The sequence below is a fragment of the Sinohyriopsis cumingii genome, chromosome 2 (genome assembly GCF_028554795.1).
Source record: "Sinohyriopsis cumingii isolate HCF-2022 chromosome 2, ASM2855479v2, whole genome shotgun sequence".
Classification (NCBI taxonomy): Eukaryota; Metazoa; Mollusca; class Bivalvia; order Unionida; family Unionidae; genus Sinohyriopsis; species Sinohyriopsis cumingii.
The window spans coordinates 82,705,898-82,774,549 of record NC_142962.1 but is presented as its reverse complement, the minus strand read 5'-3'; the positions used below and the strand labels follow the sequence as shown (position 1 = coordinate 82,774,549).

Below are 68,652 nucleotides of genomic sequence, written 5' to 3'. Positions count from 1 at the left end.
AAAGAATGCTACGTCACTCTGACTCTTCATGGTACTGATGTCAAATTTAAACTTGATACTGGCTCTCAAGTAGACATCATTCCAAATCATGTGTTTGAAACAATGAACATTGACAACATTGGAGTAAAACCAAACAAGACCTGTCTCACAAGTTACTTGGGTGACAAACTAATTGTCATAGGCAAATGCAAATTAAACTGCATGAATCAAGAACTTGATTTTTATATCACAAAAACCAACCAACCGCCTATTCTTGGGTTCAAAGCATCTCAGGATTTGCACTTAATACAAGTAGTTTGCAATGTTCATAGGAATAAGGACAATCATATCATGAAAGAATTTCCCAGTGTCTTCGAAGGTCTAGGATGCCTGAAACAGAAATATCATATCTCAGTTGACAAAAGTGTGAAACCTGTCATCAGTCCACCAAGGAAGGTTCCTACAGCTTTAAAAGAACCACTTAAATCAACTTTGGAAGAGATGGAACAGAAAAATGCAATACATAAAGTAGATGAACTAACAGAATGGGTCAGTTCATTAGTAGTTGTTGAAAAACCCAAGATGGGAAAACTTTGAATTTGTCTAGATCCGAAAAACTTGAATCAAGCTTATCAGACAAGAGCATTATCAACTTCCTACAATTGAAGATATAACCACAAGGATGGCTGGAGCTAAGGTTTTCTCCAAACTAGATGTCAATCATGGTTACTGGCAAATACACTGAATGAGGAAAGCCAGTTACTGACAACATTTAACACCCCATTTGGTAGATATTGCTACCTGAGAATGCCTTTTGATATTAAATCTATTCAAGAAGTGTTCCAGAACTGTATGGCACAGTATTTTGAGGACCTGCCTGGGGTGGAAACTGAAATAGATGACATAATTATTTGGGGAACTTCAAAGGAAGATCATGATGGAAAACTGAAAAATGTTTTAAAGAGATGCCAGGAAATAAATCTGGCACTGAATTTGGAAAAATGCCTATTTGGACTTAGAGAAGTGTGCTATGTGGGACACATGTTGACATGATCAGGTATTAAACCTGACCCAGAAAAAGTAATAGCAATCGCAGAAATGCCCACTCCAATGGACAAGAAAGGAATTGAAAGATTACTGGGTACAGTCAGCTACCTAGCAAAATTTTTCCCAAATATGTTCACAGTGGCAGAGCCAATCAGAGCACTTTTGAAAAGTGAAACTGAGCTTGTTTGGGAAACTGCACAGAAACATGCATTTGAAGAGATCAAACAGTTTCTAAGGAAAGAACCTGTGTTGAAATACTTCGATGTTAAGAAGCCTGTCATTGTTAGTGGTGATGCTTCAAAATCAGGACTTGGAGCAATGTTAATGCAGTCAGGCAAACCCATAGCATTTGCATCAAGGTCTTTGACAGATGCAGAAACAAGGTATGCACAGATAGAGAAAGAACTGCTTGCTGTGTTATTTGGTCTCGAAAGATTTAATCAGTATACTTATGGTTGTCAAGTACAAGTTGAATCAGATCATAAACCTCTGGAATCAATCCTCAAGAAACCTCTGTCTGCCGCACCACCTAGACTTCAGAGAATGCTTTTAAGACTGCAGAAATACGGTTTTGACTTAACGTATTGTCCAGGAAAAGAGTTAACTGCAACAGATACATTGTCAAGAGCATACAGACAGATGAACACATCTGATATGAACATGGATAGTGAAATTGAGTGTTAAATGCACATGATCATGTCAAATGTACAGATTGCAGATATACAGTTAGAAGTAATAAAGAATGGAACTAAACGTGATAATATGATTAATGATTCAGAAGGGATGGCCAAATGATAAACATCTCATACCTTTTGAAATCAGAAATTTCTGGAACTGCAGAGATGAATTTTCAGAAATGGACAGATTAATTCTAAAAGGAGAGAAGCTTGTAATACCAGATGCTCTTCAGAAAGAAATGCTAAAAGAGTTGCACAAAAGTCATATGGGCATTGAGAAGACAAAGCAAAGAGCAAGAGACATTATGTATTGGCCTGGCATGAATGTACTAATAGCAGACATGGTATCAAATTGTTCTACTTGCCAGGAATACAGAAAGTCCAATAAAAAAGAACCATTGTTGTCTACACAACCTACTGCATCATACAAAATGGTTGGAACAGATTTACTTACGTGGAATAATTACAACTATGTCTTGATAGTAGACTATTGCTCCAGATATTTTGAAGTTGCCAAGTTAGGAAATACACAAGCAAGCACAGTAATCACACACACAAAGTCAGTTTTTGCAAGACATGGAATACCATAAGTAAGGAGTGATAATGGACCACACTTCTCCTCAAAAGAATATAGTCAGTTTGCAAAAACCTGGGGATTCAAACACACTATGTCAGGTCCAAAGTATCCACAATCTAATGGTTTAGCGGAAAGAACTATTCAAACTATCAAAGGAATTCTCAGTAAGACAAAGAGAGATGGAAAAGATCCATATTTATTGATATTGGAGTATCGAAATACACCAGTTGATGATATAGGATCTCCGGCACAAATAATGATGAGTTGAAGACTTTGATCGACTTTGCCTACTACAGTACCAACATACAGCTACATCTGCAAGTTATAAAAGAGAGCAACGTAAAGTGGAAACTGGGTGAAAAGAAAAGTTTGCAAAAGAAACAGTATGATAGAACAGATAAAGAGCTTCCAAATCTGACTTCTGGAGACAAAGCAAGAATCAGAAGACAAGATCTTGGGGAACAAGCTGTCAGAAAAAAGAGCACTCCAAGGTCATATGATGTGAAAACCAAGGATGGTGCTATATACAGGAGAAACCCAAGATATCTCTTGCAAACAAAAGAGACATTACCAGAGATGTATGATACATACGAAGATACTAACAAGGAGGTCACTGAACTGAATGACAAGATACCATTAGTCATCAATGAGCCAAACCAGACAGGAGAGATTCAAACAACGACTGGACATCTAATAAAAGAGCCTGCAAGATACAGAGATTTTGTATTGGACTCAATAATTTTTGTCAATTACAAAAATTGTGTCTTATGAATATTAGAAACTGGAAGTTTTTAAGAACATAATAATACATCTGTTATATCACATTAGTTTATATGCAGTGATAACAGCTGGATTGAAGAACAAACTATTAGGACTATAGATCTAAGTGACTGCCAATATATCACCATGTATTTGTTTTCATGAGTGTAAGAAAGATTGTGAGTGTTATTGGGCTAGAACTTAATTTTAACTACAATTAGTAGAACTTTTACAACCTACCAGAAACTCTTGAAATATATATATATATATATTTGTGTGCAAAATAGAACTTTGTCCAGTAATATGTTTACAAATTTATTAAAAAGAAAAGGAGAAATGAATATGTGAATTTAAACGAAAAGCACAAAACTCGTTTGTAGGGGAAGTTGTGGTAATATATGGTATTGACAGATTAATCTCCAGCACATAAAAAATGGCTGTAGATCTGTATTGTATATAGATTTATAAAGCAGTTGTCTTATGTTCATTGTTTTGAGGGCTATTATTATAGATGTCATGAAAGCAGATTGCTTTTTGGGCAAAATGGTTAATGATACAGGGTATTGTCATCAGTTGGATTTTGATCCACAGGCAGTTGTTTAATACAGGAAACATTTTGTTAATTGTTTCCTTACCAGAGAAATTTCATCTGTCACACTTGTCATGTCAGAAAGCAAATTAGCACATATGGTACAATTTCTCCTGTCTGCAGTGTTATAAGACCATAGCAGACTATCTTTCAAACATTTCCTGAAATAAGTTCTTGAGGAAACTGGTTTGAATTTCTGAATGCAGATCACTGTAATTAGACCATTCAGCTGTAAGTAATGATGCTTAGAATGGGACCCAATCTTGAGGTAATTTGAACAGGAAAGAAAGGATAATAGGCAAAGTAAATGACTCATTCCCAGGAAAAGTCAGTTGCTTACTGATTTATTCTAAGATCAGTAAATAGCCAGATTTAGTGGTAGACTTAGAAACCAAAGAAGGAAGGTCATAGAGAGGGCAAATTTAGCTGGCAAGACACACTATCGTGACACATGTAAAAATAATTTATATACACTATACTGTGTGAGCTAGCTCTAGTAAAGACTATTTCTTTAAATGTTCCTGGAAGTTTTCTCAGGAGCCTTTGAGCTTCCATCACACTACCTCATCTAAGTCTGTAGATCTTGCCTTAGTTTTTTTAATATATTCCTGCCATATGAAAGGGTGGGGATGTGGCAGAAGGTGTTATAGTGTTGGTCATGTCTATCCCATAGATTCCTTCCTGGGTTATCCTGCCCATCAGATTTTCTGTTCAGCTCGTTTTGAAACACTTCATGGATTGAATATCTAGTCTTAGTGGGTAACAAATTATATTCAGTAATATACATTATATTATTCTATTTTGTGTATTTTCAAGGGTCCTTTTATGTGTATTTTTAACTCTACTGGTCTCAGACAGGAAAAGCTTATGGAATGGTCTGTTGTCAGTTGTCCATCTGTCCATTAGCAATTGTTATTGCTACTCCACCTAACTACATAGAGGAATGTTTTGAAAACACACACACACACACACACACACACTTATCTCATTGTTTAGTTGGTCCTAAATAAAAATATTTCTGATTGGACATCCAATATGGTCACCACAGCAGCTACCTTGAAAATATTTGTATCACTCCTCCTCCTGCATGGATGGTCATATCAGTATAGAGTTTTCACTTCAGGTCTTTTATGATATCTAGTTGGTGCTAAACAAAAAGTGTGCCAGTCTGACTTTGTTGGGAAACATAAAAAAGGAATTACCCTCTTAGCTCAGTACATTCCTGGCATGTAGAATATGCGGACAGTTCATCCAGGAAAGAGAAGATAGCCTCACAGAAAGGTTGCTCCAACAATCTAGCAGCAGATTCCCAGTTCCAAATTTGGGGGGTCCCTGTCAATTGGGATCTAAACATTTAAATCCAGTTTTAAAAGTTAACTATTATGTATCAATTGAATGAATGTAAAAATATTTTAAAAAAACATAAAAAACAAACCCTGCTGTTTTCATTTCTTTCTGAGTGTATACATGTCAGCCTCCTGGAGGAGAGGTTTTTCCACCAGAGATAAGGGGTATCTTCTGTCCCTCCTGTCAATCAATGAAATCTCCTGTCTTTCCAAAATAATTATGGGGAAAAAAAATTTCACACATTACTTCTGGTGTAGTATGTTGATGGTAATAATGTTTGTGATCACATGACTGCGAATTGGCTTAAGCAATGCAAGACAGTTTAGTTGCTAATTTCAAACAGCATAAAATAACATATCTTTGATTCTGATGGCAGGGTCAGCTGGTTTTAGTGTTTGAAATTGTCAACATGGATATTGCTATGTATGATCAGCAGTAAACCTAACAGGATTTAAGAGATTAATTGATTATGGTTAAATTATTAAAGAGCTCATTCAGCATATAACATGTTCAGTTTGGCAACACTGTTTAAATTTTGTTAAGATGTCTAAATCTCCCAGTGATATAATGCCTCTTCCTGTAAAGCTGATTTCAAAGTCACTTAGAGTGGCAATAATTACCTTATATGTCATGCTGCATATTAAAGCATACTCAATGTGACAACAAATGCATCATCACTCAAATCCATTGTCAAGGAATGTGTATCCAATATGACTAAAGACATACATGCTGAGACACTATCTGCCATTCTCATAGTCAAACATAATCTCCTATTTACAGCAGCAGATCATTTTTCAGATCTAATCAGAATAATCTGTGACCCAGAAATTACCCACATGTTCTCATACAAACAGATGGAAATGGACAAAAACTACTTCCATAATGACTCAAGTTTTAGGTCCTCATTTGGCCACAGTGAAAAACTTGCCATTGTCATTGAAAATCCTCCCTTTTTTTAAGTCAGAACTATGGACCAAATTTTGCAGATCTCCTGATTTGTCCTAAGCTGACTTCTCTCATGTGTGACATGTATGGTATCATGAAGATTGTAATTCCAAAAAAGGAACTCCAGAAAGCCAAACACTAGTAAAAATAGCTCATAATTTGGCCAGGGTATTTTGAAATTGTCACCATTTAATGCTCCTAGTTTTGGGATACCAGCAGATTTTCTTTGCTGGAAAATGGTGTTCAGGTAAATGGGGACAGATTTTGTGGAGACCTTATACAGCATTAGACCTTTCTCAAGAATATTCTTTCATTCATTGGTTACACTTTGATTGTAAGCATTGCTTTTTGTAACATTATCAATATGCTGGTCAAGACTTATTTTTATGCACTTTCCTGGAGTCTGGAACTTTGTCTCATATTTGTAGCTGATGTATTCCTCCAAATTATATTACAGTAGACAAGATGCCATTGAATGTGAAATTTGTAAAAATTAAATATGTGCTATCATGGAATGAAGGCATTCATTTTCTTTAGGATCCAGAAATAAGAGTTTATTTTTTTTGAAATATAAATTGTATGATGAGGCCATTGCAAGTTACTTCCAATAAATATTCCAAGAAATGTATTATTTTCAGATCAGTTATGTCAGTGAGAACATGCAACATATCAGTTTGCAATCTTTTTCTTATCTGCTGCTTTATAGTTATCTGCAGGACTTTTGGTTTGTTTGTAATAAGGATCATACAGTTTTCCTTGCACTATATTTGAAGCCTGTTGAGAACAGTTTGAAGGTTTTTCTCAGCGTAAGCTTCATTGCTTTAATTGTCAGACAAGGTAGCATCATCAGCATACATGTCAGCTCATGAAACTGCATCTCCTCTTTTCAAGGGTATGCTATTTATGAATAAAAGAAATAATTCAGACCCTATCATAGAACCTTGTGGTACTCCACAACTTATCATTTGATTTTCTGATTGATTTCCATTAATATTCTCTGTTGAGACATATTGCTCAAGTAGGATGCAAACCAATTAAGAGTATCTTCACTGCATTGATATATTTTTAACTTTTCAAGAATAATTTCTTGATCTTCTAGGTTGAAAGCCTTTTGAAAATCAATCATTACTGTCCCAGATAACTTTCCTTTATGTAAAGCTTTCAGACACTTGTCAGGCTTTGAGATATGTAATTTCACAAGAGTGCTCTCTCAGAAAGTCAGATTGATTTTTGTGAAGTAGATTGTGATTGTTGAGAATGTTTATAAAAGACTCATGTACATGCCTGTTTCTAGTAATTTGAAAAGGGATGGTATAATTGATATTGGTCTGTATTTTGATCCAGCTTTATGTAGTGGTGTTTCATTCATGTTCCAAGATTGGGGAAACTGACTTGTTGTCAGACTGTGAATACATGGAAAGGTAATAGCAGTTGCAGCTGTCTTTAGAAGTCTTGGACCTATCATCCAAAACAAACTAGGTACTCATGTCTGAAATTTCAGATTTGTTATAATTTGGAAGTTTTATTATACAAAAACATTTCAGTTCTGAATGATCCAAATTCAACTTCTGTAATTTTAGAGGCATTGTTTGCAAAGAATATATTTAAAATATTTGCACTGTCATCTGGATCATAAACATGGCTGCCATCCTTAATTACCTATGATATATACTGTTTGTCATATTTTTCTGTGAAACTTTTCCACATAGTTTTGGGTATTGCTTTTCTTATCATTAGGTGGTTTCTCTTTGTTTCATTAATCAATTCACTTTATTTCTAAAAAAATTTTAAAAATCACCATAATATGTTGACCATTGGGTTGGCAAACACCAAACCAAGGTCACCTTACAATCAAAAATAATCTAGGAAGAATAAATGTAGTGTCAGAAAGAGAGAGAGAGAGAAAAAAAAACAAACATACACATGCAAGCACACATACATATAGGACCCAGTCTCTTTTTGATGCACAATTTAAATAGACAAAATCAAATATACAGCATCTAGGTGACACAGGCTTTGTGATATTAGTCCTTGATCTTGTTTACCCACAATTCAGGCCTAAATGAATATTAATTTTTTTAAAGTTTTTGCTTACATTACAAACATGCGATATACTGTGACATATTTAAACATGCATTTGAATTATAATACATCTTTCTTTGTTACTGGTGGAATAATGGGTCCCACTATTCCCAAATCAACATCAATGCTTTTTTCTTTTCAGATTCAATTGCAATATATTTTTTCAAATTATAGTGGACTTTAAGGAAATATTTCAACCAATCTAATATAGGCATACTTTTTTAATATTACATGATATAGATTTCATATTTAGTTTGAAGAAAAAAAAAATACAATGGTAGTACTTATATTCCATCTTTACTCTCCAAATATAACAGTTTTGGCACTGTTGCTGTATTCACTTTATTCTGAATCCAATGGGTCGTATCACTACATGTGTCTGAAAACATACCATGTCTGAAAAAAATACGGTTACATTGTACATTACATTACCATTATAAAAGTATGGATGCAGACAAGTCTGGTCTGTAATGGGCTTGTTATAGAATTTCCAGAAAGTATAGGCGCTAGCCCTGAACCAGTTGCCTTCAAGATTGCACCCAGTTGTACCCCTTTAGCACAGGCTGCAGAAACAAATGCAGCCCTTGTGCTATGAGCCTGGAAGACTGAGGTATTAATACCAGACTTTCTTATAACAGTCTTTATCCAGTTTGATACTGTGCTTTTAGCAACTTGTTTATGTGGAGATTGTGTGCCGAAAATAACTGTTTCAGAATTTCTCTAAAGTTTGGTCCATTGCAAATAGCACTGTAAACAAGACACAATTTTTTGTCATAAGGATAAGATTGAAAAACAAAGGGCTTCATGTGTTCACCAGGTTTTAGATTGTTTCAGCAATGAAGGAATGTGTATTTGTACACTGTTAACACCAAATTTAATGCTATTTGTCTGCATAAGGTGAAGTGTCTGACACCTCTGTCCTGTTAACAAAGCAAGTAGTAAGATTAACTTCATAGTAAGTTCCTGCAGTGACAATTGGTTATTGCCTTGTAAAGAAAGAAAATAGTTAAACACAAGCCGCACATCCCACACAAATGAGTACTTTTGAAATGAAGGCTTTGCAATGAACGCCCCTCTCATAAATCTCTTAAGTAAAACATTCTTGCTTAGATCAGATTTAGAAGTAAGACTAACTAATGATGAAATTGCAGATCTAGCTGTATTTACAGTATTATAACCTAAACCTCTATCTACTAATTCAGTTAAAAACTCTATAACAATAGTCACAGGTGGGTCAAGTGGATTAATCTGTCTTTGATTTGAAAATAACATCCACTTTTGGAGATGACCTCAATACTGTTTTTTAGTTGATGTTCTCGATGAATTGATGATAAGGCATGCAGCCCTTTCTGATAATCCTTGATTTTTTATTGCTGTCCAGATAAATGACAAACACCCATCTTCAATTTGTGGAGGGGGTGTCAGCATTGTGGATTGTGTGTAGAATGTCTTGTGGACATGGCAGAGCAAAACAAGGACCATCTATAGCATGCAGGAGGCTTGGAAACCAGGGTTGTGTTGTCCATAGTGGTGGCACCAAAATAACATCTGCTTTGTCTTGGGCCATTTTTTGCAGCACCACTCCCAACAGACTGAAAGGTAGAAAGCAATAATGATGACTGTAATTCCATTTTAAAGAAAACGCATCAACTGCTATAGCTTTTGGGTCAGGTCTCTGTGAAACATAATGCGGAATTTGGTGATTTAGCCTGGAAGCAAATAAATCCACATCTATGTGCCCATACTCTTTAATGATGGCATTAAATACTGTAGCACTTAACTTCCATTCAGAATCCTCATTTATATTTCTAGACAATCTGTTTGCATCACAATTTAGTGTTCCCAGCAAATGAGAAGTACTTAATCATATACTCCTAACAGCACACCACAGCCAGATATCACATGATAATTTATGCAATTTAGAAATGCAGCCCTCCCCCATTTTGTTCACATATGAAACTGCTACAGAGTTATCCATGTAGATGCACACATGCATGTTCTTCACTTCGGAACAAACAGATTGTAATGTCAAAAAACATGCTTTCAGTTCCAAGAAGTTAATATGAAACAGTTTTTTCTCTAGGATCGCGAGGCACTTATGGGGGAAGTGAAATCCTATTTTGGAATAGATGTATCTAAAATATAATATCTTTGAGCTCTGGAAAATTGTACATGATAGCCATAAAGATCAGTTTCCCATCATATTCAAGCTGGTAGTGCTACTATATATATGCCCCTTCAGAAGGAAGCACAGAACAATATTTGTTCACATATAAGGAATTCAATATGCTCAGAAATAATTAATAGATTAATGCTTATACAACTAAAGGTGTCATCTTGTAAAGATCTTGATTTCATTAGAACTCTAAGAAAGTGGAGCAGAAAGAATGAGAGACAGATATAATCAAATATTAGGTAAATATTGAACTATGTCTTCCCCTTCTTTTTTCTACTCCCCACTTATTTCAGTGATGAAATGTGAGGTCCCTGTTAAGACAAAATCCTGGCAGTATCTTTCCCTATATTGTACAGGGTGAACAAAAATGGAATTTCTCTTTTTATGCAGAGATATTTAACCAGTGAATGAAGGTGCTGATGGAATTCGCTAACAGATAGAAGTACCAGTGGCCACAGCTTTCTTTTGCATCTACAGGAAGTACAATGTGATAGATTTTGTTGGTATTCATCCTCAATCCCATACATGGATTTGTTCTAGATGAGAATTTCTTGCATGAGGAAATTTCATTATGTCTTGTTTTGAAGATAACATTGTAATGTCTTCAAGTTTAAGTGAGACATGAAATTGGTAATAAGATGTTTTCAAAGCATTCATGAAGTGCAAAACAAAGAGCCTGGTGGCTAAAGTACTTGAGTTAAATGGAGCCACCATTAAATGGCCAAAAATGTTGAATAAAACTGACAACCAACAGGTAGTCTGTTGGAAAGTATATTAAATTTGTTATCTTGTCTATATGTCTATCTGTAATGTGCATACTGGAAATACAACCAGTATGTCAACATACATAAAGGGCACCACCTACCTTCCAAAAATGGAAAGACCATTAAGTTCATATGTATATTGATATGTATTATATCTAAGACTGTGTATCATGAATTATATCAATATGTGGCTGAGGTGTATCATTTCACCCCTATTCATTTGGAACACCACTGGAATTCATTTGGAATATTCTGTATTTTTGGACTTGTGATAGAACTTTTAGGACTGTTTGGGATTTAATTAACAATACTGTAAGTTTGTTTAATTTTGTACTTTTCATTCAATGGAAAAAAATTATTTTTATAATTTTACTAAACTTGCTGGTTTTTGCTCTTCTCTGCTACTTAGTTTAAGACCATAGAGTTGTTCTAGTATATTTGTAAACACTGCAGCCTTAGTGTCATTTTAAGTCATCACAATTTTTAGAAAAAGGGGGGAGAGATTGATTTGTACATGGATCAACATATGTGATTCTATATAGTATCTTTGTTTACATAACAGTCATAGTATCATAGAAACGTCACCACTGCTGCATAATTTTAAGAAAAAATGGATGAAGAGGTTCATTCATGCATAGATCAACTTTTATGCAATTATTCATGGTAAGTAGAAACTTGTAAGAAATTGAATGGTCCATAAAAATTGTATATTACTTTCATTTTATGCTTCAAAAGTCTTTCAGATGGTAGATTCATTTGTAAACTTTGTACCATCTTATCTGGCAGGCATTGTAGCTTTTCATAATTGAAAGATGACGAAAGTAGACAAACAGTATTTTCCTTCAAAACCTAATTTTCTGCTGATTTTTCTGAATAGTGTCTTCAGTGCAAATCACTGCATTTAAATCTATGTCTGTCATTATTTTTGATGTTATTAAATTGCAAATCTGATTGCATTCAAGGATGCTTTTTGGTGTAGGTCAAATAATGTGTTTTTATTAGGTTTGTTCAGCAATTGATTTGGAAAGAATCTTTTTTTGTGAAAGTGAAATCCTGGATCTCCATGACCCTAATTGTTTACACTTGATTGCTTCAAGTAATGAGTCCGATTTTGTTTCTCCAGGGAGAGAACTTGACTCGAGGTAAATTATAAGAGTGTTCTGAATTTATTATACTGTTGATAAAGCCATAAACTTAGCAACCTACATTTAGGAAGCCTAATCTGAGGGATATTCCAAAATGGCTGACTATAATGTGTGAGAACACAACAGTAGGTTACCATATAGCTGATATTTTTTATTCCTGTTTACCATCCAATCTGACCAAAATAAATATGAAATGTGTGTGTGTATGTGTCAGTGTGTGTGTGTGTGTGTGTGTGTGTGTGTGTGAGTCATATTGCTAGTATGTTTACAGTGTGGTAGTTTATACCAATGTCTAGCTATGGAGCATCATACCACAGACATGTAGCATCTTGTCCCACCCAGTCACATTATTCTGATGCCAGATTGCATATTTCTAACACCGAACTTCTTAATGGTGAGCACCAAGTGCAGCAGCTGCAGGACCATTTTCATAAGTCTTTGGTATGACTCAGCCGGGGTTGGTTTGGTTCCAAACTTGTGATCTCCAGCACCTGAAGCATGCACTCAAACCATTTATGCCACCAGAGCAGTTTTAATGTTTTAAAATTTGTTTTAGATTTTATTACAAACACATAATGTGTTTAACATGATGCTGTTAAACATGCATTTGAATTTTAAAACATCATTCTTAGTTACTGATGGAATAATAGTTCCCATTGTTCCCAAATTAAAATAAACTCTTCTCTATTTTCAGATTTGATTGCAATATATTTTTTCTAAATTATAGATGTCTTCAAGAAAATCAATGAACCAATATCCCCTTTCATTTTACAAATATAGTTTTTGTTTTTGGCTAGAACAAAAAAATAAAATAAAGGTAGTTCTTATATTCCATATCTGCTTGTATCTCCAAATATAACAGTTTTGGCACTGTTTCTGTATTCACTTTATTCTGAATCCAGTGGGACATATCACTCCATAGCTTGATTATCACATTACATTCCCACAACAAATGCAATATTATATCTAGGACATTTTTACAAATTTTATCAGCCTCAGAAAATTTTATATAGAAATGAATTCTTTGTTAAATTCTATGAGTAACACAAAATTGAAACCATTGTAATTTGAGTTTCTTGTTATTCTAAAAACTTTAGTATATATGTTAGGCCATATATCCAAATTCAAATTAAAAATTTAATTTCATTTATTGTCACTAGTTGGTTTAACATTCTTTTTCAGAAGTGATTTATAATAGTCTTTATATAGTTATAGTATACAATTTTGAATGGAAATGGTCTGACTGATGTCATTATCTCTGACTCTAACTTTTTACATAAGAAAGTTACACAAGGGGAAGGGAATTCATCTTGAGACCATATTTAGCTTTACAACTTTCAAAATCAAAAATAGCTCCCTGATCTGTAAGCATGTCACCAATATAAATTACAGTACATTATGTTCAAACCATTTCCTATAGAAAATTGGTACCTTGTTCACTTTTATAACTTTGGAGTTCATCCATAAACTTGTTTTCATAAGATCTTCACCTGTCCAGGATATAATTTTCTCAATTAACAGTTTCCTTGCCAATAAAACATCATGCCCAAAAGCATCTTTTGTCTGTTTTGGATAATGACACCACATTTTCATCTCCTTTAAGGAACATGTAGATAATCTTGTATATTTCATATTCAAACAACTTTACTAATTTTTCTGTTCGGTTGAAACACTTTTCAAATCCATGCTATTTTCAAAGCTAATATAAATTAATTAATATCTATCATCATCAAGCTACCTTTTGTTTGAATCATAACCTCTCTTTTAATTTTGTCCGCTTTGGACAACCATATAAAGGTGAAAAATAATTTAGTTCTCTGAGAAAATGTTTGGAGGATTTGGTAATGAGATAACAAATGATTAAGCTTTGGAATAATTAAGGTTTTCAGAACTGTTACTTTAACAATTGGTGCTTAGGATTACTTTTCCCAATTGTTTAAACAGGTTTAATAATTTCAGTTTTATTTTCCACCACTGAATCCACTGAAATGTTTATGCCCAAATGATGTAATTTCACCCACTGTAACTTTAGCCTGTGATGCACTGTACTTCTTGCTTCCTGTCCAACTACTCTTGTTTTGGCAATTTTGGTTTCAGTATTGAAATCCTTGGAAAGCTTTATTTTAATATATTATCTATACTAATCATTATAACATTTATATATGTATACTGTTTTAAAAAAACTACTCTAATTTTAAAAACAGTGCAATAGGAAACACATTTTTGGCCTTATGGCAATAGAAACTTAGCAATGCTACTCATATTACTTAACCACAGGTGAACTACTAATCATATTTTTCAGTTACGGGTTAAATCACAAAGACTAGCTAAAATTGAATAGGCTAATGAGACCTTTGCTTGAACAAAGAGTACTGTATTTACCATATATCCTGGGATATGATAAAATAAATGATTTTGTTTTTCCTGTCCCAAAATGTATGGTGAAAACTTTTTTCACATAGATCATATGTCCCAAGACTTAAGAAATAAATTTGCATTGAATTTGTGCCCCCACTGACACACACATTGCATGTTACAATAAAAGAGATAAATAAATGAACAAAAGGCTTATTTGATAATAAAATGAAAGAATATAACTTTGTAATGTTATTATTTATTCCTCTTTTTTAATGATGAAAAGTTTATTAAAGAAATAAAATATGTCATCATTGATGGTCTGTATTGGTTATGATTTCTAATGACAGACAAATAGAAGCACAGGTGGAAAATAAACACAGCTGGTAGTTATCAATAAACTCACTGTCTGAAGTTACTGGCAAGATATCAAATACAAAGGTTATTTTATTACAAAGCAAGCCGATTTTGTATTCTTTTAAGTGTGCCAATTTTAGATATATACATATACACAAAGTTGGCTGATGTAGGGAAGCCATCTTGTTCCTTTTCACAGATATTCACAGGAATTTTTAAATTAAATTGAAACAGTGGAATAGTTTTAAAGCGACACAATCTACAGCTTTGTGCTTGAACATTGATGACCCTACATCTCCCAGAAGATTTGAAGGAGAAAATAAAATCATTAAATGAATTTGTGAAGGCCAGAAGAGATGATTTCACCAGCAATATGATCATTAACATGGATAGCACTCCAGTGTATTTGATCTCATTCCTGGACAGACTGTTGATAAGGAAGGAAATAAAAAGTGAGAATTGGCATGACTGGTGCAGCTAAAACATTTCTAACTTTGGTCCATGCAGTTTCCTCTGTATATGTGTTGCTTCCAATGGTAATGGGCTGTATGTGCAGAAGGGTTGGGTTGATGACGTGATACTGCAAGGGATTAACAAATTTTTTCTTGAGTTTACAGTTTAATACTTTTTTATTTTTTTTTTAATTTTAAGTTTGAGTGCTATTTCTAACATGTAATTTTTGAATGGTTTAAAAATTGTCCCACAACTTACAACTTGGAAATAATGATGTGTCCCAGAACATATGGTGCACAAAAAAAGTGCTGTAAAAATTAATTTATGGTGTTCCAAGAAATATACTGTCCCAAAATATACAGTAAATACTGTACCTGTTAATGCAATCATCTGCATAATAAAATGATCTTTTCCCCCATAAATATGAAGGTGCAGGATGAATAAGGATTTGGAATAAACACACAAGCAAGCATTATGATTAGCTGAATGAATCAGACAATGAGGTAAAGAAATATTTAAAAAATACAACTGAAAACATGAATGCTGGTTGATGCATGCATAATAATGTGTATCTTGTTTGACTATGTGGTTTGTACATATGTGATAAGGGGTTGGAGCATCTGCCTTTGATATGGGAGGTCACAGGTTTGAAACTCTGCCGAGTCATACCAAAGACATATAAAAATGTCACTAACATCTGCCTCACTAGGCACTCAGCATTAAGAGGTTAGTGTTAATGTTGGTCTGGTGTCAGGATAATGTGACTGGGTGGGACAAGATGCTACATGTCTGCTGCATGATGCTCCAGTGGTAGAGATCACTATAAACTGTCACACTGCAGGCACCATAACGATATGACTAAAGTTGTTAAAGCTACATCAAAAAATATAAATCACACAGATTGGCTATAATACTTTTTCATTTCTTTACATTTTACTTGCAATTTTGAAGTATTTTTCCCCCATTAGGTCAATGAACTTGTCATATTGTTAGGTCTGGAAATCTTTATTGTTTGGGGGGGGTATGGAAAAGCTCTGGAATCTTTTTTTAATTTGTGGCAGGAACCCTGTATTTATTTTGATAATTTAAGATATATCATGATATTTATATTATGAAAAGTTATTTGTACAAACTATAAAAATATATGCACAAACCTCAGCACAATGATCACAAGATGTTGAATAATTTACACAGATCACACAATTGAAGAGGAAGAAAATGTCCAATGATACCAAAAAAATGTCCTGTGATACATTTTAATCATTCATATGCAATCTATAATTTAGAATTATCACTGCGTCATTGTCATTAAAAGGTAAAATCTAGGTCTTCTCCCTGCTTTTGTCTTAACATAGACTGGCAATTAAAGTACCAGCAGTTTATATCTTCATGTGCTTAGAGAGCCTGCTAATGACATCCATGTTTTTCTGGTTACATTTCAGTCATTATTATTTAATGCTTTTTTTGCAGTTTCCTTTTGTCTTTAGGGTTGTTTTGACTTCAGAATTCATAAGTTTCATTATTGCTGGCTTTGGTACTCCTATGAGTTGCACTTGTCTATTGGTAGATAACCTTGTTAATTTTTTTTTACATACTTTGAATAGTTTGTTTTTTTAATTTCTGACTTGTGTATGGCAGTATGATCTTGGCTATACAAGTCAAGTTCTAAATATATAAAATTTAAATTTTTAAAAACACCTCAGGAAATCAAACCTCTCTGAAAATAGAGTTCTTGAAAACCAAAAACAAAATGAAGATTTTTCTGTGATTTTTGTACCATTTAAAACATTCTGAGAATTTCATATAAAATATTCAGACTTTTTTAATGTGTGATTTGGGAGTGAAGACATACCTATGTTATAATACAGATCTAGTTTGTTAAGACACTTTAGCTATAAAATGCCAAATAAAGGTTTTTACAAATTGGCACTGTATTCAGGAGAAAAGAACACAACACAAGGATCTTCCTGTATATTGTTGACATGACAAGCTTGAACATGTCATGTCACTCCAGAAAAATTTCCAAGAGTCAGAGTTGATGACTTTCTATCCTAGATTTAACAAATCAGTTCAGAAGCAAAATTTCTTTCAACTTATTTCAGTTGAAAGAATATTGGTTTATGGTGACAATTTAGCTGGATTTTAGTCTAAATATCAAAAATACTATTGTAAATTCATGTATTTAAGGCTAAATCAGCTAATGACATCACAATGCTATAGTAAAGACATGTGCCTACTTAAGACTATGTTGTGGAGTTCAAGGTTTTGAGTTGGTCAAAAACTTAAGTCAGAAAGATCATTTTACGACTGCTCCTGTATCCTAAGTGGTTAGAGTGTCTGCTTCATCTACAAGAGGTTGCAGATTCAAATCCCAGCCGAGTCATACCAAAGGCTTATAAATTATGGAACTAGCAGCTACCTCACTTGGCACTCAGCATTAAAGAGGTTAGAACTGATTGGCCTGTGGTCAAGATAATATGACTGGGTGGGGCATGATGCCTGAACACTATAAACTGCCACACTGCAGACTGAAACATTTTTAAAGCTATGTTAAAAATCCAAATCACACACCCCCCCACACCCACACACCCACACACACATTAAATCCTTTTAGCAACATTGTAAAATTATTTATGTTAACAGCTCACATGGCTCTTATCTATTATTTTTTCTATGATTAACCTGTATGTTTTTTGTGTGTAAATATTTGAAAAAGACAAGAGGAGATTGGCCTGATCATACGAAGTTACTTTCTTTGGTATAAATTTGGCCAATTCATGTAACATCCTTCACAGAGATTTCTTTCAATGCATAGACAATATATAATTAAATATTTGTTTAACAGTAAATGGCCCATCACTATTGCACAGCTTTTACTTTTTCGTGTCAAGAAACCTCATCCATTTGATGCAAATGAATCCTCACACAGAGTAGAGAATCATCAATAAGACATGGTCCACACATGTACCTCACATGACCATGCAAAGAACAGTCATATTTTACGAGGACAATTTCAAAGATTCCATGTTAATTGTGGTGTAGTTCTTAACATGTCCAGAGAAACAATGCTTGTTGTGAGTTAAAATCATATGCAGTTCTCCCTTAAACAATATTTCATCTAGTGTTAGATTCATCCATTTTGTCTTCCGTTTTTATGCCAGTAACCCCTGCCCTTTTACAGTAATTATTCTGGAAAGGTCCTCATTTGTTACCACATTGTATCTCACCCTTTAGGGCTTAGGGTACACCCTTCTTATTGGTTCACAGGTAAGTCTTGTGTATTAAGATATACACATAGAAACTAATGCAGTTTATTGGAATTCATAATTCTTTTAATTAAATAATTGATAAAACATCAATTTGGCATTTTATCTATATTATCATTTTTTTTAATACACTGCATGTGTTTCTTTGTTATTGTGTATGTCTGCCTAGCTCCTTGAGAACAATAAAGGTCATCCTTATTAAAAAAGAGTAGGAGAGTGAGAAGACAGAAATTCCTTATGAGTGGGTAATTGTTTACCCTGCACAAATACAAATATAGCTTACAGTGTTTACAAATGGTGTGTTACATGTGAAAATATTTCAATATGTTATTATTACCATTCTCTTTTAGATAACTCTTGTTTGAGACAACAGTGTCAGGACAGTGTGTTGGAAAGTGTAACCATAAGAAGGACCCATTGGACACTCACCTCTTTTTTCAAGGTGCACATGTAAGAATTGTTATACTTTTTTAACACTATGGACTAATGAAGTTGGAATAAAAATCATTCCAGATTTATGGGTAGAGATGACAGAGGAAACATTAATTCCCCTCATTGTCTGACTTTTCATTTTTTTTCTTGCAGAGCCCCAAGAAATCACACTGTGAGAAGACTACATGTAGTTTTAGAACTTGGAAGAACACTTCCAGGTCCCAGGAGTCTATGAGACCAGTCTCTTTGGAGACAGGTAATACCCCACCCTCTGTAAGAGGGAATGAATGTTCAAAGAGTAGATTGCCTCCCCCTCCCCAAAAGGGGGAATTTGAACACCCCTCACATTAACAGTTGCATGATACTGCCTTGCATGAGGAAGGAAGTGCACCACTGAACTCAAGGGTACTACATCACATCCACCCAAGAGAACAGTGTTTCTTGCCCTTCCAAGGACATGAGCAGCACAACACTTTCATGAGGGATGAAGGCAATCTACCAGTCGGCTCTGACATATCTATTTTGCCTGACTGGTCAATAACCGGTGACTGGATCAATGTCTGGTGACCTTTTGCCAGTCACTTGTCACCTTGATTACACTGGTCATCACACAGAGGCTTTATGGTACAGGAATAGAGATCAGAACAAGATCCCGCTTGTTCCCACTCTGCCATCATACCCTGTACAGGATAGGGAGTCTCCCCCATGATCCAGCCTTGGGAAGGGGTTCGGAACAGATCCCCACTTTCCTATTATGTCAATGAATCCATACAAGATATGTGGCCCTTCACCTCATGGAGAGTGATGCTCCTTTAGGCTTCTGGACCCTGAACCCAAAGGAGAGATGTCATCCACCAGGAAGGCTGGAGGCATAGCATCAACCAGGAAAGACAAACAGTCTCATCTTCATCCTGGAACTTGTAGAACACACAGAACCCCATCTCACAATGATGAACAATTGAAATGACTAAAAATGCCATGGGATACCTGCTGAAAGCGACCCAAGGTCCACTTTGTAGAAACCTTACCCAAGTCCCCTCTTCTTGCAAGTGGACTGTGGGTTGGCAGATTGTACCTTCTTTCAAGGTGTCTGCATAATTTGGTTCTCGTTATCTAGAGGTTGACCACCCTCAATGTTATTGCCCAGTTCAAGTAAATATAAATATAAGTGGTGAAACTTATAGGTGGAATAGATAGAGATCTGAGCAGGTGGAATAGATAGAGATCTGAGCAGATATATAGAACAGACCAACATGAACCCCCCTTACATGTAAACAACAATTTAATCAAGCAAGCAAGATACTTACGCTCCTCTTCTGACAATCGTATACTCATTATTCCCGCTATGAAAACAAAGTCATATGGACAGCGTTCTTTTGCATACCAGGGCCCAGCAACATGGAATGAATTGCCCACTGAACTTAGACACAGAGACACAGTGATCACATTCAAGAGTGCTCTCAAAACTCACTTATTTTGACTGCAAGAACAAATTTAAAGACCTAATAATGTTTCTTACCTTAAATATTCTCAGCATGTTTTATTATGTTTTCTAATTTCATGGTGTTTGTGTTTATAATCATATCATTATATATGTTTTTTATCTTATAGGTGTTGTCTAATGTTGTAAAGTGCTTAGAGCTTCTAAAGATTAGGCGCTATACAAAGTCCTCATTATCATTATTATTATTAATTAAAAATAAAATTCTCCCCTCAAAAAGACATTATCAATCATGGCAGTATGGCGATTTGATATGCGCCTGTCCCCATAAATCTAATTAATTTTTCTCTGGCCCAAGTTAATGTGTACTTCATAGATCACCAGAAATTTGCCCCTTCACACCTGCCCATTCATAATTACCTGGGTAATAAAAATGAGCCATAGAGTGCCTGTGTAGTTCATGTAAAAAAAGGCCCCCAAAAAACATGTTTTTAACTTCAGATCAAAGATTATATCTGCCAATGTCAGGAGTAAGTGAGACACAGAATAATGAATACAGTTTGAGGCTCATGTCATACGACTATTGGCTGCTGCCCAATTGTCCATCATAGACCTGCATCTGCTGATTTTATGTTTTTGATGTGTGCGATCATTTGACTATAAACATTGAATAGTTTCCTCATTTTCTATTTATAGTAACTGTACATGACACATTTCCAAGAAAACAGACAAGTTTCTTGAAATTTAAACCATGTCACAGATTCATTATATTCTGAAACATACTTAGGTAGTGCACCAGTCTATATTGAAAAAAGGTGCCAAATATAGAGTGAAACAGGCTTTATCGATGTGACTCATAGATGTTGTATGACTGAAAATGTTAGAGGAGAGAGATTTTGTTAAACTGAAGTACATATTACATCAGTGAAAGAACAAATCAATAGTGCTTCACATGCTTTACAAATTTTGAAAGAGGAATTCAACAGTGATGTAATACAGCATTCAAAATTTGTGGACGTGACTTTATGATCATTCAGTGAAAGTTAGACATGTAGACTAATTAAAGCGAGTGTTGTGTATAAGTAATTTATCATTTTGCATTGTGTCTGTATTCTCATTCTGATCCATATGGATTTAGCTGATTTGTGACAAGATTTTAAACAAACTGCGGATCAAGGTAAGTAGCAGAAATAAATGTATGTTTTTCATACAGTTTTCTGTAATTATGGCATGTAGTGTATGTCACTTTCTTTAAAGAACATTGTTATGTATATTTGATTTAGTTTATATTTGATTTAATTTAATTGTTTGCTAGTTTTATTTTAAAAAATGTTTTATTCCATTACATGCTATTGTAGTGTAACTTTATTTACTGGATTTGATACTGTCCAGAATAGAGTTCAGTTCTAACTGATTTTTAAAAATATTTTTGATGTACACAACTTTTTAGAGACATTACATCTAATGCTGACCTAGTTCCTGACTTTGATTCATAAACAGTGGCAGTTCTGGTAAACAATCTTTTTTCTTTGCTTTTTAATTCTTTCCCAGAGTAGAACAATTGATTTCAGTTAAGGCCATACTGGGAGTACATGATGTTAGGCATGTTAAATGCTTCTATTTTGTTCCAGAAAGATGACCATGTGACCCTCATCTGGACATCTGTTTTGTATTGTAGTTAGACTTATTACTAATGTTTTGAGAAAGAATTGTCATCATGCCTTAACACTTGAGACATCCAGGTTTTTTTTAGGTTGTGTCCATTTTGGGCTATTTATTTTATTTTCTTCAAATTATTCGGATTTCAAGTAATTGTTTTCCCTGGAAATACTAGTGCTCTAAATTAATTCTTGGACAAGGACATTTATCAAAATTTATACAGAATTCAAAAACTGGAATAATATGTAGGAACCTAGACACATAACAACATAGTGATGCTTACTCTCCTGCTTTGAGTGTTATAGATGATAATCTGTTGTCTATCCTCATTTATTCATGCCTGCCATGAGGCCCACTAGCTCCCCTCAGTTTGATGAAGAGGAGGAGATCATATCTTTTGTTCAGGTGGGGAAATGTAATGCATTCTGCCCATGGACTTGTGCCCAAAACCATATGGTGCAAAGACCAAGAAGATCCTTTCCATTTTGGAAAAGCTCTCCAGTCTCAAGCACAGCCACTTCTGCTTCTTCCTCATTCCTCTACAATTGAGGGATATCACAAATGTTCTCCCCAAGGTAAGACATCATTCAACACTATATAGGGTGATCTGTTCCTCCCTTTTCCTTGAGACATATGATTTCTACCTCTAGCTATAGGGTACATTCCCCAAGTGGGTATTACAACTGGAGTCATGGCACACCTTTCAATTAAAACAGTTGAAGCCATTTAACAGGAAGACTAGCTTCTGGTCACCATAGCTGATATCTTCCCAGATACTTTGTTTAATATACTGAAGGAGGCCACTCTCCAACCACATAACATGGAAGCTGTGGCCAAGACATCATGGCATTCTTGTTCTGTTACAATGGCTTTGTCAGTACAACTTCTATACATTTACCATGATGTTGTGCTGGACTCCTCAAAGGTCTTATTTGACCAGTTAGTAAAGACCATCATATGGTTGCTCCATTAGAAGCTGAGACCCTCATAGAAGGATTTGTGGCTTCACAAAATTTGAAGGATCTTCAGCAAAGATCCTTTGCAACCACTCTTGGACAATTGTAATCAACCAAGAAGCACACTAATGTCAACCATCCCCTGGTGCCTTTGGCTAAATTCTTCACACAGATGCAGCCCCAGGCCAATTTACAACCTCAGATGAGACTCCTTCAACTTGCTTTCTTTCCCAGCTCCTCCTGCCCTGCAGTCCTCCTAGACATCACCATAGTTGCTCATCTAGTCCTCTTTTTTATAGGCTTGGTCAAGCATAATGGACAGTGGATGGGTCCATTCTGTTGTTAGTGATGGTTACTGAATCCAGTTTTGTGAGCAACGCACCTCAAGGACCCCCATGATCCTTCACCAGTCCAGTCATGTGAAATCGAAGGAAGAAATGGATACCAGTGGATACCAATTTGCAGAAAAAAGCATTTAAGAGGGTCCTGAATGATCAGTCTCCTATAGTCTACTCCTGCTTCTTTTGGGTCACCAAGAAAAGCAGGAAATATTTATCATAAACAATCTCTCCTGGTTAAACCAGTTTCATCTGGAGGAACCTTTCAGGATGCAATGCATCCATCAGATTGGTTGGTTTGCACTGACCTTCAGGATGTCTATTTGCTCATCCCATATTTTCCTATGCATAAAAAATGCCTCTGATTTAGCTTGGACCATTAAATTTTTTTTATTCCAGATTCTACCATTCTGTACCCAGAGTCTTGACCCAAGTTTTGGGAGTAGTAGTGTGCTACCTCTGACTGACTGTTGTATTAAGGTTGCATGAGCCTATAAATTATGTGCTACCTCTGACTGACTGTTGTATTAAGGTTGCATGAGCCTATAAGGCATGTGCTTCCTCTGATTAATGGGAACTGATTTTCAAGTATGATGACAGCTGGCTGATCCATAATATTCAGGTTCAGTTCCTTGATCAGGATCTGTTCTTTTGTTGGTCCACAGTAACTTGGTTGAGTCTTGTACCCATCCTCAAGAAGTCTGAACTCGTTTCATCTCTGGACTTGTACTTCTAGAGGTGATATGAGTGAAAACATTGTTGTCTCCTCACATATACCTATGTCTATTGGGAATCTTGGACACCTCTGCAGATCTGGTTGTCTTAACTGGCCACCATATGTGCCCTCTGTGTTTCTCCTTCTTACAAAATGGAAATCACAGAGATTCAATATCAGCTTTGATTCCTCTAGGACCAGACTTTCATTACCATTGCTGGTGGATGAATTGAAACAGATTCCTGAATGGGGTAACCATGCATGCACCCAACCATCACTTCTGTCTGTTTGCCAATGCACCAAAATATGTATGGGGCCCTCATTTAGAGCAGGAGGGAATCATTGGACTTGGGATTAATCATCCCTCCAAATCTACAACTTAAAAATGAAAGCCATATTTGTAGCACTGCAAAGGTGCAACAACAAAATAAATGGTTGATGTGCCTATTCTCCATTGAAAATACATCTGTTACAGCATATCTACAGTGTTAAGGAGGCACACGTGCCCCTTCTCTTTGTGTGGAGTTCTGGAACCTCTTCCTCAGGGCAGAAACTGGGAGCATCATCCATCAAGGTGGCCACATTTCAGGAATGAAGAACATTTTAGCAGACAGCTGTCCAGGTCAGGCAAAACAGTCTGCAAGGAATGGGCTCATCGCCATTACTTAATAGAGTCTTTTTTTCTTATTAATGAGAAAGCCTCTTGTGGGTTTGTCTGCGACCAGGCTCAACAACAGACTTAGCTGTTATGTTTCTCCAGTCTTGGTCAGAGATCATGGGCAGTGGACACATTCAGCTTCCAGGGGGATTGTCTATTTGCATATGCCTTCACTGCTCATATCATTCTCATAGCCTCACTGTGACACAAATGATCATTGGTTCAGTGATGTTCTACACCTCTAGATAGATCAACACAGATCTTTACAGGAGTGGTCTACTGTCACAACACATTAGCTCCCTCTACACAACAACCTACACATTTTCCACCTTCATGCTTGGTTTATCTCATTCAGTCTATCCAACAGAACAGGTTTTCTTGCTGGTTGCCAGGTGTATCATTCAAGCCTGGAGAGCTTCAACACCCAAGGTCTATGATGCCAGGTGGAGATTCTAATGTGATGGGTGCTGTAGGAAACATGTTGATCCTAGCTGTCTCTCTTCAACTTTGTTGCAGATTTCCTTTAGTTCCTTTTGAGAAAAAAAATATTTCAGTATCAACTATTACAGACTTTGGAGCTGCCATTTCCAACACACTTAAATTTGCTCATTTCTCTGGTCAGATTAGCACCTTGTTGATCTTGTTATGGAATCTCTTGTGTGTTTTATGGTTCTTAACCAAAACCCCTTTGAACCCCTAAGTGATGCTTCTTTTCAGGACCTCACACTCAAGACTCTGTTTTTATTCACTTGGCATCTGTGAGAAGATGCAGCAAGAGCCATGTATTGTCTGTTGATACTGACTGTTTTATGGCAATTATAGTTCTGTTTCTCTCCTTTTTAAACTGGGATTTTTAGCCAAATGAATTAACTTTGCAATTATCATCAATCATGCACTATACATGAGAGAATTACTTTAACTAACCTGAAATCATCTCTTTTGTCTTTGGATGCCATTTCTTTGATTGATCCTATTAATGGACTGACAATGTGTTCTCTGAATAAATGTCTGTTTTTCTGCAAATTTATCAGTTCCCAAGATAACCACTTATCCAAACAAAATCTTTTTCAGATATTTTTGGTATAATAAATATTTTATTGTATATTGTTAAATTGACACATGGAACAACTATAAAAAAGAGAAGAATGCTACAGATCTGAAGTCTTGCTGTGTGATTGATATATTTTGATTAACACTGGACAGTAGCATTAGTGATTATCACCAAATATCAAAGACTATTAATAATCTAACTAATGGATATGAACAATGATTTGTGTGAATGAATCATCTAGTTATTGATTGCAGAAGCCAATGAATCAGTAGTGGTCAGTAACTTTGTAAAAGTCTCTGCTATGATGTTGTGTTAAATAACTTTTGGTCATTATTTACAACTGTTCCTCAATTATTTCAGCATCTGTTGTAAAAATGAATAAAAATGTTTACCAATCCATTGTAACAAGGATTTAGACTGGTTGAAATTGCATCATGTAACACTCATTTAGATTGGTTAAAATTGCATCATTTAACAAGAGTTTAGATTAGTTGAAACTGTATCATGTGAAGCAGGAAACTAGAAGTTATTACACTTAAAGGGAACTACTGTTATATTCATACATTCTTCTTGTTTGTTCAGGTGACATTTGTAAACTGATTAAGTATTTGTGTTTTTTTCTTGAGATTTTTTTTATTATTTTTATAGCTTTGTAACTAAAAGAATTGAAGATCTTGCTGTAGAGGATTCATGAAGCTTGAAAATTGATTGCACACTGCATGAGTTGCCAGCGAAAAGCTTGAAAATTAATTACACACAGCATAAATGGCCATATGAGAAACTTGACAACTGATTACACCCTACATAAGTAGTCATAGAGAAGCTTGAAAATTGATTTCACACTGCATAAATGATCATAGAGAATGATCATAGAGAAGATTGAAAATTGATTGCATGAGTGACCATAACTTCACTATGTAGTTCAAGCTATCAAAATTTTCAAACTTTATACAAGTAATGCAGCAAAGCAAACATTTTTTTACAAGAATAATTAAGTTTCTTTTGTTTTTTAATTCCATAACTTCAGATTCAGTTTGTTTTTCTTCTTCTTGGACACACATACACACACACACACACACACACACACACAATTAGAATCAAAATGCTGTAAATAGACTGGGGTCAGTTTTGAAGTGACATTCTATTTGCCTGCATTGTGCTAATTCAAAATGTCATCTGTACCTACCGAATACATCACTGCTTTAAGAAAAATTAGTCCTTTTAGCAATATGTTAAAATGTTTTATTGTAATAAGTACTTTACTACATGTACTGCTAATATGTTGTTCACTGTAGGTAACTGCCTCATTACTGTGGATCATTTAATTTATTTTTATGCCCACCAAGCCCAGTAGCAGCAACGCAAACTCCAATTCTTAGTCATCTATCCAACTATTTGTCACGCTTTCATCAGGTAAGGATTTGCTTGGGTAAGTTTTTAGGCACAGTTGAGGGGTATCTATGTTCAATTATTCAGGTGCATGGGTGGGGTATCCCTGTTCCAGTATTAAGGCATAGTGGTGGGATATCTGTTTTCCATTATTAAGGCACAGTGGTGAGGTATCTGCGTTCCATTATTCAGCCTCAGTGGTGAGGCATCTGCTCCATTATTCAGGCACATTGGTGGGGTATATGTGTTTGATTATTCAGGCACAGTGGTGGTGTATCTGTGTTGAATCATTATTCATGCAAATTGGCTGAGTATTTGTGTTCCATTATTCAGGCATAGTGGTGGGGTATCTGTGTTCGATTATTCACGTGCATTGGTGGGGTATTTGTGTTCCATTATACAGGTACATTGGTGGGGTGTCTGTGTTCCTTTACTAAGGTACAGTAGTATGATATCTGTGTTCCATTAACAAGCTCATATTTGTCACTGTGTATATTTTTGTGGTTTTGTTAAAAGTAAAAAATTATTGCATCATAATTTAACTACCGGTAACTGAAGTGCCTCTACATCCATTGGTCACCTCTATAATAAGAAAGTAGGTCCTATATTCACTCCATTGCTATTTGTAGGGTCTTTTACTTGGATATGTGTCCTATATTCTTTCCATTACTGTTGGTTGGGTCTTTTATTTGGACTTTGTGTCCTGTAGGTTTTCTTTTGCTCTTTGTTGGGTCTTTTATTTGGAATTTGGGATTAACTGCTATGAAATCCATTAAAATTGATACCCCATCAATAAAAGAAAATTAAATCCAAGGAATAGATTTTATGCTGTTAGTGCACTGAAAATTTCTCTTAGGTATGAGATTTTGGGTTTTTACAAGTCAGTTTGAACAAAATTTAAGCAGTTTGTAGCAGTTAATAACATGTAGTGCAACACTCAATGAAGCCCTGCAGAACAGAATACAAGTTCTTGAAGTGCAGTAATAATGATTTCTTGAGTACTATGAGCCTGTCAAATTACAGTGGTACCAACATGACAGCTCTTTATAATAATGTTAGCTTTTTTTGAGAATTACTTTTTTTTTCTTCAGTTAAAAATGATGTCATCTGTATACAGTGTACATCTCCCTGTTGGTCTTGACAGTGTCAAAAGCTGGGCCAAGATAAAAAGTTGCATGCTTCATTTTGTTAGGTTTTGTGCTGAGGCTATCAGAGTAAACTGTCATGCCCCATTGATACATAATGTTAGCCAGCCTGTGGTGATCCATCGGTTTGAATATGGCTTTTATGCACTATTTTAGTTGTGAATCCAGCTCTCTAACCACCAAGTCACCCCTACCTACATGCAGGACAGTGCATCAGATATATTCTACATTCCCAAGTTGACAGGGAGTAACATGGACTCAGGAAGTGACTATTCAGGGCTTTATTATCAAATATTGACTCAGAGCAGTCTCTTTTTGTTGTATAAATGGAAGCTGATGCTCAGAATAATGTACTAGTTCATAAGACTGTGAGTGACCCTTACGAACTGAGATTGGTTGCAGTCATGATAGAAACTTTTATTGATGAGACTGGAGAGGAAACAGTTATGATTTTTAACAGCATTAGACAGGTACATATATATTGTCTTGAAAATTACAACCCATCTCAGCTTGAAAAGTCTGTTTGTAATGTTTCTAGTCCTCATTAAGAATGGATCCTTTCCAGGATGATGACTTAACTGTGGTCATAGTGGATTACAGCTCATAGATTGTAGTGGCAATAACATAGTATTCATTATAATGGAAGCCATAGAGTGTATTGCCTATTATAATGAATTACATGATACCTATAATCTTACAACCACTTAATGAAATGGAATTCATAATCGTACTTACCTTAAAACAGGGGCTGTGTTATAATGAGGGGCTTTATAATGAAGGAGTGGTTTATGCTCATTCCTTTTCTGAGAAGCAGTCTAGAAGTCCATATTTCATTAAAACCATCTAGTGACAGAGAAGAGTGATGGGTGAGTTCCAATTGGAAGTATAACATAGTAACCATTATGTCGAATCTCTGCTTGAGAAACTAGTACAGTAATCTTTGATTACACTGGACAACAAATTTTTACAAAAGTCATGTTACTGAAATAAAATTAGTCAATTCTTATCAATTTTTATGTGCTGAACACGAATATGACAGTCAATTTGCAAAATTGGCTCTAGTTTTTTTGTAATCTGCAAGAAATTAATGTTTACATAACGAAATGCATTCCAATAGTAAAAGGTCAACTGTAATAGCTTACCTATAAAAAATCAAGTCAATGACTACATCTTAGATTTCTTCGCCTGTCTCTTGTACAGCTGTTCGGGAGCATCTCTGAGGAGTGTCCAGCAGTAGTCAGCCAGCATTGTAGTGGACTATTTTCCCTGGTATCTTTGTTCCATTGTTGCGATATCTTGATGAAAACGTTCGCCGTGTTCATCACTAACAATACCACAGTTGCTAGGAAAGAAATCCAAATGGGAATGAAGGAAGTGAATCTTTAGAGACATATTGCAGCCAAGTTTCTTATACTTCATCAACATGTCTTCTACTAGTTCCTTATAGTTTTCTGCCCTAACATTTCCGAGGAAGTTTGTAGAAACTAGGTGAAAAGCATTCCATGCTTGTTTCGCGTCACCTTCCAGCAAGTTGTTGAACCGGTCATCTTTGAAAAGCTCTCGAATCTGAGGACCCACAAAAACTCCCTCTTTAATCTTTGCTTCGCTGAGTCGAGGGAATTTTTCATGCAGGTATCGGAATGCTGGCAAAGTCCGGTCAATGGCTTTCACGAAGTTCTTCATCAAACCTAGTTTGATGTGAAGGGGTGGTAGCAAGATTTTCTGAGCCTCAACCAGAGCTGGGTGTTGGATATTCTTCTCTCCAATGGCTACATTCTGCCTGTGAGTCCATTCCTTCCTCATGTAGTGCATTTCCCTTGCTCGGCTATCCCACTCGCATAAGAAACACATGTATTTTGTATATCCTTGCTGCAGTCCCATTAAAAGGGCAACTACCTTCAAATCACCACAGAGGTGCCAGCTGTACTTGTTATACTCAATGGAATTCAGTAGCTGCCTTAAGTTATCGTATGTCTCTTTCATGTGGACAGCATACGCTACTGGAATAGATGGAAGAATGTTTCCATTGTGCAAAAGCACAGCCTTGAGACTCAGTTTCGAAGAGTCCACAAATAGTCTCCATTCTTGTGGGTCATGAGTGATTTTTAAAGCATTCATGAGGCCCTCAATATCGGAACAGAATATCAGATTACTTTCCTTTCTGAAGAAAGGCTCCAATTGCTGGTGGCGCTTTCGATATGCAGTAATTGTGACATCTTCTTCTAGAAGATTCCATTGTTGGAGTCTTGATCCTAGCAATTCTGCCTTGTTCTTTGATAAGTCCAAATCACGAATCAGGTCATTTAGTTCTTCCTGTGTTATTCTGTGTGGGGTTGATGATGCACCACAGTGAAAATCTGGATCACTGCATGCTGATGGACCAGGAGAAGAACAGGTCGACTCACCTTTGTCTTCGTCAGATGAATCAAGAGAATATTCTGCTGGAGGTTCTGGAATAGGAAGTCCCTCACCATGTGGAACTGGTCTCAATGCAGACGGAATGTTTGGGTAGACTATTCTCGACTTCTTTCGCTTCGTTATTCCGCCGGAAAGAGGAGGAACCAAGCAGAAGTAACAGTCATTTAGGTGGTTGCTTGGCTCTCTCCACACCATTGGGACTGCAAACGGCATTGATGACCTTTTGCAATTCAACCACTGTGAAAGCTGTGTTGTACATGTAGCACAGCATATATGCGGAGCCCAAGGCTTGTCTTGGTCACCAACCTTGCATCCAAAGTAAAGATGATATGCCTTCTTCACTTGAGAATTGATACTTTTCTTCTGGTTGGCAAATGTCACTTCCCCACAAATATAGCAAAAATTGTCCGCGGTATTAACACACTTTCGAGGCATTACTGTTCTTTATTGTACGTAAATGGATAAAATAATAAGTTTTATGTAACAGTAGCTTGAACTGTCTCGCACAACGTCTAAAATATTTTAAATGCTGAACCTATCTGATTGGGCTTTATATAGTACACTGCTTACGTCAGCTTCAGCAGCCGCCTGGCATTAGTATAATAGGCCTACACATGTATAGTACACTGCTGACGTCAACTTACTTCAGCAGCCGCATGGCATTAGTATTGCATTGCATCAGAAAATGATGCAATCAACTGTGGATGATGTGAGCATGATGGTATTATGCAATGTTACATCATTATTCCGGATGTTGCTGCAGTCCTACTGGAGAAATTTACACAGTGAAACATAGAAAATGAGGTATATGAATATCTTCAAAACGAGAGCCAATACAAATTTTTCATGGTTATATTCGTGTTCGGCACACCAAAATACTACAGATTAGGGCCTTTTCAAGTCAGTAATGATTTCACTGTTGACCAGTGTTATAATGCTGTCCATTGGACCTATGAGTGTATTGCTTTATAATGAAGTACAAATAATTTAACTACCACTTAATGAAATGGGATGCATGACCATGCTTGCTTTATAACAGGGGGTGTTATAATGAGGGGCTTTATAACAAAGGAATGCTGTATATGGAGTGTGACAAGTAAAATAATTGAATTTCAAGAAAATATTATATAACACACATGAATATAAAATGAAAAACAGGCAATCTGGCACTATCTAAACAAGGAATATTATACAAAACACATAAACAGAAAATGAAAAACTGGCTTTTGTGTCACTATCCAAACAAGGTATAAACACAACATGCATAAATAGAGGATGAAAAACTGGCTTTGTGTCACTATCCAAAAAGTGAATATTTTACAACATGCATAAATAGAGAATGAAAAATAGGTTTTGTGTCAGTGTCCAAACAAGGTATATTTTACAACATGCATAAATAGAGAATGAAAAACAGGCTTTGTGTCAATGTCCAAACAAGGTATATTTTACAACATGCATAAATAGAAAATGAAAAATAGGCTTTGTGTCAGTGTCCAAACAAGGTATATTTTACAACATGCATAAACAGAGAATGAAAAACAGGTTTTGTGTCAGTGTCCAAACAAGGTATATTTTACAACATGCATAAATAGAGAATGAAAAACTGGCTTTGTGTCAGTGTCCAAACAAGGTATATTTTACAACATGCATAAATAGAGAATGAAAAACAGGCTTTGTGTCAGTGTCCAAATAAAGGTATATTTTATAACATGCATAAATAGAGAATGAAAAACAGGCTTTGTGTCAGTGTCCAAATAAAGGTATATTTTACAACATGCATAAATAGAGAATGAAAAACAGGCTTTGTGTCAGTGTCCAAACAAGGTATATTTTATAACATGCATAAATAGAGAATGAAAAACAGGCTTTGTGTCAGTATCCAAATAAAGGTATATTTTATAACATCCATAAATAGAGAATGAAAAACAGGCTTTGTGTCAGTATCCAAATAAAGGTATATTTTAAAACATGCATAAATAGAGAATGAAAAACAGGCTTTGTGTCAGTGTCCAAATAAAGGTATATTTTATAACATGCATAAATAGAGAATGAAAAACAGGCTTTGTGTCAGTATCCAAATAAACGTATATTTTATAACATGCATAAATAGAGAATGAAAAACAGGCTTTGTGTCAGTGTCCAAATAAACGTATATTTTACAACATGCATAAATAGAGAATGAAAAATAGGCTTTGTGCCAGTATCCAAATAAACGTATATTTTATAACATGAATAAATAGAGAATGAAAAACAGGCTTTGTGTCAGTGTCCAAACAAGGTATATTTTACAGGCTTTCTGTAAGTATCCAAACAATGAATATTCATTCTGTCTTAAAGTATTCATTGCCTTTATTATTGAAAATTGAGTGTGTTGTGAAGGAATAAGATTAGGAAATACCCCTTGAACTTTTCCATGATTCTTAATATTGATATAACATGTAATGATAATAATAATATAAATAATAATAAAAATAATAATAAGAAGAAGAAGGATAATGTTGTAATATAATAAATGCATAATCAATAGATTTAAAGCAATCCCGTAAATTATTTTGAGCATGAAGCTCTTTCTTGAAGAGAGTATATTAAGTGTTTTAAAAGTATGGCTTTAAGTAACAATTTAGTATGGCATTAGAGGAACTTCATTCATATTCTGTACAAACTTGGATTGATTTGTTTCCCCACCACATCCCAGCCACCAAGTATGGGAGACAATTGTTTTATTTTTACTGTCTGCAGCATTGATTTAGAGCTTTAGTTGCATTATGTGATATACAAAGCAAGGTGTTCATCTACAACTTAAAGTTGCATGTAGAACATTCAGTCAAGTTTGCTGTATCTTCTCATGAGGTCTGTGCCTTACAAAGATCTAATAAAATGCTTAATTGATCACTTTTACTGATTGAATGTGTTTTGGTCAAACTATGTGGAAGTGAAATTTTATCAACAAATCTCATTATTTCTGCAATCATTCAGGTCAAAATCCTGTTATGAACTTAAAAGAATATCATTCAACATTACTTTCTTAGCAGCACCATTGCAGGAGTATTCATATCTCAAGCAGCCAGTGAAAATATCCATGTTCACACAAAATATTGCATATTCTCATCATCAGAATGACATATTACGTTTCTCCATCACTGCAGATTGGCCTGTCACCAGAACAGACAGAACCATGCCCTTTTCATAACTACAGCACATGGTATTTAATGTTGATGCCATAGGTATCAGCCCGTGTTGAGGTTCAAAGTGCAAGGCAGTTTTTATGCACAAATTTGATGTTACATACATCTGGCTAATACATGTATAAAAATTCATAAAAAAATAAAAAATAAGAGAGAGGGCAAAAAGGTCCATATTTTTGGATAGGTGTAATAAAGCAAGACATTAGAATATCATTCACTTGACCCGACAAATCAGTAGAAATTCATAGAATAGAAAGTTGATGTACCCCACCCAAAATTATACAAGCATTTTTCATGTCTGAAGGCCATTTTGAAGAACATGTGATGCTTACAGTGCAAACACAAGCAATTTCCCTAGGTGACAGTTTTGAAAAACATTGTGTACTTAATACATCTAGCTTGATGCAATTCAAAATGGTTTTCATCCAGGCAGTTTTATTAGATATTCTACCTGCCTTTAACCAAGGTGTCTACTGCTATGAGTGGCTAGCTCTGCTTCCTAACTGACTATTGGTATTCATTTTCAAGAACAACACAAGCTGGAAAGACCAAATTCACAAAAATATCCATATCTTTAATTATTACACAATCTTTGCTCAAAAAGTCACACCATAGCCTTAAGTTAAGAAATTTGCCAGAGGCCAATTTACGAAACTGTTCCCTGCCACCTTGAGTCACAAATGGTGGCATGTTATTAAATGATCTTTGCAAACTTGGTTGTATTGAACCCAATACCTCTCACCCACCCCCAGTATGGCAGAGATTTCATGGACATACGAATGGATCAGACTGATGTAATATAGTGTATACCATGATCTGCCAGAATACAGGACTTGAAATTATAAATAAAACAAAAACACTGTTGATGTTGCTTATGCAATGTGTGATGGCCAGTCTGGACTGATGCTTTATGCAGTGAGATAATATGATCAATTTTTCATTCTGTCAGGTAGTATCAGTTCTAGATCAGATTTCACTTCCCAGATAGTGATAATGCCTTTAGTTTACAGAAAATTGCTCCTTAATTCGGTCTCTTTTTAGCAGTCATTGAAAAGATCCATATCCATGTAGCCATTTATCTTTGTCATTGTGTTAGCTTTAAGTAAGAGCTATATGGAGAAACATCATCTTAATGGACCCTTTTTTAGAATGCAATGAAACATGTCTAATTACCAGACACTACAGTGAAGGATGCCTGTCCAATTACCAGACACTATTGTGAAGGACACTTGCCAAAAGATGCCATTTATGGATCCTTTTTTTTTAAATTGAAATTTCAAGCTTATTAAATTTCCATTCAAAGGTCATTCTTTCCACAAATTAAAGAATTTTGGGTTCTTTGAGAATGTGATCCTGTAATTTTTTTTATATATCTTACTGTCATAAATTTTAGGAAGATTTTTAAAATGTAGAATATACATAATTGTATGTCACCTGTCTTTAAATCTTAGTGAGCTAGTATAGCATGGCTTTTGCATTTATACAAATGCTGTTGTTCCACTGTCAAAAATTGTGACCAGTTCTAAAAGGAAAGTTTTTAAAAAATGACTTCTGTACAAAAATCTCTAAACTGAATTTGACCAAATTTGACACAAAACATCATGAAATGAAGGGCTTTTAAGTTTGAATTGTGATTCTTATTTACTCTCAGATATGGTCACCATTATTTGAAATGAACAATTTATTTAAATTACATCTCAGTAACCATTTAACTCATTAACCCCTGGAGGTTTTTGTCATTTTCACCTGATATGTGAGTAGGAAACACATTTTGGGGGCTATTTCTGAATACATCCTAATACATCGACTTCTAAGAGATTTCCCATTAACCTAATTATTAGTTGTGTTAGAAACATCAGTTTTCATTGGTGACTATTTCACTTGCACAGAAGCAGAAGGGTAAAAGTTGGAGTGTTTTTTTGTGTTGTTTTTTTGCTTAACAGACCCATCATTTTCGTATGAAGACCACTCTTTATTCCAAATGCCAATCTGTTGCTGCCATATTAATGCTTAACATTTCCCTCCAATTTATTGTATAAATATTGATTATCATTAAGACAAGAGACATGGTGTATATGGTAGTTTTATTTTATAGGATTTTAAGCGGTCAGATATGGTAATGTGAGAAACAAATTCTACCTAGTTCACATCTGATACTGATAAAGATTCTGACCCATAGGAGTTGGAGTCTTCATTTGTCATCACTGTTGTTTTGATAAACTATTGCCCTGATGTAAAACTACCAAGCTGTTCTCTGTAAAGGGCAGTCGTCTTGAGCCCTATTTTGTGTGAACATTAAAAATTGGCTGGGAATATACTTTGTGTTGGATGTTATTGTTTGCAACTTTTGTACCCTGTAACAATTTTGGTGGCAGCGGTGGGATAGCAAAGTTGTTGGGACAGTAACATTGAAACAGCACAAATACCAAAGTGTTGTCTGAGTAGTGTAGCTGCAAATTGCTATTGGATATACTCTGTAACTTTGTTTGGGTGTGATTCCTGTTAAGCCAAGGATAAACAAAATAAGGATTGAAATGACAACCCAAGGTGGCGTTATCGATGAGGATGTAGGGATGATTGTTGAAGAGCACAGCATTGCAAGGGATAGAATCAGACGGAAACAGCAAACAAATTTGATGCAGTTCACAGATATTGAGGGAGACTTCAGTGATGAAGAACCATATGACATGGAAATAGAGGAAGAGCATCCTGTAAGAAAATTAAAGAAAACACAGAGCAAACTAAAAACATCCAAGGACACCAACAAGCAAACTGAACATGACAGGTTACAGTTAGAGAGGGAATGCGCAATTGAGATCCACAATTGACCTTGAAAGAGAAAAGTTGCAAGTGGAACACAGTCTTAAACTTAAAGGGCTGGAGTTAGAGATGGAAAGGGTGAAACATCAGAAAGACAGATAAAAAGAATGACAGCCTCCCATTCAAAGTCAAGCTTCAAACTTACAATCATCAAGCGAATGAAGATATTCTTACATTTCTCTCAGAATATGACGCCATGGCTGATCATACAAAATGGGGCGAAGAAATGAAACCCTGCAACTGAGAACGCTGCTAACAGGGGATGCAAGAGAGGTAGCACAGCAAACAAGCAAGAGCTATGTTGAGCTAAGAAAGGCCCTGATAAACAGGTTTGGGAAAAGACCTCATGAATATTTTAGCCAGTTAGTTAGCATAAGAAGGGATGCTAATGAAACATACAGAGGTCTGATGGCACGTATAGAGCAGTATTTAACATGGTTCATTGATAGTTGTGATCCACATAGATGTTTAGTACATGAATACTTCTTGAAGGCTCTCCCTCCAGTGCAGGCCCAGTGGATAAGGCGCAATAAAGGCAATGGCTCTGTTGTTGATGCTGCTGAGGATTACGTTTTGCCCATCAATGACAGCAAGTTCAACCCTAAGCACAGCCGACAACAAGCAAATAACCAAGCATCAAGTTCACCTCAGTCCAAGAAAACTGCTTTCATAGAAAAATCACATGGAGACAAAAAGTTCTATATACATCAACAGAAGGGTCATGTTTTGCGTGACTGTCCCAGCAGAAATAAACAAAATCAAGCAACCTACTTTGTACAGAATACCATTGGTGAACGGTTAATAAATGTACTGGGAACAGTGAACAACAATGAAGTATTTGTTAAAGAGTGCAGAAATGACCTTGATACTTGAGGACCTTGTCGAAAAGTCATGTATCCTTGAAGGACAGAACCTGACATTCTACACTGCCATTGGACAGTCTTTTGAGGCGAAATTAGCCATAGTAGAATTAGACATGCCATACTACAAGGGTCATGTCCAGGTTGGATTGGTATCTGACTTGGCAGCACAAGCGCTGCTGGGTATGGACATTATATGTAGGAAAAAAGGACTATGGTAGTAACGAGGAACCAGGGTAAAGCGCAGAAAGAGGAAGCTGAAGAAAGTGAAAGGAATATAAAAGAATATGGGGTCCGATCCCATGAACTGGATGACATGCATCTAGATAGGCTATTTTCAGACAAAGATAGTGATCATGGTCCTGATGAGGACGAGGATGACATCCATCGTGAAGATGAAGCTGATGACAAGAAACCGTCGCTTGATCAGCTGCACAATGTTAATGTGGAATTGATTTCTCAGTATCAAAAGAATGACAGCTCATTGGCTGGAGTGAGAGAAAAGGCCCTTTCATCTGCAAGTGAAGCAATTGGCGTGGGCAGTGCATTTTTCCGGGAGCATGGAATTTTAAAACGGAAGTGGAAATCAGATGGAGAAGAATATGGAATCCAATTAGTTTTGCCAAAGCAGTTACATCAAGCAGTGGTGGAGTTGGCACATGATAGACCACTTGCTAGTCATCTAGGAAGGGAGAAAATGAAAGCAAGAATAACAACCACATTTTATTGGCCAGGAATGTTTAGGGATATTCAGAGGCACTGTCAGGCCTGTGACATCTGCCAAAAGACAGCAAAGAGAACAGGGAAGGAGAAAGCTCCAATTGTGTCTGACCCTTTTGTTAAGATTGCGATGGATATCAGTGGCCCACTACTGTGCCCAAAGGCGGGAAACAAATATATACTAACCATAGTAGATGAAGCTACCAGGTATCGGGAAGCAATTCCTTTGAAGGACATTGATGCCAAACCAGTGGCCAATGCTTTAATTGGCCCATTTAGTCGGGTTGGTATACCATAGATTATCCTTACAGACCAAGGGACCAACTTCACAAGTACTCTTCTAAAAGAACTCTACCACATGTTGAACAGCAAGGGGAAACAACTTCTCCTTACAGGCCACAATCTAATGGAAAGTTTGAAAGACTGAATGGCACACTCAAAGCTGTCTTGAAGAAACTGTGTTCCATGAACAGTGAAGAGTGGGATGTGATGCTGCCTTATGCACTGTTTTGCTATAGGGAGGTACCACATGAAGCAACTGGGTTTTTGCCGTTTGAGTTGCTGTATGGTTGGCCAGTAAGAGGGCCGATGGAGATTCTTAAGGATCTATTCACCGGTGAGGGTGAGGTACAGAAGTCAGTTGTAGAACATGTGCTTTCGATTCACCAGAGATTGGTTGCTGTGAGTTAGTGAATTAAAATCTGACAGAGTGTAACAAGAAAGTTAAATCATGTTATGAAAAAAATACTACCAAAAAGGAATTTAGGCCAGGAGATGAGCTAGGTCCTAGTTTTGTTGCCATCTGATGCATCGAAGATGAGGGCTCACTGGAAGGGACCTTATCATGTCATTTGTAAGGTCAATGACGTTAATTACAAGATTAACATTGGTGGAAGGCGAGGACAAGTAACCTACCATAGTAACCTATTACGTCAGTACAAGAGAGCTGTGCTGTTATCAACAACTGTGTGTGATGAATTTGATGGAGGAGGACGGATTGACTTCCCACTGGCCAACATGGAGAGTTTGGACAAAATCAGTCTGAATGGCAGACTGATGAAAGAACAGCGAAAACAGGTGCAAAAATTATGCTCTGAGTTTGAAGACGTGCTAACTTCAAAACCAGGCAAAACCAACCAAAAAGGGCTGAAGTCAGAGCTATAGTAGACAAAATGTTACAGCAAGAATTGATCCGACCATATACAAGCCCATGGAGTTCACCAATTGTGCTTATTCAAAAGAAAGATGTAAGTCTGCGACTTTGTGTTGATTACAGAAAATTGAACAACGTCACACTCTTTGATGCCTATCCTACACCAAGGATAGACGAACTTTTTGAGAAGTTGGGAAATGCAAAATATACTGGCAAACTCAATATGACCAAAGGTTACTGGCAGGTACCTCTGTCAAAAGAAGCGCAGGAGAATCTGCTTTTGTGACACCCTTTGGTTACAACATTATTGATAGTTCGACCTGGAATGACCACCTTCAGGATCTATGAGCAGTCTTGGAGAGATTGCGAGAAAACAATCTGACAGTTAAACTTTCCACTTGTGACATTGGAAAGGATACTATTGTTTGCCTTGGTCGCATTGTTGGTGGAGGACAAATTAAAGCAGACGATGCCGAAAGTCAAAGCTATGGTTGACTTCCCACTCCCGACAACAAAGAAAGAGGTTCGATCCTTTCTAGGAATGGTGGGCTATTATAGAAAATTCATCAAGAATTTCACTTAGCTCTCAGCTTTGTTTTGCATTTTGACAAGCAAGGAACAGCCAAATCATGTTACATGGGATGAGACAGCTGTTAAGTCATTCAGTGACTTGAATAATGCACTTGTAAAGGCACCTATCATAATCAACCCTGTTTTTGAACTCCCATTTTTACTGCAAATGGATGCAAGTGATGTGAGCATTCGAGCTGTTTTGAGTCAGCACAATGACAATAAGGATGAATTTCCGATAGCGTATCTTAGCTGCAAACTATTGCCCAGGGAGCAGAATTATTCTACAATTGAGAAAGAATGCCTTGCGATGGTATGGGCAATATAATCTCTTCAGTACTACTTGTGTGGTGTTCCATTCAGTGTTGAAACCGACCATGACCCACTAACTTGGCTAAGTCAAACAAAGGAAAAAGGGTGGGCATGTGATCATGAAGGCACTTATGTGGTTCATGAAATTACAATCAAACTTCGACTTGGTAAGTTTAGTTTAATTTATCAAGTTCACTTCCCCCATAAGTGCATAAGTGCCTCGTGATCCTGTGAGATTTCAGAGCAAGGCTTCCATTTATCGAATAGATTAACAACAACTAGAAGAAAAAGAGAAAACTTTTATATTTTGGTATTAAACCAGAGAACCCAAAGTTACATTGTAAATTACATGATCATTATAAAATTCTGAATGCTAGCAAGACTTTTGTACTGAATTCAGTCTGGTCTGTAACGGGCTTGTTATAGAATTTCCTGAAAGTACTGGCACTAGCTCAACCAGCTGCTTTCAAGACTGTACCCAATTATATGCCTTTAGCACAGGCCGCAGAAACAGATGCAGCCCTTGTACTATGAGATTGGAAGACTGGACATTAGCACAACCAGCTGCCTTCAAGACTGTACCCAACTGTACCCCTTTAGCACATGCTGCAGAAACAGATGCAGCCCTTGTACTATGAGCTTGGAAGACTGAGGTATAATACCAGACTTTCTTATAACAGTCTTTATCCAGTTTGATACTGTGCTTTGAGCAACTTGTTTATGTGGAGATTGTGTGCCGATAAATAACTGTGTTTCAGAATTTCTCTAAAGTTTGGTCCATTGCAAATAGCACTGTAAACAAGTCACAATTTTTTGTCATAAGGATAAGATTGAAAAACAAAGGGCTTCATGTGTTCACCAGGTTTAGATTGTTTCAGCAATGGAGGAATGTGTATTTGTACACTGCATGTTAACACCAAATTTAATGCTATGTGTCTGCATAAGGTGAAGCGTCTGACACCGGTCCTGTTAACAAAGCAAGCAGCATGACTAACTTCATCATAAGTTCCTGCAGTGACAATTGGTCATTGTCTTGTAAAGAGACAAAATAGTTAAACACAAGCCGCACATCCCACACAAATGAGTACTTTCGAAATGAATGCTTTGCAATGAACTCCCCTCTCATAAATCTCTTAATTTAAACATTCTTGCTTAGATTGGATTTAGAAGTAAGACTAACTAATGATGAAATTGCAGATCTAGCTGTATTTACAGAACTATAACCTAAACCTCTATCTACTAATTCAGTAAAAACTCTATAACAATAGTCACAGGTGGGTCAAGTGGATTAATCTGTTTTTGATTTAAAAATAGCATCCACTTTTGGAAATGACCCCAACACTGTTTTTTAGTTGATGTTCTCCATGAATTGATGATGAGGCATACAGCCCTTTCTGATAATCCTTGATTTGTTTTTATTGCTGTCCAGGTAAGTGAGAAACATCCATCTTCAATTTGTGGAGGGGGTGTCATCGTTGCATATTGTGTGCCAAGTGTAGAATGTCTTGTGGATATGGCAGAAGAAAACAAGGATCGACTAAGCATGCTGGAGGCTTGGAAACCAGGGATGTGTTGTCCATGTTGTGTTTTTCATAATGGTGACACCAAAATAGCATCTTCGTATTGGGCCATTTTTTGCAGTACCACTTCCAACAGACTGAAAGGTAGAAAGCAATAATGATGACTTAATTCCATTTTAAAGAAAAAGCATCAACTGCTATAGCTTTAGGGTCAGGTCTGTATGAAACATAATGTGGAATTAGGTGGTTTAGCCTGGAAACAAATAAATCCACATCTGTGTTCCATACATTTTAATGATTGCACTGAATACTACTGTAGCACTTAACTTCCATTTAGAATCCACATTTATGTTTCTAGACAATCTATTTGCATCACAATTTAGTGTTCCCAGCAAATAAGAAGCACTTAACCAAATACCCCATTTTTACACCACAGCTATATATCACGTGATAATTTATGCAATTTAGAAATCCCCCCCCCCCATTTTGTTCACATATGAAACTGCTACAGAGTTATCCATTTAGATGCACACACGCGTGTTCTTCACTTCGGAACAAACAGATTGTAATGTCAAAAACATGCTTTCAGTTCCATGAAGTTAATACGATACAGTTTTTCCTTTTAATCTCAATGACCGACCACCTGTTTCAGCTTTGGTTTACTCCCAAACCAACAGTTATGCTGTCATTGGTCAAGACAACCTGTGGTTCACTGTGTGAAACTACTTTATAACTTGAGTGCTCATTAGATATCAACCAAGATATACACTGTCTGCTCTCTGCCGAAAGAGACAAATAAGCATTGAAATTACCTTTATGTATCTTTAAGTATTTATCTTTATCATGTTCTAGATATCTTAATATAAATATGCATACCCTACACCTGGTTTGCAAGCAACAAGCTTTTGCACAAGTTGAGCCAATTCATGAATAATGATGTTCTGTTTCCACACTGAGCAATGAGACTGTCTGCTTTATCTTGAGTTAGTCTGACAGTCATTGTGACAGAGTCCAGCAAAAATAAAAATAAAAATATTTTCTGGGTGGGTTCAAACACAGATTTTTTGGGATGAACGGTTAAGCCCAATTCATCAAATGTACGAACTGTTTCCTTAACATTTTGCCTACACTGATCATAAGATTCCCTCGACAAACTACTGTCAATGTATATCACATCTGTGAACCTTTTTTGTCTCAATGATGCAAAAACTGGCTTCAATAGCATGGTGAAAACGCATTGTGCGGATGCTAAACCATTTGGCAAATGGGTAAATTCATATATATCCCCAAACCACGGAAAACGCAAATACTGCCTATTAATCTGAGCCACAGGAACAGAATAGTAGGCATCCTTCAAGTCAACAGATGCAAAGAAACAATTTTTTCTCATGGCATTAACAGCTGTTTTCAAAGTTTCCATTTTAAAATGTATCTTCTCAAATTTGTATTGAATTGTTTAAAATTAAAAATAAGTCTTACAGACCCATCTTTTTTAGGTCGAATGAAAATGTTTGAAATATATTGTCCAGGTCTTGAATTAACTTTATGAATAATACCTTTTGCAAGAATTTGTTTAATTTCAGCATTTATTTGTCTCTCTTCAGTTATTGAGACTTTAATTTGGTTTGGTATATATGTTTGCACAAGTTGCTGTTCAAACTCTATTTCAACGCCTTTCACAGTATTCAGAATCCAATGATCAGAATTGATATTCTGCCATTCTTCAAACCATGCTGAAATTTTCCCAGCAACACAATTACCAGGTGTATTGTTCATACAAGAAACATATGTAATTACATTGATTCTGCATACTAATAGCCCAGGAAGATCTTACTGATCCTTTTTGAAGTTTGAGAAACCCAGTTCCTTGTTGCTGAACTTTTTGAGGCCCTGCCTCCGGTGATGATTGGGCTTCCGCTGATAATTCCGGTTCCGGAAGTGTCCAGCCTGTGAATAAGATCGTCCTATAAAAAAAAGGCACACTGCTTTTAAAATTTGATATGACTTGTCATTTTGCTGCTTCCTGTCGCTTTTTTTTTCGAGCAGCTGAGTTCCAGCCTTCTGTTATTCATTTAGCTTAGTTACCTGCCCGTTCAGGTTATCTCCAAAAAAGCCAGTTTGTGATGGGATTCGATGCATCACAGATGGGATGATACATGTTAGTTAGCTCAGATTTAATGAGTTCACGACACTTAAAACTGATGTTGTTGAACAGAAATGATGACATTTTTAAAATGTCCAGGACTAAGTCCCTAACTGAATCCAGCGTTAATTCTCAAAAGATTGTTTCTATGCTTCTTAAACAATTCAATTGCCCTTAAGCTGGGGACCAACATTTGCCCCAGCTGTGTTTGCATTGCATTCCAGACCTCAATATTGACTATGGGCACCTAAAAATGATCACAATTTCCTGGTCTGAGATACTTCTCCTGCAATGGTTTAACCTTGTCATGGGTTAACACTGAATGTAGTCCTTTATTGAGAACTTCCGCTAATTTTTCATCCACATTTGGGCCTGCTTTTTGGTGTTCAAGCACAAAACTTTCTAACTCTGCACACAAATCATCTTCATCATTTACACTGACCTCGGCGGAATCTGTTTCTGGCATAATTAGCCCTGCAACATCCACATCTGAGTTGACATCGCCTTTTTTGTGCAGTGTCCAAATCCTTTTAAAAATGACCAATGCGTGCTGATCCTGCAGAAAACTCAATTGATGTGCTTGGCACTTGGGTTTTACTAGCAACACTTGCCAAGATCTCTTTCATTTTTGTCATTCGCGCATGCACTTTGGACACAACATCTGTTTTGTGTCCACAAATGACATTGCATGGCTAATTCTATATCCAGGGTAGCCATATTGATTATTTGGGCAGAAATCACATGACTTGCGCCAGCAGCAGACAATGACATCACGTCTTCTTGCTGTAATGGTTGACCTATTATAGCTTTTCCCTGCCCAACATGTACCTCGCCAGACCTCACATCAATGGAGCCAATTGCTGATGGCAAACACACTTGTTTCCCCATCAAACCCATTCTGGAAACCATACTTACATCGTCTGTGATGTTTCCTTTGCATTTTCAACAATTTCCAAATTTTTCACTCATTAAGCTAGTCCCCTCTGGGATCTGCCTTGGGTGGTGCGCACCCTCCATTGTCTTGAAGTTGAAGTGCAGTGAAAACTCACAAAAGTTGGGAAACTATCTGTAACACTTTACCTCTGCAAAGGTGCAACCCAATTTGCTGAAATTAGTGCTTCAGAATGCACAAAACCGATGACTGAAAAACTTGTCTTCCGAAGTCATAAATTACGCTGTTAATTTTTGATGTTTTCTTCTTTAATTTGCTCTCAAACTGTATACTTCCATGCAACCATTGTTCTGATCAGCCACGTGACTAGTGACATATTCTGGGATCACAAGGCACTTATGGGGGATGTGAAATATACTATAATACCACCACGCATAGGCTGGTTCCATACCTCATAAAGTATTCAGTTGCCTGTGGCCATATATAACCCTTACTAGCTTGTCTTTAAGGCCATGTTATTTCTCTTTGTATGTCATATATAATCTTGATGTTTTGTCAGACTAGGACCTCAGGAAGGAGTGCGATTTTTTGCTCAAGCACAGGTAGTCGAGGCTCAACAAGAAACATTTTTAAAGCTTGCCTAGATAAAGTCTTTGCCAAATATATTTATAACACATATATCAATTTCCCACTTTTGCAACAAGGGTTTCAATGGTCATCAGTTTAAGAATGAAGAACCAGTCTTATAAATTATGTTCGGCCTTGTAGTACATAACTTCCTTCAAATTGTTTTAAATTGTACATGAGTGTTACATTGCTGATACAATGAGCATTGTCCTATCAAATTTGGCAAAAAGCATTCCGACATGAAGCTTGTTACGTTTTGTACAATGGTGGCAATCTACCATTAAATGTGGCTGCAGTAATTAAAATAAATGACTTCTTAATAATTGCAAAATAGATTTGACTAATATTTGTTGCCAGCAGCCTGATGTTAAAGGATTTTCAAGTTTGTACAAATGATGCTGATATACTATCAAATTTGGCCACCATTAAGAAAATATAAAAGCCTTTAAACAACTTCTTAAAAATTGCTGAACAAAATTTTAACATTCCTGCATGAAGTACTATACGACTTGTACAAATGATACCAATACACTGTTAAATATGGCTGCCATTATGGAACATAAAAAACAAACAGTAATTTTGTATCACAAATTGCTGAACAAAATTTTACCAAATTTGACTGAAAGCATCTTGGTATAAAGTGGTCAAATGACCCACCATCAAATGTGGATGCTGTTTCTACCATAGAAGAAGCTCTAACTTACTTCTCAAAAGCTTCTGAATAGAATGTGACCAATTTATTTTACAGCAGCACATTGGTAACAAAGCCTTTTAAATTTACACATATGCCAATACACCATCCAGTATGACTGCCACTACTGAACATAAAAAACAAGCTCTCTGTAAGGTGGGAGCAGCATCCTTTAGCCCCAAGGACCCATTATTGGTGATGCGATCTAGTCCCCTAATTAAAGAGTCCTATTATCCAAATCTGCTGCAGGTACCTGCTGCTAAGGTATGGGTCACTGGGCATGGATATGTGGAGCCTGTGGTATTGGACCAAGTCCCCTCCCTCCATGCCTTCTTTTCATCCCACAGGGGACTGGAAATCAATTGACAGATGCCAGATTAGGGCAAGGGATTGGATTGGCACCCCACCCTTTCCTATTAATCCACTTAATACCTTTGGGATGTAAGGCAAACTTCCTGCCAAATATCCTCCTAAGCAGGGAGGAAGGTACTGGGTCACATAGTCCTGCCTTCCAATTATGTCAGTCCTAACTGTGACTCTTTGAATGCAGTGACTGATTTTCCTACTATTAAAGGTTGTCCCTTTCAAACATTTTAAACTTTTCAAATGGCCCTGCCATCAGGATGGGTTTTCACTTTGTAAACCTGATCAGGTATTTTGAATTGCAGAGACCACTGTCTCTCCAATGTCTAACTGGAATCTCTGTTGTGTCTTGTGATATCTAAATAAACTCCCTGTGGACCTTTGGATGAAGTTTCCTTTGAATATCTTACCCTCAAGATGGTTTACTTGCTCTCCTTAGAGTCTGTGAGATGAAGGAACAAGCTCAATCCTGATCCATAGAGCAGGACAGTAACATATTCAGTGGGATTATGAGTTAGTTTCTTTCCTTTGCCAACCAGGCTTTTTTTTAAGCTGAAAGCCAGCTTCCTTTGGTTTCTCCACTCACAAATGAGAGCCCCAGTCTCAGCTATATCAGTGCTGGGGATGACCAAGATAGACTTTTATGTCCATTTAGGGGTCTCCATTTTTACTTGGTAGCCTCATCCAGGGACATGCCATGATAACTTAGCAAGGGTGATTCATTGGTAGGATTTGAGCCTGCACCCTCTTGATTGGCTCATTTATTATTAGGAGTAATAGTCACCACTAGTAAAATTTATATTTACTCACGTGTCCAACTGCAAAACTGCACAGAACCAGATCAGCCAGCACATAATGTACTGGCAGATCTGGTCTGTACAGTTTGTTAGGAATAATCAGTAGAACAAACAACATAGACCCTGATCTGCAGGAGCATTATGAGATGACATCTCAGAATCATTTTTCGCAGTTTACTTGACTTATAAGCGAATGTATATGATAAATACCATACTGAGTTTTGCATTTAGCTTCCTATTTCACATTGTTGGATGTATCACCCAACTTGATAGGCATATTAATTTTAAGACTTTTTCCCTACCCTATAAGGATTCGTAACTAAAGAATAAGGTCACAGTGACATATATCTCTGGCTTGAGTAACTGTATTAGGACATTGGATTATGCACCAGCAGAGCAGGGAAGATGCAACATTCCACAGGACTCAAACATATACGTACCAGTAACTGTACCTGGCCTATTGCAGAAAACATAATTAAAAATTTTAAACAGAATTTAAAAATGTTGGTTCTTGTTGGATTTATGCACAGTTCAGTAAATAATGAAGTTGTTTAACAAGCTTCATTGAGTTGTTAGATAGTTGTCTCTTTAAAGTTGCAGCAAAACCAGTAATGTTTTTTTCTCAATCTTCCCTACAGGTAGGTTTCACAAAATTTGCCATCATGGAATTATAATGAATATGGAAGGTTCTGTGTCTGACATTGTATATTTGCAAATAAGTTGAGTCCAACTGCAAACTGCACAAACCCATATCTGCATTTGCATCATGTACCAGCAGATCTTGCTGTATGCAGTAAGGAGTAATCAGTAGAACAAACAACACAAAAACCTTGATCTGCCAGCACATTATGCAATGGCAGATCAGGGTCTATGTTCTTTGCAGTTGGACTAGACTTATAATCAAGTGTATATGATATTGACACAAAAATTTGCATTTAATCATCAACATGTTGCTGCCAAAATGGATCTATCCGATTGTCTGAAAGTTAGATCTGTACAATCATTTCAGCTTATTATTCCAGAAAAAAATCACAAGCTTTTCATTGATTTCTTTGCAGAGATTTGTTTTAACTGTTTAGGGGCACAAGATGCAGATTAAATTTCTTTGTTGCTGAAAGATCAGACAAAAAATATTTAATTATTTTTTACTCTGCTTCTACCATAATGCTTTTTATTTTTAACCTTATCTTTTGAAAAAAGAAATTCTTCTGTATAGGCTAAGTCCAAATGCAAACAACAACAAAGACTCTGATCTTCTGTCACATAATATGTTGGCAGATCAGGGTTTATGTTGTTTGTTCTACTGATTACTCCTAACAGATTCCATTGACTTAAATGCGAGAATATAAGACACATCATTACTTCTTTTGTTGTTGTTTTTATGTCAGAGATGTTGCTTGAGATTTTATAACAAAGTATTACAAATTGTTATTTAAAAAATACTGCTGCAGTAATTCTATGTAATTATCAGTTAGCCCTTTTTTTAGAAATAGCTTGTTGCAATAACCTTATGTAAATAAACAGCTTGTTCCAGTAACCCTATGTAAATATCAGTTAGCCTTCTTAGAAACAGCTTATTAATAGAATTATCACCTACACATAATTTTACACAGTAACACATTTTGAATTCTCCCCACTTTAGTTTGTAAGTTTGTATTTTTTATTAAAACATTTGGAATCTCCTGATTAATGTAAATTTGTATTCTTGCTGAATATTTCAGGCAAAACTATTAGAAAACATTAGGCAGTATAATATTCTCTGAAGGTTTTTTATATAGTCTTGAACCAAAACCGCTCACCTTTACCAACCACTGCCATCTCACCTCTGTCCTTGTGTGTTTGCCTCTCAGGCTCAGTCAATGTGGTTATGTGAGAAAGCATGCAAGTAGCTTCCTGTGGGTTGGTGGTTCTCACTGGCATTTTTCCAGGTCCTTCTTTCACCAGTTATACTGCTTGCCATGTTTTGCCTAAAATGTGATGAGAAATAGTGTCAAACCCCAAACAAACAACAAACAAAATAACCCTAACCCTGTATAAACCACTGAGTGAGGCTTCCATAGTCAAGACTATTTTTGCTCAGTTTGGCATCTGCAAGATTCATGCATTGTCTGTTAACACTAGCTGTCTCCAGTTTAATGGGAACTATGAATCTGTTTCTCTCCTTTGTCAACTGGGATTATTTTAGCAAAAATATCAGGTATATTTGGTATTTCAACTACCCATAGAGAACTAAAGCCTAAATTGAATCTGTGCTGGAAATGATCAAGATAGGTTTTATACCCAGTTTGGGCACTGTTTTTATCTTAAGGTCTGCAAAGGGAAAGGGAACGACCTATTTTAATTATTCTTCCCAATGAAGACAGTAATTTTGAGATCACACACTACCTTCTCCTTTTACCTCTGCAGTTTAGCACAAAGGAGCACAAGCATTTTTCTCAGAAACCCATGGTTGCAGAACAACATGTGGCCCAGAGTGACACCAACATTCTGTAAAGTGGATGTCTTCCTCAGATGGTTAATATATTCCTTTTTTTTTTCAAACTTTGTTCAGTCTAACTACCTGACAAATTCATCTACCCAATATGACAGACAAGTTATTGCTGCTATTAAAATGTAGTTTTCTTTGGGTGGGGTGGGGTAAACTAATTTGAATTATGCAATATTTGCTCATTGCCATCTCTGTATGCCCTCCTCCCATCCAAATCTGATATTCTGGCATAATTGTTGTGTATAAAAAGATGACTGTTGTGTGCATGGGCATGCAAGGTGCATGTGTGGGCTGTGTCTTTTGGGTGATTCTTCACCTGGGGAGGATAGGATGCATATATATTGAATTGATGAGGTATTTTTAAAAAAGGTAAAAGCTGCACAATGGCAAGTGGTAATTATTGCATAATTAAAATCAATTTTACCCAACCCTGAGGGGAGGTTTCCTCATCACAAGTGTGATTCAATGTGAACTATATATTAAACACTTTAATGAATATTGTTCAGTTTAATAAGGTTCAAGTTTTTTTCCTCAAGGTCTGTTTATAATAGGATCATGAAACCATATAATTATAAATAGTACCACACCCATACTACAGGGGAAGGTCACTTTGATCATCTGTATTTCAGATTAAGCTTTTGCTTTTAGCTCTCGCACATGTTTATCTCTTCCCCCACTGCTTATGGTTTTGGGTCATAATTATCTATGAGATGATTGACCACTGTGTTATTGCCCAAATCAGGTAATTATTAACATAAAATGTGAATGATTCGCTTCCTCACAGAAATAGTTACAAAATTATGTGAATTTATTTTAATGGTTCTGTTACTGTTAAAAAAAAAATTCATCTTATGATCAAAATACAGATTGCTGGCATGACAGCTTTATCTAGTGCTTCTGGTCTTTCCCAAACTACTGCTTGTGATCATTCAGCATTTTCATATCTTTCCTTCTCTCCCTCTCTTCTACTACTAGCCTCTTTAGATATCAACCTCTTAGTTGCTGACTTCACCCTCTATCCTACTGTGCAGTCAGGTATGTAGAGCTATTTTCTTTCTCTTGAAAAATAAAATGTAGCACCCAACCTAAATGCATGTCAGATTTGTCTTCTACTGAGATCAACAAAGAATCCCACTCTTGTGCATCAGATATTTTCTATGGAAAATCAACAGAACTAGCTAAGGTCATTAACAATTAATACACTAAAAACCTATTATTGATACACAATCCTTGTAAGGATGCAAATTTATCTCAATCTATGAAGAGCACATTAACTTGGGCTAGAGAACAATTAATTAGATTTATGGGGGCAGGTGCTTGTTAAATCGCTATACTGCAATGATTTTTCATGATTTCTAATGTCTGTGTCAGGAGATGATGTGATCTTTATAAGGCCTTCATTTATTTAACAGCCAGACGGACTGTTAAGAAAAGGTTAACTTTGATTTTTGTATTGTTGAAATTGTCCAGAGTCAGTTATTTTGAAATCTAGAGGTCAGGCTAACCGCAATTTTGGCACCTAGTTATAAAAGGCAGTAGATATATTTAATCCTCATTGGATACACTAAGGGGCATGTTTCCCACATGAAATTTCATGTGTTTATATTGCCCCATCGAAAATCTAGTCAGTCTCCATTTTTCCTGCAAAAGTGAAAATATAGGGGACTCCGAGACTTAATTTAGAAGAAATATTTTTGTAAAACGTTTATCCGAGGGACTGGATGTCTGGAAAATTGATGGATACAATTCTGGTGGTAGAAGAGTACAAAGCTTGAAAGCACAAGGTATTTGCATCAATCTCACGTAATTCATTGATACCAATATAATGATTTACTTGAATTATTTGCTTATATTTGCATTAATTTATTTGTTTAAATCCATAGATCAGTTCTCTTGATATGAGTTTAAATGTGTTTGAGTTCATCTATCTGAAGTCATACAATGATCTTCTTTATAAAAGTTTGACAAATTGTTTGAATTTGTCATCTTGATTGTTACAGGGATCTAAGAATTTCACGCATTACTTTAGCTGATATGAGTTATGAGAATCTTTGTGAATTCTCCGATCTTAGCTGATTTCATGTATGATAAAGACTTGAATGTGTGTATTCACTGAAAATGACATAGTTAAACTATTTAATGAATTTCATTCATTCATTTGTGTAATTGAGACAAGAACGGAATTGTTATGTCTCGTGTGATTTTAATGTGAGTCAGTAATTAAATAGCCATTTGGAAGTACATTAATCTTATGAAACTAGGTTTGTTTATGGTCTGCCATGTTTAGCTTGACCAGATATCCTTTGGTCTGTTTGAATTCAGATAGGACGATATCTGACATAATGAGAGGGGAGTAATGATCTATTCTCAGAAGGATATCTGACAGAAGATTTATGTCACTTCTCTGTTTATTTTGAAAGGGGAAGTAGCTCCACTGACATATCTACTGATGTATCCACTAACATATCCACATACCTACTGATCCAACTATCTATGTATCTATAACTTACGTATCCATCTACCCACACAAAGTTTGATGGCCGAAAAGAGGCGAGACATTATGGAGATTGGAGATTTTTTTGTTGTTGTTGTTGTTGTAGGGCTTAACGCCATTTTTCAGCACTAGATAGGCTATACATGGCGGCCAGTATTAATGGTGGAGGAAGAACCCGGAAAAACCCCGGAAAGAACCACCGACCCACGAGAAGCTACTGGCAAGCTTTCTCACATAACCACATTAGCCGAATCCGAGACTCGAACCGACGCAGACAGAGGTGAGATGGCAGTGATCCGTAACGGTCAGCGCTTTAGACCACTCGGCCACTCGGGGCCCCCTGGAGATTGGAGATAGGAAAAAGTGAATAGACCTAGAGGAACAACCACAGTGAAGCTGGAGTGGCCTGGAAATCAGCAGATTATGGAGTTGTACAAGGCAATGACTTTGATTGTTCACTTGATTCTATGATGAACCAATTCTATCATTTAAAACAGATTGGCTATTTATATAAATATATTTGTGTTTGAAATTCGTTGAAAGATTTATTTATAAAAGAAGTGTATCTTCCTAATGTAATGTATTATCACAGATGTTTATATAATTGATTAAATTGTTGTTGTTTTTTTCATGTACAGGGGCTCGTGTCATTCTGTTCTATATATCTGCTCAGACTTCTATTTATTCCACCCATAAGTTTCACACTTGATTAATATTTTCTTGATCCGGGCAAGAGCACTAAGGGCGATCATCTCCTAGATAATGAGAACCAAATAAAACGGACACCTTGCAAGAAGGTACAATCTGCCTATCAACACCACCCAGTGGCACCTCTACAATCCTACTGATAATAACTTATATCTTTTCTAGCACCCTCACATTCCTAATGAGAACATGACATAATTGGACCTCTTTAGACAAACCATTGCACCCCTCTGTTGCTATAAATTTATTAGCTGGCCTGTCAGTTGACACATGTGTTCTTAGTAATACACCATCATTTCAGCTGGAAAGAGTTCACAACTTAATTACACATGAATTAATGGAATTCTCTCTTTGTCCTAACCACCTTACTTTACTAATTAGTGAGTCCTTGGCAAGGATTTTGAGACACAGAAAATCAATCTTCAGCATAAATGATACAAATCATTTAAGACCAATGAATTAACTTCTCACAATTTGTATTCTGAAGAAATGTATGAAATCTACTAAATCTGAACTCTTTCATATAATGAAATATTATATGACATCTTACAAACATGAATCCTAAACATGCACTTATTATTACCTAGATACAATTGAGACTAACCTCATGCCTTATCCAATCCTTAGCTCACTCAACATAAGAAAAATTTCTGTCCTTCTTCTGGATATGGATGTAATCCAGGTCCCCAGTTGTCCCTCGGACTATTTACAATGGGAAAACACTTTCTTCTCTCCCAGAGTCAAGACCTCGTTTTGGCAGAAAAATCTTGGACTGCATTATTCTTTGAGGGGAGCTATTCTAAAACCCCTGAATTCCACTGGGGATCACACCCTGTCATTTTGTTTAGCCAATTAGGATTACTACTTTACCCACCAGAATTTTTATCAGTCCCACAGAAGTCAGGAAATTCTTTCTAATCCACCTGTATTAATATTAATTATTCTGGAAAATATCATTTAATGACACCTCTTTCAAATAGACCACAACTTCCTAAAATACTCTCTCCTGGTGCATGTCACTTTGGACACTTTACCACTATGAACTCATATTAACATCATACCTCCCTGTCTGTTCTAACTGTTAACAAGCGGGTCTTACTGGTAATTAATACTCAGTTCATGCCCCAAACAGAACAGGATTAATTATTACAAGTTGCAAAGCTATGGCAGTCCTAGCCAATACATTAAATGAAATGGGTACGTGTCACACGAAGCTGAACAAAATGTATTATGAAATCTCGACAAAAGTTTGCACCCTTACAATATTATTTCTAGGTTCATGAAAGTTGGTGAGGGCATGCATCTTCATGAGTTCTGCATCATCATCAAAATGGGAGGTTCACCATGACCAGCTGATGTTCATGACATTTTCTGTTTTATATTTATATCTCAAGTTCAATTTATGCCAGAATTGTCAAACTAAATTATTATGTGCATCTGTAGTATTACTATAAACTTTCCACATAAGTGGGGCCCCAAGTGGTCTCACCACAGTCACGATCGGTTCGAAAATGGCATTAAACTCCACAAAACAAAACAAAATTTATCATATAAAAATGTCACTTTGGCTTAGATTTCACATTTTGCTGGCTTATGTTAAGTTTTTGTGTTTAGCTCATAACCAAATGGGTTTACTTGAGCACCTTGTACTTTTAAACTACAATTCATACAATTTATGAGGGATTGTATCTTAATAGGTACTAGACCCTGATCACAAAAGTAGGTTAATGTGGGTTCAGTCTGAAACACATTTTATGCCACAATCATCATACTAGGTGATTGATAACATACCTGTTAGTACTAAACCCTTGCAACAGAAAAGGGGTGGTCTAAACTACTCGTCTTCGATCACTGTCATCTCACCTCTGTACATGTTGGTTTGAGTCTCAGGCATGACAAATGTGGGTATGTGAGAAAGTTTGTCAGTAGCTTCCCATGAGTTAGTGGATTTTAGCAGAATTTCCCCCACTGCAAGTTATATTATCTGTCATGCACAACCTATTGTGTGCAGAAAAATGGCATTAAACCAACAACAACCACTTGACTGTCCAGGGCACATATAATTACTTTTCAAGCGTATTTTAAGAACAATGATTTTAAAATGATTACTTTATAAAGCAACATTAATCAATTTCTTCTCATCCTATTACTTCTACTTTGATGAGAGAAAAGAATGTTATTTTTTAGTCTTTTATGTCTTGTCATGACGTTTAGGTCATTGGGTGCTTAAGTCAGTAGGTAGGTAGGTGGTTTCACAAAATATCAGCATAGTACAGGCTATATAGTGCAAATTAAAAGTTAAAATTTCAAATTCAAAAATGGTTAAAAGTTATAATGATAAAAGATTGCAAAATAATGGTCATTGAATTATTTTGTTCATGAAAATTTTGACATTGGCTACTGGAGAATACAAAAGTATAGGCGAGTCATGTGGTAAATAACACTCTGCTAAGATTATTATTTTTTTATATCGAATTGGATGGCTTATTCTCTATTTAAGACCCCACAAAGGTCTGAAAAAGTGGGTGGTAAATAAGATATATGAGCTGAATTGTATGGTATTAACACTGTCCAATAGCTTACCTTGTCTCATATACTTGTAAAGTGTAAAGATAAATGTTTTAGCACAACCTAGACTCCATCAATCTTACTTTTGAATATGTATTCAAAAAAGATTCAGAAAATCAACATTCTTGATTGATATTGATCACTTTAGTAAAGTATGTCTTACTTGACAATTGCATCCATGTGTTAGATCCATCAAATATAATTTAGTACACTGCAAGGTATACCACAGACTTGTGTGTGAATGACACAAACACAAGTCTGTCATTTCTTAATGTTGTAAGAAGCAACTAATGAAAGCAGTCCTTTTGCCTTTGGATATGCCCCTTGATGTTGTTCTGGTTTGGAAGGTCTTGGACTCTATGAAAGAGTGTTGTGTATATCCAAATGTATGTTGTATTTTAAGAATTTGACCCTTTAGCCTAATTTTGTTGTGTATGACATTTTACAACTACTAGTCATAGAAAAGAAGGGCTTAATTTTTTCCAGTGTACATTATCTTGTATCCAGCATCCATCAGTTAGAATAGTTTGTTATCACTGCTACTTCTAAACTACTGTAAGAATTGCTGTGAAGCTCTAGACACATATTCATCCCAAGGTCTGGTTGGTCCACAATGAACATGGTACTGTTCAAAAATCCAACATGGTTGCTGCAGCAGCCATCTTGAAAGTCTTGTTGCTTCTCCTGAATGGATGATAATATCAACATGGGTTTTCACTAAAAGACTTCTGTTGTTTAGAAGATCATAAATGAAAATGGTGCTGATTTGACATCCAGAATGGTCACCAAGGCAACCGTTTTAAAATTCTTGTAATTCTTCTGCTTCCGAACCAAAAGCCATATTGACATGGGATTTTCACCATAAAGGCTTTTTATGATGTCAGGTTTATCCTAAATGAAAATAGTGCTGCCCAGATATAGCTGCCACTGTGGCCATCTTAACAACCTTGTTACTTTTACTCCTGAATGGATGGGGTTGTCAGTGGAAGACTTCTTATGCTGTCTAGTTGGTCCCAAAATGGTTCTGATCTGACAGCCAGTATGACTGCCTCAGTTAATCTGAAAACTATCACTGAAGATAATCAGAGATAATTTCAACACTCAGCAATAAAAAGAAGAATTGGTCTTGTCTTGGGTTTCCGAGTATTCATTTTGGACTGTAGAGCATCAACCCTTTTGAGGGATTATTGTTGGTGATGCTTACAACTTGCTCTACACATTATAGCCAGTATTGGATGGGGCAAATTTCTGTCAATCTACAAAAAGCACATTAATTTGGGCCAGAGAACAATTAATTAGATTTATGGGGACAGGTACTTGTTAAATCGCTATACTGCAGTGATTCCAAATGTCTGGTCAGTAGTGGTAGGGATTTTTAAATTAAGCATTCATTTACTTAAGTGCAAGATGGACTATTAGGGACATGGCTAACTTTGATTTCATAGTGGAACTGTTGAAATTGAAATTTTCCAGAAACCGTTAGTTGAAAAGCTGGAAGGTCAGGTTGACCCCAAATTTTGGTGCCTAGATAAAAGGCAGCAAATATATTTCATCCTGATTGGTTACACTAAATAATGGGTGTGATTCCCACATGAAATTTCCTAGCTGTAAATATTCCCACCATCGAAAAATCTAATTAGTCTAAGCTTTGCTGCAAGAGTAAAGGTACAGGGGAATCTGAGCATTAATTTTGAAGAAATTCTCTTGTAAAACATTTGGCAAAGGGACCAGATGTCTGGAAGGTCAACAGACACAGTTTGGTGGTAGAAGATAGAAACGCTTAGGAAAAAAATGTATTTACATCAAATTCATGAGATTCGTTGATACCAATATAATATTTTTCTTGAATTATTTGATAATATGTGCATGAATTTATTTGTTTAAATTCATAGATCAATTCTCTTCATATAAGTATAACTGTGTTGAGTTTGTATATATATATAAATATGAATTTGTACAATAATCTTCTTTATATAAGGTTGTCAGATTGTTTGAATTTGTCATCTTGTTTTTATAGGAATTAGGTTCTAAGAATTTCATGTATTACTTTAGTTAATATGAATTACGAAAATCTTTGTGAATTCACCAATCTTAGGTAATTTCATGTATGCTAAAGACTTGAATGTGTGTATTCGCTGAACATAACATAAAGCCAGGTAGTGAATTTCATTCATTCATTTGTGTAACTGAGATGAGAGCGGGGCTTCTAAGTCTCATGTGTTAATGCGAAGTGATGAATTAGTTATTAGGAAGTAAATTAATCTTATAAAACTAGGTTTGTTTTGGTCTGCCATGCTTGGGTCAACTAACAGCTTTGGTGTCTGTTTCAATACAGATAGTAAGATCTGATAATGAAAGGGAAGTAATGTTCTATTTCCAGTAGAATAACTGACAGAAAATTTAGTTTGGTTCTCTGTTTGTTTTCAAAGGGGAAAAGAGCTATTCAGATGTATTCCCAGAAGTATCCTAAGATGTACCTATGCACTGACGTGTCCAAGCATATGTGTATCTACATGCTTACATATCTATGTACCCACACAAAGTCTGAGGGCCAAAGGGAGCCGAAACAGTAGGAAGATTGGAGAGAAAATGAAAAAGGAAAGGAAAAAGGCACAAGGACAGAGAACAGCTACAGTGAAGTTGGAGTGACCAGAGCTAAGCAGGTTATGCAATTGTACAATTGTACAAGGCAACGACTTTGATTGTTCACTCGATAATGAACTCATTCTATCAGTAAATAGATCAGCTATTTTTATAAATATATTTTTGTTTTCAAATTTGGTGAAAGATTTATTCCAAAAGAAGTGTATCTTCCTAATGTATTGTGTTATCACCATTGTTTATGTAATCAATTCAATTTTTATTTTCTATGTATGGGGGCTCGAGTCATTCTGTTCTATATATTTGCTCAGATCTCTAATTATTCTACCTATAAGTTTACTCAGTCTAGGCAATAACACCGAGGGCAATCATCTCCTAGATAACGAGAACCAAATAAAGTGGACACCTTGAAAGATGGTACAATCTGCCAAACAACCCCTTGACAAAGAGAGTGGGGGCATTTTACTGTCTGGAAATATATGACAATGAAATACTAATTAGCAAAGTAATGTAGTTAGGACAAGGAGTGAAGTCCATGAATTTGTGTGTAATATAGTTATGAATTCTTTTAACTGTGACTGAGGGACATGTGCTGACACCCTAGTTCAACTGGTAAACCATAAGGAATGGGGGAGATTACACATCACCACCACCTCTTGACATGGCAAATGTAAACACCTTAACTATTTACTTTATAAGTGAACTCTGAACCAAAGTTGTTAATTTTATGTGGAGTAAGTGGTGACTGGAATGGGATTGCATCATCCAAATTTCATCTGACGAAGGGTCTTAATAGGAAGGCCATCCCATTTTAGATATTTTGACATTTTTGTTGGGGAGTGAGGCCAGAGCCAATTGATTATTGAGAAGTTGGAATTTGCTGAAAGATTCATGAAACATTTAACATGTGTCAGCAATGTTTTGTTGGAGTCGGTTGACTGACACATGAAGCATTTAGTATATGTCAGTCAGCAACATTTTAGTTGGAATCGACTGACTGACACATGAAGCATTTAGCATGTGTCAGCAATATTTTTGTTGGAGTCGGTTGACTGACACATGAAACATTTAGCATGTGTCAGCAATTTTTTTGTTAGAGTCGGTTGACTGACACATGAAACATTTAGCATGTGTCAGCAATTTTTTTGTTGGAGTCGGTTGACTGACACATGAAGCATTTAGCATGTGTCAGCAATGTTTTTGTTGTAGTCGGTTGACTGACACATGAAGCATTTAGCATGTGTCAGCAATGTTTTTGTTGGAGTTGGTTGACTGACACATGAAGCATTTAGCATGTACCAGCAATGTTTTTGTTAGAATCAGTTGGCTGACACATGTGTTGTCTGCTTCATAGATCTGGTTTTCTCAAGGCTGCTGCAACAGGTTTCTGGTCATTGTTCTCAGGATAAATATGTTGAGAATTAAATATACATTAATTTTACAAACATGGAGACTTTCATTTAATATTTTCACTTTTTTTCATATAACATCAGAAAGTTTTTTTGTCGTTGATATAACATGCCTATTAGACCTGTAATGTGATGGACATGTAGGTTGTAAAAATTTAGTCACACAACTACCCATGCAGATGTTGAGTACTTGGTCCAATTTCATCAGCTCTGTAGTGGATAAAAGATTGTTTATGTTATACTTGCAGTTTCAGAGAAAATCCATTTTCCAATCAATTTCATGGAGATATGACCTGATGTAAGGTATTTTATAGTAAGTCTGCTAGGCCCATGTAGTGGTGAAGAATTCAAATTTATGAATAGTTAATTTGCTCTGACCAAACACCCCAACATCAAAATATCTAACATGGGTCATGTAGAATCAGATGAAACTAGTTATTACACTTCTGTCATGGTGTTGATTGAGAACTGTGACATCTATTATCAAAAGTAAAGGTCAGAAAATAGGATTAATTTCATTTTCCTTCAACATAATTTTCCTGAATTCATTTAAATGATAAACCATGTATTGATGATATTGATTTATTAGCATTGATGCCAATATAATTTTGCCTTGTACTGGCCTTTTCAATCCTTGTGATTATGAATGATTGGTAGTTGTGCAACCCTAGCACAATCTCTTAAGTAGCCATATTAGTTACAAAAAAAATGTATTATACAAGACATTGAAAGTTAAATATCTGTTTGACTATGGGATGTAATGGTAAGCCAGAACAGAGAAATGAAACTGAAATCTAGATGTATCATACCTTTATAAAAACATTTTTAGAAATCAGAAATTAAACATCATGGAGCTTCACAGTGTTTAGTTTCAATAAATGAGATATTTATGATCAAACTTGGAAATATTAGACCAAGCATATGCACTATAAACAAATTTAGTTAAAATAATGAGAAATGTAGTTCTTCTTTTTCTTTACAATTTCTCTTCCATTAGTAACCAATGCTGCACTGGTGTACTAAGAAGGGTAGATAGTGCCCAGGGCAATGATGATGGCCCACAAACAATGTTCATGCAATTAAATTTTTATCAGTTATTTTGGTACCCCAAGACCTCTGGTGACCAGGGCAATCACCCCATTAGTATGCTATTGCAAGTAAATGCTGAATTTTGTAGATATATATTTTTTCTCAACTTGAAAACAAATGCAAGGAGGAAAAATGTTAAATTGAGGCTATAAACACATACACAACATGATGTACCAGTGTAACTTGAATATTTAGAAAGCTGCAACAAATTAACTTAGAAAATTTACCTTTTATTACATTAAAGTCATCTGTATCTGAAGAAAAATGAACTGCCATGTGGATGCATGAGACATGAATGTTGTAAAAATGAACTGCCATGCGGATGCATGAGACATGAATGTTGTAAAAATGAACTGCCATGTGGATGCATGAGACATAAATGTTTTAAAAATGAACTGCCATGTGGATGCATGAGACATGAATGTTGTGAATAAGTTAATTTGTTCATACCATGCAATGAAGTTAACGATATTTGTACTAATTTGTGTAGGTTTTATGATTTCAGGAGTGGTCAGTCTTTTGAATCATTGGAATTGTTGCCTTTCAACTAGCTACAGGCACATTTACTTGTTTGAATACAGACTGATGAGAATATTTAATCCAGTAGAAAGGACTAATGTGTAATTCAGGCAATTACTTTGCATTAAACTCAGGGGGGAGTTATTAGCAATTTGCCCTGTAAAGTTTGTAGCCTGCTATGCAATACTGAGAAATATTTTATAGCAACAACTGAATCTCTGTAATGTCACATATACTCTCTTATAAGTCAAGTCTAAATGCAAACTGCACAGACCCAGATCTGCCACTGCATAATGTGTCACCAAATGTGTGTATTGGTATTTTGTTAGCGGTAATTAGTAGTCCCTGGTAGATCAGGGTTTATCTTATACATTTTTGTTTGATTTATATAAAAGTATGTTTTATAGTCAACCAAGAGATGGCATGCAACTGACTTCTTGTGATGTCAGTGTATGGAAATTGAAGACACCAGGGAAATTTGTTTTTCAGCAACTCATGTGCATTCTAAGTCTGTGTAATAAAATCATAATGCACTGCATGAGTACGTATTGATTGTTAAAATTATTGCTTGTTTATTATACGAAAAATCATTGTTAGTGTATTTCAAGCTCTTAGACTGGTTTGTAAAAAGAAGAATACTTCTGTGATATTGGAATCATTTGAGATCTGGAGCAGACATATTTATTTGCGATAGTTTGGCTTTTTTCCTTGAAAACATCATCTGATTTCATTTGCCTTGTTTCCAATGCTTAACTAATATCTGCTTTTTATCTCTACTGGTCTATGACAAGAAGAGCTTATTAATGTATGAATCCACTGTGAATTGCCATGAAACTTTATTCACACATTTCTCCCAAGGTCTAATTAGTTCCAAATGAAAATCATGGTGCTCAAACATCCAATATTGTTGCCACAGTGACCATAATGAAAATCTTGTTATTGCTACTCTTCCAGAATGGGTGGTCATATCAACATGAAGGTTTCACTAAAATACATCCTTTATTGTCTAATTTGTCCTAAAATGAAATAGTGCTGATCTGACATCCAGTATGGCCAACATGGCAGCCATCTTGAAATCTTGTTATTGCACCCTGTTCTGAAAGGAAATTTGTATCATAGAGTTTTCACCACAAGATTCCTTATCACTAGTCATCCTGAATGGATCATCATATCAGTATGGGGTTGACACTCAAAGACTTGAAAGTTTTGCTGTTGCTGAATTTCTAAAACAGAATGTCATACTGAAAAGGGATTTTACCAGAAGACTTCTTGTGAGATCTAGCTAGTCTTGAAAATCATCCTGAGTGGTTGTTCCCAAGTAAAAATGAGGCTTTTTTATGTTTAATATGGCCACTACAGTGGCTATCTTGAAAATCTTATCACTAGTTCTACTAGATGGAAAATCATATTGACATTGCATTTTCATCAAAAGACTTATTATGATGTCTAGTTGGTACTAGATAAAAATCATTTGACATCCAGGTTGGCCATGATGACAGCCATATTGAACATTGTTGTTATTGCTACTACTCCTAAATGGAAGATCATATAACATAGATTTTCACTAGAAAAAGTATGATATTTTGTTGGTCCTGAATGAAAATAGTGCTGTTCTGACCTCAAATCTGGCTGCAGTTGCAGCCATCTTGAAATATTGTTGATACATCTCCTAAATGGAAAGCCATGTTGACAAATCTTGGCATTGCTACTTTTCCAGAAATGATGGTTATATTGACATAGTGTTTTCACCAACACATGATTCTGTACCTAGTTGTTTCTAAATGAAAATGGTGCCCTGCAAGGATCTACCATGGTTGCCACAATGAAACTCTTTCAAATCTTGGCACTAATTCTCCTGAATGGTTGCTCATAAAATGGCATTGAGTTTTCTTCTAATAGTGTCCAGTTTGTCCTGCAGTCATCTTGACAACCTTTTTATTGCTACTCAACTTCAATGGATGGCCATATCAGCATTGGATTGTCACTGAAGACTTCTTATACTGTCTGGTTTGTCATTAAAAAAAATTTGGTGCTGATCTTATATCCAGTATGGCTGCCACAGTGCTTAAATATATGCAAGATGACTTTAGAACTTGGTAGTTTTAAAGAAAAAATGGTCTTGTCTTAATTTCCTGAAAATTATTTTTGAACAGTAGAGAGTAAATCCTGTCAGGGGACTCTTGTTTCTACATGCTAACTCTTGCTGGGCAAAGTTGTTCAGAGCATTCCATATCACAAATCTGGACATTAATTTGATTGGTCATAAAGCTTACCACTATTTCAATTCATGTGGATTGTACAGCAAGTTATCACAAATTATACTGAGCATTCTTGACGACTTGGAAATAGCATAGCATGGTGTTTGGACAAGGCATAGCATGGTGTTTGGATATAGCATAGCATGATGTTTGTGATGGAGATGAATGTAGAACATAGAGAAAACCACTAACCTTGGATGAGTCAACACTTTTTCATTACATATACCAGACCAGGGAATCAAACTGGGAGGACAGCAGAGAGGTGAAGTTGTCATTGGACAGCAAAGAGGTGAAATCATCATTGCACCTTCCATGCTCTGTAGGTTCAGTGCTTCTGTATTCTTCCTTCCTTTTTTACTGTTAATAATTATAAGCCAAATTTTTGCACAGTTCACTGGCATTGAGGGTTGAGTATCCCCTAATGGTTTGCATGTGACCAATTTTGAACTGTCTGTGCAGGAATTTATTTTCTGCTTCAGACAGGGAGATTTCATAAAAAAAAAACACTTTGATCCCCTCGGTGAAGTGTATGTTATCAAAGAAAGAGATAAAAGTAATGATTTAATACAGAACTTCTTTTGCTCCTAAATCAATGCTTTCACTATAGCGAATTTAATGTATTTTCAAAATGAATTATGATATACAACTAGAGTTTTTTATATCCTTTTTGGACTATAAATTATCTCTGAAAGAAATTAAAAGCTCAGAATGTTTATAATATAATTTATCAGAATGCTGGTCAGTATGAATAATTTTGTACTTTTGATGGGAGAGAATTAAATAAAGATAACTGTCAAAAAGAAGTACAGGAAGGCTGAGTTTGTATTCTTAATTGTAATCTTTTTATCACCTTATGCCAATACACATGGACCATCTATCAACACTATCACTACTGAGGTATTATCAAATTACATTGCTGCTCATTGTAAAGCCATTGTTTAAATGGAGTTTCACCAGAACATTTCTTGTGATATCTATCTGGTTGTAATATCAAAAGGTGCCAATCTGACTTTAAGTTAGACTGCCATGGTGGCCATTCTGAAAATCTTGTTATTGCTACTTCTCCTCCTGATATGTACTGGCTCAGTTCTGATCTGCCAGATTGCAAGAAGCTGTCTTTACTAAACATAATTTCATTAACACATCCACATGTAAAGGTGCTACAAGATTCTGAAGTTTCTGTTTGGGCCAAGTCTTTGATATCACTCCACCAGACATGCTGTAGTCCAGGTGACATCAGAGACTTGTACAACTGTCAGTAAAATACAAGTTGTCTGTTTCAAGTAATGTGTAATACTCACTTATAAGTCAAGTCCAACTGCAAACTGCATAGACCCAGATCTGCCATTGCATAATGTGCCTGATATCTGAGTCTATGTAGTTTGGTAGGAGGAATCAGCAGAACATAAAACAAAGACCCTGATATGCCAGTGCATTTTGCAATGGTAGATCATGGTCTATGTCGCCTGCAGTTGATCCTGACTTATAATCAAGTCTATACAGTATGCGATTGTTTGGATATGCACAACACATCACTTCTAAGTGCTGAAACGCTTCTTCACCTTGATGACTGTAACTTGACTAGGGTTGATAAATTCTTGAATCCTTGAATTAAAAAAAAAGTACAACTGTGTCAGGTATCACCAACCTGGTTGAGCCACTCCACTGTTATTTCATTTTACTACTGTCCCTAAGAAAATTGTTAACATTTTTGACTCAGATGATACAAGGAAATGTGCAAAGCAGTGAGGAATATTACTTGCAAACTAAAACAAAAGGGGCATTAAAGTCTAAACAGAAAATAAAATGTTTATTGTGTTCAGCCTCTTGACTTTTATGTAGGATGACAGAGCAAACAGATTTTATTCTGCAAGTTTTGGAATAGGTCACTTGTGCTGAAAATCCAAGTTATTATTTCAAATACAATTCATTCCAGAAAATGCGACATAACCAGTGCTGATTGTTTGGATATGCTGTGTCCACTAAATATATCATAAACAAGATATTCTTAGTACATCTGAACAAGTAAAGAATTCACTTGATTTTATCATCTCTTCTTCAGGGATCAGGCTTTCCTTGGAATTGAAATAACTTAACTTCTCTCTTAGCATTCTTAACTGAATCTGCAAGGAAGGACAGCATGCAAAGTGTTAGTAATAATGGAGATTTCATTTACCTAGATAGCTATGGTTACAGTATATTTGTATGCAATAAAAAGAGCTGGATTAAAATTTGACTGAAAACGTGAATTTTAAAAATCTATACATTTTCACTCTATTTTGTGCTTTCCCCAAAAATGTATTTCTTGGTCTGTTTTATTTAGACAGACCTCGTTAGAACACACTTCTTCACTGACAAATTTTTTAATTATCTTTGTCAGAAAAAAGATGTAAAAGCCTTTGGGTTTATGTACATTTGCTATATGCCTATAAAGCAATGGTTCCAGTGTGGTAGAGATTACTACAAAACATTTGGATTGGAGTTGCAATAAAATGTGAGTAATGAAACATTACATCTTCTTGAGCAGAGGGTAACAAAATGTGAGCAATGGAACGTTACATCTTAATGAGTTCAGTGTAACAGAATTTGAGTAATGGAACATTACATCTTCTTCAGTACAATGATGTTACAAACAGTTTGCTCCAGAGTTTGTTTTTTCTGTATAAGAGTTTGAAATTTATCAGAACACACTCTCCGTTAGGACTATTAAGTCTTTGCTCCAAATGACTACTGGTATATTTAATGTTGTAGCCACAGGTATCTTGTCCAAAAAGGTAGCTCTTGTGAATGTAGTGTAGTGTAGTGTATTAGTGTAAAATATCAGTATTGATGGCTGCAGCTTGTACGGTGGATTTTATTAATATTAAAATAATGTTCCTGTTCATTGCCCCAAAAGGGGCCTGGAAACTAACAAACATTTTAAGGGTTTATTTCTAATTTCTAATTCTAATTCCTGATGACACATCTACAAGAGTGACTGTACAAAGACATCTCTGGTGTTTAAGTGACTGTACAAAGACATCTTAAGTGACTGTACAAAGACATCTGTCTGGTGTTTAAGTGACTGTACAAAGACACCTGTCTGGTGTTAAGTGACTGTACAAAGACATCTTAAGTGACTGTACAAAGACATCTGTCTGGTGTTTAAGTGACTGTACAAAGACATCTGTCTGGTGTTTAAGTAACTGTACAAAGACATCTGTCTGGTGTTAAGCACGCAAATGGTTACCTATACATGATAATTTTGCTCAAGATCACCTGTTATAATGATAATTCAATTTTTATGTCCAAGGACCTAAGAAATTATGGAGTTTTGCTCTTTGGCTAGTAGCAAAACCAATGTGTATGAGTGAAATTTCAAGAGAAGTTGACAAACTGATGAAATCTGCTGTAAGTATCTTAGCACAATATCAGCATCCAATGTGACTACAATTCTTGTGTATATTAGATCTACTGTTAAACACTCATTTTCTAAAACATGCCAGCAATAGGTGTTGCATAGAATTTGAACCAACTGACAAAATTAGAAATGTACTACAAAATAGCAGATAGCACTATGTATATCTTTATCTATTTATAATGAACACAGGTAAGGATTCCAAAAATATGTTATAACTTGATTTTAAAATGGCAGTTTTCTAATTTGTGATTTCATATTTATGTACATATGTACAAATACACAAATGAATATGCATTGATGGTTTTAAGAGCAACATAATTTTAAACCATGTATGACTCAAGAATATGGCATTTTTAGAAAAAAAATGTTGGGGGAGGGGGTCTTGCTAAAAAGCCATAGAAAGGCTTCAGAAGTACTTGAAACATATTTTTTTCATAAAATGATACTTTGGTAGTTTTTAACCCAAAATATGTCAAACCATTTTCAAGTTATTTGTTTATTATTTTAACATAGCCACATGCCAGGATTAGCAATAGTTCTTAGTCATGGGTGATCTTTAAAAAAAGACATGATTCAGGGGTGTACACAAATATTCCCATATATTTTACCATTCTTGTCATAAAAAGAATGCCAAAGTATTTTAAAAGCAGGCATAGATGAGTGTACATATTTGTTTTATGCCTTTATTTTTACTGAATATGTTGTGAAAATCAGCAATGCATATATGCCAAATGGACAGTTGACCTTTCATTTGGATGTGATAATGTCAACTTTTTAAATATGAAACCAGAGAAAGTACCAGGTGTAATAAGGTTGTGATTTTGGGAAAATGTTAATTTTGATCACCAGCACTTATTGCTATTTCTAGGAGATTAGGTTGTTGCTGTCAGAATTGTTAATTTGCAAAGCACTGGTTGTTTATCTAGTCCACAAGTGATCATGTTTGTGTCACATGACTCTTGTGGCATCACTCGAAAAAAGAAGGAGGGTGAACACTAGCTATGCTAATCAAAATGATTGGTCTGCAGGCTCATGATATGAGCTCCAATAGCATCTCGGTGTCATCTACCATATCGACACCAGATAATAGTCGCAGAGTTAGCAGTAAGAATAAAATCCTTTTGATCATCTAAAACCCTGCATAGTCAGCCATAGTTTCTTGCAAAAATTCAATGTGTAACAGGAGTCTGGTTTTTAATTGTGCATGCAGCACATCATCCACCATTAATAATGACAATATGGTAGCAACGCTGATAAGTGAACTGAAACTTTGCTGCTGGAAGGAATCACTTTTCAATTGATGTAAAATAAAGGAAACTGTGCTAATGCATGTCCAAGTGTCTTTACAGGAGTCTTGAAGCATGAGGGGACACATTGAACTATTAGAAAGAAAAAAGAAAATCATCACAAACTGACCATCAATTTGGACCTGCGACCCTGCGACCTGACCAGTCATGTGACCTATATGTCATCTCACTAGGTCCCTTAGTGTATGGAAGGTTCAGTTAAATCATATATTTATACCACACACATATGCATATGCACACAAAGTCCTGTGAGATTTTTTCTGAATTAAAACTTATAAAAAGATTTGAAATCATTTATAAAGATATTATATTTAACTCTAAAATATGATGGAATATGTAGCAAAGTACTTTGGTTCCATTTCTTTTTAATTTAATTCCAATATTGTGTAGTGTTGAAAAAATTTTAAGCCATTTTTTATGTCAAGTTGACCTTTTGTACAT

The 68,652-nt window shown here is 35.8% G+C and overlaps 1 long non-coding RNA gene across 1 annotated transcript; it reads right to left on the bottom strand.

Annotated features, from left to right (window-relative positions):
- Nucleotides 1-8,079: 8,079 nt before the first annotated feature.
- On the bottom strand, nt 8,080-33,907 carry LOC149805288 (uncharacterized). The gene is made up of 3 exons (XR_016418484.1): nt 33,742-33,907; nt 29,038-29,145; nt 8,080-9,594 (listed from the first exon to the last, which is right to left on the bottom strand). It is a non-coding gene; the product is annotated as an uncharacterized LOC149805288 (long non-coding RNA).
- Between the last annotated feature and the right edge of the window lie 34,745 nt (nt 33,908-68,652).